We start from the raw sequence: 72,089 nt of genomic DNA, 5'->3' as shown, positions 1-72,089 counted from the left end.
TTTATTTTTCTTTTTTTTTTTATAGGAGGGAAGTGACCCCTTAGGCAAAGGTTGCTTCCCTGGGGACAAATTATTTTTAGGCCATTTCTGCCCCACTTGGGGGCAGATGGGCCTATTTTGATTAGGCCAATCTGTCCCTAAGGGGGCAGAAGCCACTAGACACCAGGGATTTTTTTTTGACAATTTCTCTAAAGAGGAGTGACCCCTTAGACAAGGGTTGCTCTCCTGGGGGGAAAATTTATTTTAGGCCATTTCTACCCCTTTGGGGGCAGATCGGCCTATTTTAATTAGGCTGAAACATCTAGGCACCAGGGATTTTTTTTAAAAGTGTTTCACAGATGGGGCGCGACCCCTTAGGCAAGGGTCGCTCCCCTGTGGGGGGGGGGGTCAATTTGATTTCAGGCTATTTCTGCCCCCCTTTGGGGCAGAAACCACTAAACACTGGGGATTTTTATTGCGCCAGTTTCAAGTGGGTAACAGTCTATCAGCTCTCCCCGCACACTAAAACATCTTATCCCACAGCAAACAAGAGGACTTTTGATTATTTTCTATTTTGGTTTTACATTTGGGCCATAAGAGCTTGTCTAATTCTCAAAATCGTTCCACTTGGAATGGTGAGGGCTACACTTTTTGGACTTTGGGACGCTGACATGTAGAAAAATCTACAAGACCTAGACACATCTGAAAACTAAAGATCTGCGTAACTCCAGGGTGGTGTGCTTCACATGCACCCCACACCATTTTCCTACCACCCAGTATTGTCTCATCTATACCGATAAAAATTCTTCCCCACTTGTCAGCCTAAAACGTTTTTTTCCAAACTGCCCTTTTGTACCCGCTTTGGTTCCCCCTCATTTACGACATATTTTTGGCTCTTCCCTATCACAGGCACTTGGCCTACCTACAATTTTTACCAGGAGACTGAGGGGAACGTTAGGTGGTAGGAAATAAGCACTGGTATGGTAATTCCACACAAAAGTGTGGGAAAAAGGTAATTTTTTAGCTAAATTTGAGGTTACTTGAGGATTCTGAGTAAGAACACAATGGGGAATCCACGCAAGTCACACCTCCCTTGACTCCCTCGGGTGTCTAGTTTTCAGAAATGTTTGGGTTTGTTAGGTTTCCCTATAAGGCTGCTGAGCCCGGGACCAAAAACCCAGGTGCACTCCCTAAAAAACAGGTAGTTTTGTATTTGATCATTTTGATGTGTCCACATAGTGTTTTAGGGCATTTCCTTTTGCGGGTACTAGGCCTACCCACACAAGTGAGGTGCCATTTGTATCGGGAGACTTGGGGGAACACTGGGTGGAAGGAAATTTGTGGCTCCTCTGAGATTCCAGAACGTTCTGTCACTGAAATGTGAGGAAAAAGTGTTTTTTTGCCAAATTTTGAGGTTTGCAAAGGATTCTGGGTAACAGAACCTGGGGAGAGCCCCACAAGTCGCCCCATCTTAGATTCCCATAGGTGTCTAGTTTTAAAAAATGCACTGGTTTGGTAGGTTTCCCTAGGTGCCGGTCGAGCTAGAAATCAAAATCCACAGCTCGGCACTTTCCAAAAAACAAGTCCGTTTTCAATGTAAAAATGTGATGTGTCCATGTTGTGTTACTGTCGCGGACATTAGGTCTACCCATGCAAATGAGGTACCATTTTTATCGGGAGACTTGTGGGAACACAGAATAGTAGAACAAGTGTTATTGCCTCTTGTCTTTCTCTACATTTTTTCCTTCCAAATGTAAGACAGTGTGTAAATAAAACTATTTGAGAAATGCCCTGTAATGCACATGCTAGTATGGGCACCCCGAAATTCAGAGATGTGAAAATAACCACTGCTTCTCAACACCTTATCTTGTGCCCGTTTTGGAACTACAAAGGTTTTCGCAATACCTATTTTTCACTCTTTATATTTCACCAAATGAATTGCTGTATACCAGGTATACAATGAAACCCCATTGCAAGGTGTAGCTCCTTTATTGGCTCTGGGCACCTAGGGTTCTTGATGAACCTACAAGTCCAATAAATCTCTGCAATCAGAAGAGTCCAGCAGACATAACGGTTATTACTTATGAAAATCTGACATGGCAGGAAAAAGTTACAGAGTAAAACGAAGAGAAAAATTGCTTTTTTTTTTTCATCAGTTTCAATATTTTTTCATTTCAGTTGGTTTTTTCTGTAGAAAAACTTTGTAGTATCTACACAAATGACCCCTTGATAATTTTAGAATCTTGTCTACTTTTCAGAAATGTTTAGTTTTCCGGGATTCAGCATTGGTTTCATACCCATTTCTGTCAATCAATCAATCAATCACAAAAAATTGGAGAGCGCGCTACTCACCTGTGAGGGTCTCAAGGCGCTGGGGGGAAACAGGAGGGGCAGGGAGAGTCACTGATCGAACAACCATGTCTTGAGCTGTGGTTTTTGCGGAACCCAGATTGTGAGGGGTCAAGAGTGTTTTTTGCTTCGAGGAAGTAGGATAGGCGGGCGTTGACTAATTTCTCTGCAACCTTGGTGGGGAAAGGGAGGAGGGAGATGGGGCGGTAGTTGGAGAGGATCTCCAGGTCGGCTTGGGTTCTTTTTAGGAGAGCGGTGATTTCCGCGTGCTTCCAGGGTTCTGGGTAGGTGGCGGAGTCGAAAGAGGAGTTGATTATGTTGTAGAGTATGGGTGCGATGGTTGGGCTAGCTTTGTTGTAGATGCGGTGTGGGCAGGGGTCGGAGGGGGAACCGGAGTGGATGGAGTTCATGGTTTTTTCGGTTTCTTCGTGTGTGGTGGGTGTCCAGGTGGAGAGTGTGGTGGGGGGGGTCATGAGTGGGGGTTGGGTTGGGTGAGTGTGGGGTGTGTGTGGTGGGTGTGGGTGTGGGTGTCACTAACTGGAAGGACGCTAAAAGCATAAAATATAGTAAAATGACGGAAGTCCCAGTAAAATGCCATAATTGTGCTAAAAAATTTGGTTTTCAGATTCAAGTCTTCCAGTTCCCGAAATCTGGGAAGATGGTGATTTTAGCACTGCAAACGCTTTGTTGATGCCATTTTTAGAGAAAAAAACACAAGCCTTCTTCTGTAACCCTTTTTCCCATTTGTTTAAAAAAAAAAAAAAAAACACTACATTTTGGCTAATTTCTTGGTCTCCTCCAGGGGAACCCACAAAGTCTTGGTTCCTCTTGAATCCGAGGATGTTGGATTAATAGGGCACAAATTTGGCTTGGGTAGCTTATGTGGACAAAAAGTTAAGGGGTCCTAAGCGCGAAATGCCCCAAATAGCCAATAAAAAGGCCTGGCACGTGGAGGGGAGAAAAGGCCTGGCAGCGAAGGAGTTAATTCTTAAAACGCAAAATTAAAACTGGATAAGTACCAATAAATTGGACAAAAAATAAATATGGATAAATACAGACAGAAATGTTAAAAAAAAAAATGCCATAAAAACGGCAGCCTCAATTATATTTGTCTAAAACTAGTTTTCGATGTGTAGGTAAAGCTATATTGTCCACTGGACAAAAATCTTCAATTCTCATTTCCACCTGGTAAATTGTTGGGTGGATGATTAACAGTAATTTTTCACTATCTTTCAGAAATCCAGTTCAATGGTGAAAATAGAAGTTTGATAACTTTTGTAACAAATTAACTGTAATAAGCTGTTCTTTGTGCTTCTGATAGAAAACTGGCACAGAAGCAATTGGCCCCTCTGCAGTAGTTAGGAGGCTCAGTACACATTGACAGGTGGGATTTAACATGCCTGTTTCAAAAGAGCAATGGATGAGGCTCAGGCCCAGGCAGGCAGTACCAAACAGTCACTTAACAAGGATTACACATCTGGAAGGAAAATAGTAACAGTTGACAGAACAAAAACAGGTATAACACTTCTTTTCATTAATTGATGACGCCAAATGGGACTAGTAGAGACTGCTCCTATTTATTCCCAGGGTGAATATAGTATCTATAGCTCCAACATGAGCAAGACATACAATGATTTTTGTCTTGAAAGACAAGATGATACCTCCGCTGAATTGGGGAGTGGCAAGGTACGGTTCAGGGTCCATCCAATGGAGGAAAAGCATAGCTTTGTAGGATTTAAGGCGTCTAGGAATTTTCTGCAGTAAACCAAAGTAGAGTTGTTTTTAAAAGAGAACTAGCAAAACATAGTTAAGAATGATTGGTGAAAATGATCCAATCCCTGGCTAGTGCACAAGATAAGAATGTATCTCTCCTCACCACCTCTTCAGATCACTCCTGGCAGGGGCGTAGCTTCAGGAGGGGGTGTTTGGAGTGTTACACCTCCCTAACAAAAATGCGTTTTCTGAAGAATAGTTGGGGGCAGTTGCTTTCAGTCAGGTATGGAGAGGTGTCTGTTGGATTTCACCTGGCATTTATGCACACTCATTCTGACAAACACACACACACACACATCTCTGTTTCAAAAGCCCTAAAAGATGTTCATTATTTTACAAAATATTGTGTTTCTCTCACTTAGTCCTTCTACCAATTTGTATATCTCTACCTTTCCACTGCCACTCAAGCCCCTGTCACGTGCCATGCTTGTCATATAATGAATTTAAACATCACATGCCAGCGTGAGTTTCGGGAAATCTGAAGCTTAACCTCCCCTCCCAAATCTTACTGACTAAGCTACATCCCTGACTCCTAGACGTGTGAAGACAACATCATGAAAGAAGACGATTTTGCCTGATTATTGGAAGATGAAAATGCAAGAAATTCTGACACTTGGTGGCACCCTGAAATGAGAACTGCTGTATGGTGCAAATGGTTGATTTAAGAAATTGTGTTTTTGGTTGTTGAGTAAAAGCCCCACTCATAAAACAACCGTAATCCATGTCAGAGTGAACCACAAAAAGTATTAAATAAACCTGTGCTTAACCTTCTGGCAGCTTGGCACAAAGCAGTCATGCCTAACATAGAGGCAATGTGTAAAGTACTTATGCAGCACATAAACAATAATAATGTCAAAACAGAACACAAGAAAAATCCCAAACCTATTTAAAAAAATAGAATTAATTTTAGAAAATAAAATGATACCAGAATGACAAAAATCCAATGAGTAGAACCGGGGATGTTGAATTTGAGTGTTTTTAGTGAAAATAGCACCTAAAAGTTAAAAGCACCCTTGCTTGTGCTAGACCTGGGGACAGTCACAAGTTCTGGTTGACTGCAATGGAGCAGGAGTTAGATAGAGGGATCAGGTTAGTCCAGCTGGAAAGTTATCTTCAGCGTTAGGCACAAAGAGCTCCGTTCATGGTGGAGAAGACCACAAGAAGCAGGCTGAGTTTAGTGGACAGCTGTAGCTGTGGCACGAAGAGTTGGTCAAGCATCATGGATGGTCGTTTCATATTCTCAGTTGTCATGGGCTGTTGTTGCTGTACCGCATAGTGCAGGTCTTGCACTGCCGGTTGATGCTGGTGGTGGCTGTCTATGTAAAGGGAAGGTCTCACCAGAGCTTCGTGTTGGCAGTCGTCATGGATGGCAGAACATTGGTGCAAATGAGACCATTTGCATTTGCGAGGAGTCCAAACTTCAGCATTTTCACCTTTTTACTTTCCACTGATGCCAGCAGAGGGTTCAGGACCCAGGGAGGCACCTCTTGGGGATCAGGAACTCAGAGGCCAGCAGGGCTCAGGCAGGTCAAGTTGCAGGTCAATAAGAGAAACAAAAAGAGAGCCCTTGAACAATGAGTATACCAGGAGGAGGTTCCAAGGGAATCTGAATCAGTAAAGCAAACAATAACTGCCTACCCAATCACTTTACAAATTACATCAGTCAAATCTGCAATGATTATTCATTGCATATATGTAGAGCCCATCATTCAGTGTACATATACATAATCCTTTTGATTGACTTTTTATTATTTTTTCCTTAAGAACGTATTATCTTTTCTTCCAAAATATTTTTTTATTATCTTTAATATATGATCATGATTACACAAAATACTGTTAGGCAATATTATCAATGTTTTATCAACAAAGTTACACATGCTCTTCTCCACATTTAAAAATGTTTTTTTCAGACTTCATTCACTCACCTCAAGCATACCTCACTTGTGAGCCAAATCACACCACATTTAAACCATAGGAGAACTGAATAGATGATTTAAACATCATATATACCAACATATATTTTTCTTGAAAAAATACAAATATATATATATATATATATATATATATATACTGGTTCTGCTTTCATGCACTTTGTTATATGTTGTCTGCTGTAAACATTCAGTACATTAATATTCTAAGTTAGTTACAATTTATAACATACGTCCAGAATTAATTTGATTCAAAGCCTAAATATAGGGGGTAATTCCATCCTATTGTATGTATTAAAATGAATTCACAATCTGCAGGACCCCAAAGTATTGATGTTGACACGCATTTTGGTACTTGAACTAAATTCAGCCATGCACCTTCCTGAGGGTGCTTAAATATATTTCATGGGCTGAGGGAGGAGATAGGGAAGGGTAGCTGTGGAGGACAACCACCTGTAAAATATATATAGAAATACACATATTAAGGCTCATGCAACTTGAAACTTGCAAAGAAATAAACACACCAATTATCTGCTTTAAAAAACTTCATGTGACATAGGCCCTCATTATGATACTGGCTGTAAAAACCGCCTACCGCTGCGGTGATGGCCGCCAAAAGACTGTCGACGCGGCTACCAGCTGTAAGCCGCATTATGACCACAGCCAGATTTCCACCAGAAGGTTGGCAGAAATCTGGCTGTGCCCATGCTGGCGGATGGCAGTAAGGTGGTGCTGCTGCCAGCAGCAGCGCCACGCCAGTAGACCGCCGCAGACCATATCATGATGCATGATACGGCCTGGCAGTGTTCTGCTGGTGGACGCTGCTGCAGGCAGAAGCGCCCTGTCCCATCTCCTGCCGACATCTGGTAAGTCGGGTGCTCCGACAGGGGGGGGTGTTGTGTGGGGCTGTGTGTGTATGTCTATGCGTGGGTGTATGCTGGTGTGTGATGCCTGTTGTATGTGTGTGCATGTATGGATGTGTGAGTGCATGTATATTGTGTTGTGTGAATGCGTGTGTGCTTGTATGTATGTAAGTGTGTGTGGATGTCTGTGTGAATGGATGTATGCATGCATGGATGAATGTGGGTATGAGTGTGTGTATGCATGTGTTTATGTGTGCATGAAGGTGCGTGTAAGTAGTGGGGGGTCTGGGGAGGAGGGGGTGGGGGGAATCTGAGGAGGGGGTGGGGAAGACCTCTTTCAGTGACAGGGAAGGGATTCCTTGTCACTGATTGTGCCTACCGCCATGGTTTTCGTGGCGGTAAGGTTGTCACGAAAACCATGGCGGTAGGCAGGGTCATATTTCCGCAGGCGGGCAAGTGACGGCTGCCGTGGCGGTCGGTGTTGTACAATGGCGGTTTGGCCCTAGCCAAACAACCAATGTCTTAATATGGAGAATAGTACAACCACCTCACCAAAATATAGAAAAAATTGAAATATTATTAACAATAAACAGAAGAAAACTAACATAATGCCCCAAATTCCTGTGGATACCATTGCAAAGCGAGAAAGAGATATTCCTTTATTCAGATCAAAGCCACTGAGGTGAATAAAATCCAAAAAGTGACTACTTGTTGTCTGAGAATGGAGGATAAAAGATGGTATTCCAGTAAAGAGGTGTCATACCTAGTATTCTCTGAATTCCACAAAGTGATCTATAGGATAGCTGGTAGAAAATGGAAATGCTTTGGAAAACACTGTCATCCAATTAATGTTCTTGGGACTGAGCATTTTTGTATTAGAATATAGCAAAAGTGCACACAAAATGCTGTGGAAAAGAATGTAATACACCAAGTGGTTGAAACACACACAGAATGATAAAATAACGTACCAGTCAGGAACAAATCCGGGTGAAGGTATACAGCCCCACAGATTAATAGCATGAAGAAGAGGTCAAGGCACGACCAGTTGCAACAGGACAGCTGGAGAGTTGCAGGGAGGCCTCTGACACTTTTTGAGGCACTTTGATACTTGTTTTGTGGCAAAGTTGCATCATTTTTTTCATGCAAATTATGTGCAAAGCTAACTTCATATTTATACTTTGGCGCTAGATCCGTCTAGCGACGAATTTATGGAGTTAAAGTCATTTTTGGGATGTGGAAACCTACTCTGCATCAATGAGGTGCAAAGTAGGCGTTTCCGTGCGAAAAATGACTCTATGGCCTTAGCGCCATATTTATCCCCCGTGCTAAAATCACGCACGGAGGAAGGAAGGGTAAAATAGGGGTAAAATAATGGTGCAAAGTTTGCTTTGCACCATTATTTTATGCCTGGGTCAGGGCAGTCGTTAGGGGACCTGTCGGCTATTTCCATGGTGGAACACCATGGAATAAGCCCACAGGTGCCCCCCCCTATGGCCCAGGGACACCCCCACCCACACCAGAGGGACAGCAGAGGATGGGGGACTCCATCCCAGGTAAGTATAGGTAGGTACAGGTAAGTATTTTTTATTTTTAAAGTGCCTTTGGGGGCCCTTAAGTGGGCTCCCCTACATGGCACTGAGTGCAATGGCCATGCCCAGGGGACCCTGGTCCCCTGTGCTGGCCATTGGGGTGGTGGGCATGACTCCTGTCTTTTCGAAGACAGGAGTCATGTGGTATGGATGGTTTTGCATCAGAAAATGAAGCTACGCTGGTTATAGTTATTTTTTTTGCTCTAACCTGCCTAGCATCATTTTTTGGTGCAAAACCCCCTTCTTCCATCAGCCAGCCCCACCAGGCTAACAATATATGTTTTAATGCTATCCTACCCTTTGTACCGGCTTGAACCATTACATAAATATGGTGCCTGGCTGGTGCTCAGAAATGATGCAAGCCGGTGCTAAACATTTTGGTGCAAAACTGCGTTGGTGCAGTTTTGCACAAAAAAGTATAAATCAGGGCCTTTGTGTCCCTGTAGCTCACACTGGGGGTCAGTCAACTGACCCTTGGAGTCACACTGATCAGCCTGGGATGAATGCAAGCAGTTCCAGTCTTCCTACTCAGACAGCAAGACAGACCTTCAAGTGGGAAGGCAGTCTTCGGAAGATGGGTAGTCCATCCTCTGTAACCTCTACAGACCCAAGTGTGGTCTTTAAACGTCTCTTTATTAGATATTTAAACAGTGTTAACCCCACTTAACAGCTAGTTAGTGATACCTCCTAGAGTTAACATTGCGCTAGATTTCATGCAATAATAGTAATGAAAACTTACAATGAGTGCATCGCTTGGCATAGCAGTAATCATGTAATTGAAATCAATCAACAATTGTTTCACCGTTGGTCGTGGGTGGAAAAAAATGGTACATACCAGAAAAAGAAAGCAACTATCATCATAAAACTATGAACATGACTCCCACATAAATGAGCGAGGTACAGGTGAGGAAGTAGGGGTTAAAGGGAAACACAGGGACATTAGGGAGCAGGTGTATGGATCCCGCTTGTGAGTGCATATGAAAAGCAAAAAGGGGGGCAGGGGTCTAGTAGTTGGTGCAGGGGCCCTCAGCGAGTAGTTCACTGGTAGGAAGGGAGGGGCCCTGAAAGCAGACACCATATAGTCAGTGACACACTTAAGGCGATGAGCCAAACAGTTGTAAGGCCGCAACCTGTGGGGTTGAAACAGTAATATTCCACTTTAGAGAGGTATTGTATTAGTGGGCACCAGATTTGCTGGAATTTAGTCTCTGTGTGAGATAGTGCGTCTAAAATTTGTTTTGTTGCTAGTATATGCCATAAGAGTACAAACCACTGAGTGATGGCTGGGGGGGGTCGTCTGTTTCCACACTAGGACAATGAGTTGTTCGGCTGCAAGAAGCAGGCAGTTAACGAGTGTCCAGGCCAGGTGTGTTATATCAGTTAACGTAGTCCGGCAAAGGCCCAGTACCGCCATGCTGTATGTAGTTGGGAGGGAATAACCTACCACGCCTTTAAAGTGACTTAGGACTTCTTTCCAAAATATTGCAATCAAGGAGCAAAACCACCAGATATGGCAGAAGTAGCCCCTGGTCAGTTTTGCATCAGCAACATAGTGTGGGGGTCCCCAGTCATATCTGCACCAGCCGGGAGGGGGTGTAATACCATTAGTACATTAGTTTGTATGGAGTTTTCCAGAGAGAAAGGCTGCAAAACAGTCTAGGGATATCCCACTGCTTCGAGGATATCTCCTCGATCATCTCCAAGATCCATGCACACTGATAAGGGAAACAGAGTGTTGGAGCACTCTATAAGTATTGGAAATTGGTCCTTTTGATCCCGTATATGCGTGTACCAGCATTTCAAATATGATGAAAGGACGGATAGCCGTCGGTTATAAAGAGGGAGGAAGTACCCAGTGTCCTAATTGCAGATACTGTAAACAGTGTGAGTCTTGGAGGACATAGGGGGTCATTATGAACATGGCAGTAAACACCGTTCCCCGCCGTGGCGATGATGAACAGAAACCAGCCATTGGTGGTAAACAGAAACCCGCCATATAAAGATGCAAAAATCTGAATCTGCCAAAAATTTCCCAGCCACCAATCACCGCTATGACCTTGTCGGCAAAAATGCAGGATGTCCCACCCCGCCGAGCACACAAACTCCCACCCACCAAATAATGCTGCACAAATCACTGCGGCGGTCAGTGGAAGTCGAACGACCATTGGCGGTACAAACCGCCACGGCCAGCAATGGAACCCAACAGTAAGAATTGCACACATTGGCAAGTTTGAAACCCACACACCTGATACACATCCACAACACTATAAAGCACGCACAGACATACCCCATAATCCTTTGGATCGCCAATAGGACAACTGAGATTGAGAACTCCACAAGCAGACACTGAACGCCACAACGCATGAATCACACACCCAACCACACAACAGCACCTTCACCCAGATCCACACAACACACCACTCACAACACAAACCATGGCACCCCCCAAGCACCCACGCATTACAGAAAGGGAGCTAAGGACTCTGGTGGTCGAGATACTGAAGGTCGAGCCCAATTATGGCATAGGACAGCACACATCCATCACCAGGAAGATGGAGTTATGGCAGACCTTTGTCAACAAGGTCATTGCAGTGGGACATCATCCACGCACGAGGGACGACATCCGCAAGAGGTGGAACGACCTGCGTAGGAAGGTGAGGTCCATGGCATCCCGGCACAACATTGCAGTCCAGAAGACTGGCGGAGGACCTCCACCAACACCACCTGACTACACTGACTGGGAGGAAAAGGTACTGGCCATCATGCACCATGAGGGCCTCACTGGACTCACTGGAGGAATGGACTCGGGTAAGGTGTCTACAATTACCCCATTTCTATCACACCTGTAATGCATGCCCCACTCCACCCCTCCAACATCCACCAGGACTACTACCCCACCCAGGCCACATTCACAACATCCAGTCAGCCTGCATGCCCACAATACCACCAACAGGCTCACATACCTCCTCCTGTGCACAGCCACCTACCCCTACAAGGAATCACAAAGGCACTACACCACCCAAAATGCACCTCCACATCCTAAGCAAAATGTAATGGCAACCTCACAAAGGCACCCTGTATGGCCCAAAGGTGGAAAACCTGCACAAACAGCCCAGCCCTGTGCACCTCATCCGATTATGCAATTGTAACAGACATGTCCATTCCCCCCAACAGGTACCACCACCCATGCCACCCTGAAGGACAGGACAAGGAGTGACAGTGCCCCACATGGAGACAGAAGCACCACCTAGGCACTGGAGAGGGAACCCTGGACAGTGAGGAATATCCTGGCCCCTCACGCAGTCCTGGACTGTCAACATCCAGCAGCCCCACCCAGGACACCACTGACACCCCTACCACACACCCATCAACATCAGGCCAGGGCAACGGACCCACACCTGTGTATCCAGGCCACAGACTGGTGGAACACAAGGACAGAGGCCACAGTCACCATCTACCAACAGGCAGGAAGACGATTGCCCCAGTACAAGTGTTACCACCAGACCTGTGCAGGGGACACAGGCACAGGAGGCTAGGCCCAGTGGGAGGGCATCAGTGGCCCGGGGGGAGGCCACATGATGGATGCTGCATCCCAGGACGTGATCTCTGAGGTCCTGGGAGCATACCACCATACCCAGGACAGATTAGCTCAGATTGTGGCCACCCTGGAGCAGAATCAAAGGCTGCAGAGAGCCCGCCGCGAAGAGACCATGGAGCAGTGGAAACTGCACAATACAACCATGGCCACCATAGCAGGTGTGCTGCTGCACCTTGTCCCAACCCAACCTGAGACCCCCATAGACCAGGAAGCCCCAACTAAAGGCCAAAATACAGCCCAGCCAACAACAGCAGCAGCAGCAACTGTACTTGTGCCACCATCTGAGGGCACACAGAAGATCTGCACCTCAACCCGTACAGGCCACCACCAGGCATCCAAATGGTCCCTCAGGCCCAGATATGGCACTGGAACACCTGCCAAGACCAAGGCCCCCTCTAAGAAGTGACTCTGACAAGAACTGTCCTCCAAGTGTGTCACTGAATCACAGTCCACACCGTGCAATAGCAACCCCAAAAACTGTAAATTACAGATGGACATATTACCACTGCCAACAATCGCTGAGACCATGTAGCCAATATGGACATCCACCAGTAGCCCACTCCCATCACTGTAAAGAGCACCATGGCATCTCTGACACCAAATAAAACACCTGTTCACCAATGTAAATGTCCCCTGTCATTATGTTGAATCAAATGGAAGTGTGCATGCAATTGTCATTGAAATCATTTACTCTTTTCTTAATTGCAGGAATGGCACCCCACGCATGACATGGGGTTGTGCCAACAGAAATGTCAAACAAGTTGTCCATAATGTCATATTTCCTATGCAAACCTGGTCACAGTGGCAATATCTACAGACCCAACACCCCCATTGAGGATAAGGCATACCAACAATATGCTGCACAGAAAGCAACATCATGAAATAGTATCACTTAGGTACTGGAAGTACAGTTGGATCAGTTGGTTCCTGGAGTGTACATCTTCCCCCTCATCATTACCATCACTCTCATCCCCTCTCTGAGGAAGCTGGTCTGGATATACAACCCCCTCCTCCTCCAAGAGATGAATAGATTTCTTCACAGCCACATTGTGCAGCATGCAGCAGGCCACCACTACTCTACACACCTTTTCAGGCTCATATGCCAGGGATCCCCCAGAGATATGGAGGCAACGGAATCTAGCTTTCAGGAGACCTATTGTGCGTTCTATCACCCTCCTAGTACTTCAATAGGCCTCATCATAATTCCTCTCTGTATCTGTCCTAGGATTCCTCACTGGTGTCAGGAGCCAACGCATGTTGGGGTAGCCAGAATCACCTGAAAAAGGGGGCAAAACAGGACTGTCACTGACAACCCTCAGTTGCAGACAGCCTGGCCGTCTGCTATGAGCCAAAAAAGTGTCAGACACACTTACCTATGATCCATCCTCTGTACTCTTGTAGTTGTTCCATCACGTGTGGCACACTGCTGTTCCTCAGCACAAAGGAATCATGCACTGATCCAGGAAACATGACATTCACATGGGAGATGTACTGGTCTGCAGTACGCACCAATTGAATGTTCATAGAGTGAAAGTTCTTCCTGTTTCTGTACACCCGTTCACTTACTCTTGAGGGGATGAGAGCTATGTGGGTTCCATCGATGGCACCTATCACATGGGGAATGTTGGCAAAGGCATAGAAGTCTAACTTGATGGCAGGGAGATCTGCACTTTGGGGAAACCTCACATAGGACTGCAGGTGTCGTACAAATGCATTCAGGAATCTGGAGAGTATAATGCAAAACATTGGCTGTGAAAAGCCCGCACCCATGCCCACTGTCACTTGAAATGAGCCCATGGCCAGGAAATGCTGATTCCGATTAGCCGGTCTCAGTGCTGAATCCAGTAATGCACAAAGTTCATGAATGGTAGCACGGTTAAGTCTGTAATTGACAATGATGTGACGCTCCACCATGGTCCCCAAATCAAAAAGTGGTCTATACACCGATGGGGCTCTCCCTCGCCACATGTGTCTGTACCTAGGAGGAGTTGAGAACACATGTGAGGAACACACATACATCTGCCCAACATGTTAAATATTCAGCACTGCTGGCATACAAGTCGATGACACATATGCATAGTAGGATGTTACACTGGAATGACATCAGGACTGTTGTGGTGAGCAAATGTATATTTGTTCATGCCTATGGAGGTTGGGGACAATAGGGCCTCCATGGGGCTATAGAGAAATTAATAACTGCGTAGTAATGGCCAAAATGTCTGCCCCGTATTCCAGAACTTTTGAAGTGGAAGTGACCTCATACCGCTAGCGGTTGTAGTAATAGCGTAAGGCAGTGTGCGACCATTCATTGGTTAACATGGTTGTCAATGGGGAATATTAGCGTATCGTGATTGGCGGTGATGGTACACACCGCCGTGGAGCGTACGCCATCTCGTCACCCTAACTTCACTTGACTCCTGGATTACGTGCATGCAGGTACTCCACTGAGTGTGCTGCTGTGTCCTGTCTCTGGTCCTGAAAATGGCACGAGTGGCAGGGGAAAGGGTCCCGGCCTTCACCAGCGAGGAACTGGACAAGCTCATGGGCGGGGTCCTACCCCGTATGCCAAACTTTATGGTCGACCAGAGGTACAGGTGAGTAGGTGGATTGTGGGACATGGATGTGTGTAATGGTGGAAGAGGGCTGTAACCATGTGTGCACATTTGACATTGTACAGTTGTGAGATTCATGACATGCTGCGTGTGTGAGGTCCTGTTCTGCTGTTGTGAGTGTCCGTCCCATAGGGGACGTATAGCCAGCTGTATCTAATGGGCATTGTGTGACCTCTGTGTTACTTTTTCTGTGTGTCCCATATAGGTCAGCACCCATCAGAAGAGGGGACTCTGGTATGCCATCGCCAGGGAGGTGCCGACCCTGGAGGTCTACAACCGGCAGAGCACCCACTGCAGGAAGCGGTGGGAGGACCTGCAGCGCTGGGCGAGGAAGACCTGCGAGGCCCAGCTGGGGAAGTCCTCCCAACGAGGAAGGGGTGCCCATCGGCCCCTGACCCCCCTAATGCACCATGGGCACTTGAAGGCTGCACAGCAGACACAAGAGGGTGAGTCAGAAACCATTGTGTGCCTCCTTGATGGATGTGTGAGTGTGCTGTAGTATATATGCTGTCTATTGGCAGGGACTCTGACTGATGTCATTTTACATAATGGCCCATATGGGAAGTAAGGTTGAAAGGGACAGGTCTGCAGTATTTCAGGTCCCTCTGTGCTGTAGGAAATGGCTGTAGAACAGGGTTGTGGCCACTAGTCAGGGGCATAGCCATGTGTATAGCGGTATTTGCAGGGTGGGTGCATGTGTGAACCAGTTATGTACCTACATTCAGATATTTACAAGTGTCTCTCCTGTTTTGTCTCCCCATCCCTGTTCTTTTGTGTTGTCTGTGTACTTCAGCATCATCTGGCAAGGGAGCTGGTGCACCGGTGAGTGGGGATGCAGCAGCCCACGGTTCCATGGAGGCAGAGTCGAGTGACGCCAAGGGGACCAGTGGGTTGGAGGGTGAGGGGAGTACCCCAGGGGAGGCAACTTCCACTGGAGGTAGTGACTCTGATACCTTCTCTGATGGGAGCTACCTGGCGGTGGCAGACCCTGGTGGGCCCACCTATTCTGTGTCATTGACCTTCTGAGGACCATCTCTGTAGGGCAGACAAGCATCGTCAATGCCATCCAGGGGCTAGCATCAGAGGTGCAGCAGACCAATGCCTACCTGGATGGCATTCACGGTGCCGTGTCTGGCCTACAGAGATCTTTTCAGGCTCTGGCCTCCTCTTTGACGGCAGCCAGTGTCCCTGGTCATTCCACTCCCCCTCCAACCACCTCTACCCCTTCCAGCACCCCACTCCCTACACCCGTCCCAAGCACACATTTTGATGGCCATGCACACACCTCAACACACAAGAAGCACACTGAAAAACACAAGCACCACACTTCCCACCACAGGCATACACACAGCAAACATACAAAGGCACACACACACACCAAGATCCACTTCCCTCAGTGTGTCCACCTCTTCCGCCTCCCTGTCTGTCACCTCTACATGCACACTCACAGGCACTGCACCCTCATTCACTGTTGCTGACCCCAGTCTGGCAGTCACCACAAAATCAGACATCCATTCATGCACCCCATACACCACACCTGCACTCACCACAATGACTTTGGTTGACACTTGTAGCACACTCACCAAACTTGCAGACACACAGACAACATACATTTACACTGGCAGCCTGTCTTGTCTCACTGTGTCCACCCCCCCTACTCCCAAGACACTCAAACGTTCCAAGACACCCACCCAACACACATCCACCACACCTCAGCATACTGTACAGTCACCTACACCCACATCACACACACCTACACCTGTCATGACCACTCCCTCTACCTCCTCTCCCACCACTTCCTCCAGGTCTACCCCGATTGCCCCTAAAAACGTTTCCGATCCCGTGTTGACCTATTCGAACCCACTGGCCTGCCCCATCTCGTCCCTAAATGTGCCCACCTGCTTGCCCTCTCCACTCCTCCCACGTCACAGCCCACCCCTGTCCGCCCTTCCCTGTGAGCAAGAGACCCCGTGCTGGCCCAGGTACATCTGCCGCACTCCAGTCTAAGGCTGCTCCACCAGCTTCAAGGACCAGACCCAAGCCCCCTCCACCTCCCAAGCATAAAGCCAAGCCCCCCCTCTCAGTTGTAAGTCCCCACCCCCACCACCCCCTGTTCCCTGAGGTGCCTGAATGCCCCATTTAGGACCATCGGACTTTGAAATATGGACTGGCCATTGGCCTTCTGTTGGACTTATGTTGCTCCTGGAGCTTAATAAAATGTTTGTGTGGCCAGTGTTTGTTTTGGCACACTTTGGATCCGTGGTTCATCGTTTCTTTTTGGGGGGGTGTTGTGCACATGTGTGTATTTTGAGCATGTTGTCTTGGCCTTGTAAGTACCTCTTGCTCTGGGGTGTATGGCTTGTGCTGTTGTGAGGCGTTATGGGTGCTTTGCGGGCTGGGTGGAGTGGGTGGGTATGTAACTGTGCGCTTTCTTCCCTTGTTTAGTAGGTTGCAGTACTTACCATTGTCGTCTTCGTCGGCGGTCGCGGTCGTGGAGTTATATGGCAAGGCGCAGGACTGGCATGATTTGCAACTCTCTCTCCATGTCTGCTTCCTCGTGTTCTGTGAGCCTCCGGTGAGTGTTTCCTTATATTTGGTTTGTTTCCGCCTGGCTTTGTGTGGGGGTGGTTCCCGCCCCGGAAATGGCGGCGGTCTAGTGCTACATTATTTGATGGGCGGGTAGAGTCTTTCAGTCGGCCTGTGGGCGGCCTCTGACGTCATCGTCGGCAATTCTCTGCTGGCAGAGAGTTGTTTTCAGGCTGCCTGTTTTTTAGGTGGTTCTTTATTTGGTGTCCCAGACTGCCTGACTGTTGGCAGTAGTTACCGCCATCGCCGGCGGAGCGTTCTTTCTCGCCTGTTGATAAGTCTTCCTTGCAATGGTTGAAAGTTTTCATTATGGGGCCCATAAAAAGGGCTTGTATTTTCTGGCAGTCCATATCGGTCCAGCCATGAAATGCATGCCTGGTGTGGGCCGGTGGGAAATCCCGGGTTACGGGCAATCGGACTATTTGGAGAAGATAAAGAGGTGAGGCCACATCTCACAGTTATTCTATCCCAGAAATACAGCACAGTTTTCGTGGGCATAGCTAAGTCCCTAAAGTCTCCTGATAAAAATAGTACCTAACTTGGGTGCGTAGGCCTAATGCCGGCAACAGGAAATGCGAAATGGACACATCACATTTTTACATTGAATTCTGACGTGTTTTTTGGAAAGTGCCTAGCTGTGGATTTTGATTTCTAGCTCAGCCGCCACCTAAGGAAACTTACAAAACCTGTGCATTTTTCAAAACTAGATACCTCGGTGAATCCAGGATCAGTGACTTATGGGGCTCTCACAAGGTTCTGTTACCCAGAATCCTTGGCAAACCTCAGAATTTGGCAAAAAAAACCTTTTTCCTCACATTTCGGTGTTGGAAAGTTCTGGAATTTGAGGGGAGACACAAACTTCCTTCTACCCAGCATTCCTCCAAGTCTCCCAATAAAAATAGTACCTCACTTGTGTGGGTAGGCCTAGTGCCCGCAACAGCAAATGCCCCAAAACACGACATGGACACATCACATTTTCCTAATGAAAACTGGGCTGTTTTTTGGAAAGTGCCTACCTGTGGAATTTGGCTTCTAGCTCAGTCGGCACCTAGGGAAACCTAGCAAACCTATACATTTATGGAAAGTAGACACCTAGGGGAATCCAGAATGAGGTGACTTTTGGGGCTCTCACCAGGTTCTATTACCCAGAATCCTTTGCAAACCTCAAAATTTGGCAAAAAAACCCCACTTTTTCCTCATATTTCAGTGATGGAACGTTCTGGAATCTGAGAGGAGCCACAAATTTCCTTCCACCCAGCATTTCCGCAAGTCTCCCGATAAAAGTGGTACCTCACTTGCGTGGGTAGGCCTGGTGCCCGCAACAGGAAATGCCCCAAAACACGACATGGACACATCACATTTTCCTGAATAAAACTGGGCTGTTTTTTGGAAAGTGCCTACATGTGGAATTTGGGTTCTAGCTCAGCTGGCACCTAGGGAAACCTAGCATACTTATACATTTATGGAAAGTAGGCATCTAGGGAAATCCATAATGATGCGACTTTTGGAGCTGTCACCAGGTTCTATTACCCAGAATCCTTTGCAAACGTTCAAATTTGGCAGAAAAACACTTTTTCCTCACATAGAAATGACAGAAAGACAGAAAGATCTGGAATCTGAGAGGAGCCACAAATTTCCTTCCACCCAGCATTCCCCCAAGTCTCCCGATAAAAATGGTACCTCACTTGTATGGTTGGCCCAGGTGCCTGCAACAGGAAAAGCCCAAAAACGTGTAGAGATTGAGGGGATAGCACAGCAAGTTGATAAGCACAATTTTAAAATGTATACGGTTTTAGGCTGACCCTGCTTTGGGGACCCACACAAGTGAGGTATAATTTTACTTGGGAGACTGATGGGAACGCTGGGTGGTAGAACATGTGTGCCGGCGCGGTGATCCTATAAAGAAAAGTGAGGAAAATATGCTTTTTTAAGCAAATTTTGAGTTTTGCAGAGTAAGAAAATGTTGGGGGATCCATGCAAGCCACACCTCTCTGGACTCCTCTGGGTGTCTAGTTTTCACAAATGTCTGGGTTTGGTAGGTTTCCCTGGATGACCGCCGCACCTGGGACCAAAAATGCAGGCGACCCCCTCCAGAAAAACAGGTGGTGTTGTAATAGATCATTTTGATGTGTCTACGTCCTTCAGTGATGTTCCAAACACTAAAATTGTGAATTGTTAAAAGAAACACACTTAGGTTATGTTAAGAAGATGCCCTCACCCACTAACACAGTTGGTGGCATGCTTCTTCATCGAGGTCCCACCCGAGACACATAGCATGTCACGGGTGTGCTCCGACGCCTGATTACAGCAGAGCAGGTTTTGTAATTTCTACCACACAGTCATTTTTACCACACATACTGGTTGGATTTGGCACACGTGTGAGTGGTGGTTCAACAGATCAAATTTTATTAACAAGACATTTCACAAAAATGAAATTCACTGTTAATAACTGAAAGGCCAAAAAACTAAACCAATGACTCACAGCTCGTGAGCTGTGAAGCCGCGTCAAGGCACCAACGGCTTTACAGTCAATTCACACACCTTTCATACATGACATACACAAGACCATTCATGTCGCCAGCCGATCACATTACAACACTCGCATCAGCAAACAGCGCCATTCAAGGGCCCATCACTTTCATACACCCACATTCCTGATACAACAATCATACCAGCTGATGGAAGCGTATGTACTTGCATTTGGCCAGGTGCCACTCCACGCATACCAGCATCACTTTTTTTAAACAAAAAAGAGACCACTAATTACGAATAAGTACAAAACTACACACTCAAAAGTTTTAACTCAATGCATGACAGTAATGCCAACCGTGAAACTGAACAAAAAATATAAAACATTACAGAACAGGCAGTTTTCGCTCATGGTAGTTCCCAATAATTGTTTTGGGTGTGGTAACTTATAAAACAGCCACCACACACAGCCCAGGCTTAGAAGGACAATCAGGGCAGTAGTTCAGAGTCTCCCTCCGGATACCTCTTCGGGGACAGACTCTACATTTCTTAGTGGGAAAGTCTTTTTTCGGAGTGGGAGGAATGAGATCAGGAAAGTGGCAATCTTTCAATCTAGCCACATCCTCCACCGCTGCTACTCTAGGAACTCTTGCCTGTTTCACCACAATAAGGCTCTCTATCACCGACTCCTGAAATGTAACAAATTTCATCCTTGACTCAGGGAAACAATCCTTGAACACAATAAAAGCATTAAAAGTTGCTAAATGAAACAAATGGATCGCCAACTTTTTATACCAAACCGAAGCCTTACGAATAGCAGTGTAAGGTTCCAACCTCTGGTCTACTCTATCAACACCACCCATGTGCTTATTGTAGTCTAAAATGCACACAGGTTTGCACACTTCAGCAACTTGACCATAAACACCCACAGGTGAAGTACTCTCCAGGAATTAACATGTAGACATCCCTTCTGTCTGCAAATTTCAGAGCTAGCAGCTAAACATTCGGCCTGGCACTGCACTGTCCCCTCTTACATTTTTTACAGACAAGCTCCCTCGGATAGCCTTTCCAGTTACAGCAGAATGTGCCACACACAAGAGTGTCCACTCTGAACAATTCCTTGAACAACTGCACTCCAGTGTAGACGTTATCTACATACAAATGGTGACCTTTGTTAAACAGTCGTCTACCAAGTTCCCACACAATGATCTCACTAACTGCAAAAAGTCGGCGAATAACCAGGGGGATCAATGCTGGAATCCCTACCAGTGTCTACCCGGAAATTATACACATATCCTGCACTACTTTCAGATAGCGTATACATCTTAATTCCATACTGTACCCTCTTGCTAGGAATGTACTGCTTAAAAAACAAACGCCCCTTGAACAGGACCAAAGACTCATCTACAGATATTTCTTTCCTTGGAACATAAACCTCTGAAAATCAATCTACAAAATGATCAAGGCCTGCCTAATCTTAGAAAGACGGTCACAATCAAGGTGATCTCGTGGCAAGGCTGAAGCATTGTCAACAAAATGAAGCATCCGAAGAAGAAGCAATTACCGATTACGAGTCATGGTTGCAGGAAATATAGCCGTTGCCATCAAGGGACTAGTAGACCAATAAGAAGCCAGCGACGGCTTCCTTATCAACCCCATCAAAAAAGTAAAACCCAGGAACTTTTTCAACTCTTCCAGATTTGTGTGAATCCACTGGGCAACTCTAAACTGAGGCCTAAGTCTGGCAGCGTTGTCCCTCAAATACTGCTCTGCATACAAATTAGTCTGCTCAACAATCTCTTCCAAAAATACATTGTCTGTAAGCAAGTGAAAGAAATTGACAGTCAAAAAGTTTTCCATATTAACTCTACACCCTGGGAGACCAGTAAATGCAGGCAACTGTGGCTGCTCCATGTTTGGTGCAATCCAGATGTCAAGTCTTCCAGTGGGAAACCTTTCAGCCCCAGGCTGCTGCACTATTGGCACATCAATGTCTTCCTCTAGAACAGGCCCTTCATCTGCACTGAGAGTGGCTTCCTCATCAGAAGATTCCTCTCTGACAGAAAACTCACTGCCAGAATCTCTCACTTCCTCCTCTACCTCAGATGAAGGGTCACTCTCATAATCATGGTCAAAAGACGACTCAAAAAGCATGCCAACAACCTGCTGAGCTGTCACTCTGCCACCGCCCATGATCCTTTCTAACAACAAATGGATTTTAAACAACAACCAGCACTGTCTAAAATAAGTAATAAACAAAGTGTGGCTTTATTATAAAGAGTTATGTACTAAAAAAATATACAAATCATTTGCCTGGAAAGGCTACTCACCAGCAACTACTCTGCACAGACACAGCAATCACCAATGATATCCCACTAAAAAGAAAAAAAAAGAAAAGCACATAAGACAACACAGATAACATTGTGCATAAATCTAGGGACAAATTCACACACAATCCTGCATTTAATCCACCACCTTCAAACATGTCATTCATGTCATTCATGCATGTCAACAATACTCCTTTGGAGTAAATTGCTTTTACTTACCTAAAACATACAACTACGCAAACCGCAGGTCAACTACTGCCAAAACAGCAAAGATCCACAGCAAAGGTAGCAAAAGCTTTGAAGTAGAACAAAAGGGAGGAATAAACTGTCATAATCACATTACAAATACTTTGCCAGTTGACAAACACCCCACCACCAAGCATTTACAAATTTTGCCTGGTGCCTAAGTGGATTCTGTCCCCCTTGTGGGGAAATGGGCATACAATAAATAGGCCGAACTGCCCCCAAGGGGGGCAGAAATGGGCATCAGTAATATGCCCCCTTTTTGGGGGGGACTCTTGCCAAAGGGACCGCCCCCCCATACTAAACACACACATACACACACACAAGATCCCTGGTGCCTAAGTGGATTCTGCCCCCCTTGGGGGCAGATGGGCCTAAAAAAATAGGCTGATCTGCCCCCAAAGGAGGCAGAAATGGCCAACAGTTCTGCGCCCCCGTTGCGGGATTGACCCTTGCCAAAGGGGGCACCCCCAGCACAAAAAAAACAAAGGGGAACAAAAATAAATTCCCTGGAGTCTTGGTTGCTTCTGCCTGCCTTGAGGGCAGTTGGGCCTAAAAAAAATAGGCCGATCTGCTCCCAAAGGGGGCAGAAATAGACATCAGTAATGTGCCCCCTTTGAGGGTTGACCCTTGCCAAAGGGGCCGCCCCCCATACAAAACACACACACACACAAGATCCCTGGTGCCTAAGTGTTTTCTGCCCACCTTGGATAGAATAATACCCCCAGGGGAGCGACCCTTGCCTAAGGGGTCACTCCCCAAAATACACATAAAACACTACCTGGTGTCTAATGGATGGATTCCTGCTCCACGATCGTGGGCCTCGCCCACGATCGTGGAGCAGGAATCCACTCAAAACAGGCACGGGGAAAGGAAAAACTCTTTCATTTCCTTCTGTGTCTGTTTTCCCATCTTCAAAACCCCCAAGGAGGAGGACTCACCTTTAGGACGTCCTCTCTCCAATCGCTCTAGAAGCAATTCAGCACCATTTGATGATGTCAGCAGGCTGTGTGTGCGCTGACATCATCAGATTGCTGGGGGTGGGGGATCAGGGGTGGAAGGGAAGCGATTTCCCTTCCATCCCTGATGGGGGGTTGTCGGTGGGAGGCCCACGGGGGAGCACTAGCACCTGGCAACCGTGGCCGAGGGCGAGTCCAGCTCGTCTAACACACCTAAGGGTTAAGCCCACTTTGTCTTATTGTCTGGAAGTAATACACAAACTCCTATAGCAGATCCATTCACAGTTATGTGACCCAGGACACTGGCAGCTGGCAACAAATGGTTAGTGCAAGAAAATGGCAACTTATTAAAGTGCCATTTTCAGAATTGTGACTTAAACTTAAAATTCAACTTTATCATTAAAGATGATTTTACATTATGATTAATTTGAGTGTAATCTGTAAAAAATGTTTTCTATATGACTAATTGAAATCTTACAAAGAAGAATCTTCAAATGATAGCAGTTTACGATGAAGACAAAATATCAAAAAATTCAAAAAAAAATTACATTACAGTAGAAAGTGCAAGGGGTAACTAAGTCAGAGTCGGATCATATTGTGAGAGCTGGCGCAGGTAAGGCTGTCTGTCCAAAAAATCTTGTACTGCAGCCTATAATGGACACATTCTTAAAAACTCAAATGTTGAAATGACATAAGTGCAACGTAGGCATAATTAAAGCAAAGACTAGCCAAATTTTCTACTTGCATCCAGCACGTTTTGTAGTTGATTAATGAATTTCCCAAATTTTGCTAAATCATGGGTTCTTTCATAGCAAAAACGAATTTCATTGCTTGTGCTCACGTCCTTATGCCTTGACTTAAAAAGAGAGGTTTGAGCAAAGTGTAATGTGCAATCCTCAGAGCCGGGCAACAGCAGCGAAGATGGCTTAACGACTCAAATTCATTCCCACAAAGTCTGCAATTGGTTATAATGGAGAGGGATTGCCATTTTGAGTTCATCTCTTTAATCCTCAGAGCCCTTGTGGTCATGATTTGCAACAAGCAAAGTTTTCCAACCGCACACTTAAGTATGGCTGCGTTGCAAGTATTTGATTTAGCAAGATCTATTGCAATTGAAATGATTCTACACTGCCTCTTCAGAGTCGCTTTGAGGGTGGATTGCGTGAGAAGCAGTGAGTCTAAGGACGACTGGTTAATGTGTTAGGGTTACAATGAGTTGCCTAGAAAGTTCGACCAGGGATTATTATTTAGGGTTCAGATACAGCGAATTGCTGATTTCAATGTATTAAGTGGAGCTGTGGCAACCCTATAATAGTACTTTAGAAAAGCACCCATATAGGCCCACTTCTAGTCCCAGCTCTAATCTTACTAGACAACCTCTTATATACTGTGGGAGCTTAAACACCCTTTTATAGGCTTTAACTTGAAGTTGGCCTGCTAAATTAGTGAACTGCCCTGGAAGTGCTATGTGACCATAATTTAATGCTGACAGAAGAGAAGCTGCAAGCACGTGTTGAATGGGAATTGAAGGGCTCTCGATCAAGTTGTTGACACACTCTTGCAATTATCAGGTCAGCTTTAGTTTTAAGATGGCAGAGGTGAACTTTAGCTCTCCCGTTTGCTGTCAGCCACACCCCTAAGTAATTGTATGACTTTACTCCTGTGATCTTCAAGGGGCCCATAGACCAGGTTTTTAGAGGCTTTCCTGAAGGCAACTACCTTTGTTTTAGAAACATTCACAGTCATCTTATTTCCCTCATTGTAATTATGAAGAGAAGATAGTGCTTTTGAAGTTCTACTCTTGAGTGATCCAGCAAGATAATGTGGTCAGCATACTGTAGAAGTATTATTCTTAATTTCCCAATTCTAGGTGGGATCGAGTTGGCGCTTTTTAGAGCTGACGACATGTCTGAAGTATACAGGTTAAAGAGGAGCGGGGCAAAGACACATCCTTGCTTCAGGCCATTGTCCATAGGGATCTTCCTGATTAAGGCAGTTGTAGACAGCTTTACTCTTACCCAAGTCTTTGTGTAAAGTAGTTCTATCGACCTTAACAGATTACTGGGTAAACCCTGGAGTTTTGCCCATAAATGGTTTCTGTCACCAGAATCAAATGCTGTGGGAATAGTCCACAAAGCAAGCATAGAGTGGTGGGGTATTTTTACTAGAGGCTTGTTGTATTAAATAAGAAAGGGCCACTATATTGTCTGTTGTCTCTGCTTTTGCCCTGAACCCTGTTTGACAAGCAGGAATGATATTATTAGCTTCTGCCCAGCATTCCAGCTCTTTTAACAGCAGAGAGGAAAATAATTTAGCCTCAATATCAAGAAGGGTGATGAGGCAATAGTTTACTGGATCTTGTCTATCCTCTTTCTTATAAATCGGATGTGGGATGGAGTCCCTCAAAACTGTTTGGAATTGATTGGGATAGCAGGCAGGCATTGTACAAAGTCGAAAGAGAAGCTGACCATAAGGTGGTATCATCTTTGAACAAGTAGGCAGGGGTGCCATTGGGCCCAGGCGCACCTGACAGCCTTATTTTTTTAAGACAAGGTGTAACATCTGTTGCCGTAAGAGTAGTTCCAAGGAGTTGTTTCTGCACTTGTTGGCTCCCTTGGTTCCTTGTCCTTGCAGGGGAAAAGGTGTTAGTTACAAATAACTTAGTTACATGGCGGATCTAGTTTTCCTCATTGATCGTATTGGATTGTGGGCCCCCTTGATTCATCCTGTTTTTAATTAACCTCCATAAGTCTGCTTGGTTACCCTTACCCAAAAGAGAGTAACCGTGTAACCACTCTTTTTTCTGCCTGTGTCTGTTTAAAGGACCAGACCAGTTACTTATGTTGTTTCTTTGCAGCTTGAAGTTGTGCCAGGTGTTCAGAATTACACTGCAAATGATTACTTCTGTGGTGTCGGCTTTGTAGATTCTACATGCGCCGCTTGCTGTCCCTTATCAAAGATGACTGAAAGGCATTTAGTTTAGGCCTTTGAAGGGGAGGAGAGGTACTTAAATTATGCAGCAGATCGTTGACTATTTCCGACCAGTTGTTCAGCAGATTTTCACCCGACTGTGTCAAGAGAGTGGGGCCCTTGGCCGATTCCCAAAGAAAGTGGCCCCCATTTTATGCAACGTATGACTTGTACATGCTCATCTCCATTTAAGAGACCAACAGTCAGCAAGGTGTCCATCAAGCTCGGGTACGCACTCAATTCAATAAAGAGAGGTGCGTGGTCACTAGCCTCAATGTTGGGAATTTCAAAGGACTTCAAATACTTGAAGAGATCTGATGAGACGAAGATGTAGTCAAGTGGGCTTTTCCCCAGAAAAATGCTTGGATAATTTACATGTGGGAAGTACTCTCACAGAGTATATTGAATAGAAACCAAAACGTGCCTGGCAAGGAAGCTTTGCAATAGCTTTGTTGTTGGACATACTGGGTGACCGTCAACCAGCGGCCGTTCAAAGGGACTTAAGATAAAAATCCCCACAAGGAATCACACTATTCCCAGGATAATCACACAATACCTCCTCTAGGGCTTCGGTTAAATGACGCATTTTTCCATCCTCCCTCGTCACAAAAATTAAGGAATAGGTTGATTAATAGAATTCTTATTATGTGATCTTTGTTTTTTTTGCCCTCTAATTTGATTGACTGAAACATGTCATTGTCACCTACAAGTGTCGTCTTTAAGTCAAGGCCAATATTAAGGTAGATCGAAAGGCCACCAGGTGGTCTCCCAAATATATTTTTCTTTATCACTGCCTTGTGCATTTCAATAAATCTGGGAATTACCAAAGGGTTCATGAGCCATGTTTCTTGCACACAAAGCATCTCAGTGGCTGTTAGAAGCAGGTTAGCTTAAGTGACCTTAAGTAGTCTAGGTGGGCCAGCTACATTCCATTAGATAATTTGTAGATGGTGCCTTCCTTTTAACACTCGTTTGGAAGTACTAGGAGCAGTGAGGGGAGCCACTGGTTAAGACAGATGTCAGCCATTTCCAATCTGGCGTACTGGATTCCTTAAAGGAATTGAAGGAACTTTGTCTAGAGGTGCCTCAAGATGTTTTACAGGATCGAGTTGTACCAGTTTTGAGGCTAGGCAAAGTAGATTGAAAATTCTCCACACCTTTCAAAAGACTGTATGTTTGAGTTTGTGAAGCTAAAGGGGCCTGTTGTTTCTTAAGTTAAAATGAGTTCATTTGCTCAGGCAATTGGGGCGTTTGAATTAACAAGACTGTAGCTTCTCTTCCCCTTCTATCCTCTGGCAGAGTTCTTAATGCGATTTTCAAGATATCCTCCGAGCTGACTTCTGGAGTGCTGAGAAGAGTCACAATAAATTAGAACGGTTCAAGATATTGTGGCTGCCTTCAGTTTCATATTGTGGCATTAGTACAAGTTTGACAAGCGTTGAGTGATCAACAATTTCGCTGGAATGATCAGCCTTTGGTTGCACGTCACTGAATTGCCTAATGCTCGGGCGCCGTAGGCCACTATTAGTGGCAGTCATGAGTAGTGGAGCCTGTGTGGTAGGAGGATCTGGCCTATAGGAAATTGCCTGATGGCTTGCGGACTGTAGGATTTGAGATCGCAGGCTCTTCGGCAATCATGTTAGGTGTGGACGGATTACAGTGATTTTGTTGTGTCCAGTCCTGAGCTATGGCAGAATATACACCAAGCGAGTAGCAGGTTGCTTGCTTTTGCAAGATTGATTGCATCTGGTCCTGGAGTGGAATAGACTTTGAAGGAACAATGGCCAAATTGTGGACCCTGATCAGAGCTGGTTCTGTGTCATTGAGCGTTAATGGAGGTTGAAAGATAGGAAGAACGAACAAATTTGCATGGCCCAGGACCTTTTTTGTCACTCTTCCTTCCCTTAAAGATGAAAGGCACGTTTGTCGTGTTGACAGGGACCATATGTTTCACCTTCAAGGTCTGGGCTTGCAACTGTTGCTTTTCGGCTTTGCTTTTTCCCTTTTTTTAACCTTTTTTTAGCTTTCCTTGAAGTGGCATGCGACCATACCGAGCACTGAACAAGGTCTAAATGATCATCTGGTGACTGTTTATGCTCAGTCGATGCTTGATGGATAATGACAGCAGCTTCAATGGGAGGTCTGGCCCCAAAAGAGTTAGAAAAGCTTAGAGTAGCTTGCTGGGAATGGAGATCTGCAGATGTAACATGCTTTGCTGGGGCCTGACACTCCGCAGAAATATTGTGTACAGATTCAGTATGCATTTTTGACCAAGCAGTAGATACAATTTTAGAAGAGTGATCCTTTGCCATGGAGACTTCGGAGAAGGCTAACTTCCAGTCTGATATCAAGGAGGTTAGGATCTCCGGCAAAGTAGAAAGTTTGTCTACTATCGGAAAACAAACGCTTGTTGTAGTGCCCGGACTAGCTATGTTGGTCCTGAGTGAGAGGCCGCTTTGTTCCAAGGTGGATAATGTGACCTCTATTCGGGTGATGGAGTTAGCTACAGCTTGAATCGGGTCCGACTGTACCTCCAACTTATCAGATTGCCAAGTAAGAGTGTTCGTTGTAGCAATCAAAGTCATATTTATCTATAGCAATAAGTCACTCTGGGCAGAGTTTGATGGGCATATTAGTGTCTCAATCCCCGACTGAGCAGCTGGAAGAGCTGCTAAAAGAGCCGTATGACTAGGATCTTGAGCAAAGGATTGTTCCTCACTATAGTCTTTGCCGTTGAGGCCTTTTGTGCTCAGCAGTCCAAGATTGGCACAATTAGTTCTAATAGATGGAGCTTGTATGGGGACTTTTGATCCTAAGCCTCCTCCTATGTGGTCTGATAAGTCTATTTGCCCATCCCGTGCTGAATAGCCAGTGGTTACAAACTGCCGGAAAGAGACACCCCTTTGTTTTGTGGGCTCCTTGGGGCATGCCCACAGGTCTAGTGAGTTGTCTACTGATGGAAAGGAAGGCCATTTTCACTGTGAGTGTAGGTTCATATTCGGAAAGTGGATGGTGGAGATTTTGTCCTTGATATCCCAGGTCATAAGTGGCAATTCTTCAGAATCTGCTACAACTTCAGGCAAAAAGTCAGTTTCTAGCTGTAGATGATATCGCTATATTAGTAGTGTCCGACTGCTGTATTGCGCCATTTTTTAACTGGCCCCGAGGCCTCAAAGGGTTAGTGGTCCTCACAGTAGCAGGGTTACCTGAAAAGCTAATCAATTGAGACTGACTTGCCTGAGATGATGGTGAAACTGGCTTTTTTTTTTAAAAAGTCCAATATTGTTACTGGGGCTTGAACTTTAAATTGGAGTTTAAGTTGGCCAGCTGTTTTCTGCGGGTTGATGTCAGACATTCCTGAAGCTTGCTATGCTTTTTCCCGTATGCCATTTCATGAGCTGTTGCTGGCTTTTGCAGAGAAGATAGTCCGAAAGTTTAATTTGATGATACCAGTCCCCCTGGAAACCCTTTGGATCTGGGTTTACATTTGCTACCACCAGGCATCCTTGGCCTAGTAACAGGCAGAATGGAGTTGGTCCGTGCGCCGCTTTGTGCAGTCCATGACTTAATGTTTTTGACCTTAGAGTGCTGCTTATCAGAGCCCCTGCTTCTCCTCCTCCTTGACTTTCTTATCCTAAACATGAGTCGTCGGTGAAGAGACCATAGCTGGAATTTTCTCCAATCCAGTTGTTGGTGATACAAGGCATTCACAACAGTTGGAGTCCTGTAAAAACTCCGTAGTCGTTGACTAAAAGTCACTGGGCACCGACTGGTTCCAACAGGACTGGGCCTTGAGTAGGCCAAAGTAGTGCCCTAGAAGATTGCTGAGTGGATGTAGTCTGCAATGCAGATTGGCAAATTGGCATTGGGCTTGAGTAAGCTTGATTGGATTGTGCTTTGGATTATGTTGAATTGTGTTGGCAAGTAGGAAGTATTTCAAAGGCAGCCTGGTCGTCAGCTGGGAAAGCGAGTTACACCAGCTTCTGCAAGCCGCACCCAGCACTAGCCAGGCCGCTTCCGCTTGAGTACTGTGGCACACACTTAGCAGTGGCTGACTACAGCCACTGCACTCCACCCAAAAGAAGGCATTTTGACACTTTGACGCACTTGGCTAGGATTGGCAGAGCTAGGGAACAATTGCAGGGCTTCCAGATTGCTTGCAATATCGATGTGCTGATTATCATGCTGGTTGCCGTGCTGATTGTCTAGCTGGTTGCCAGAACAGATATTAAAACCTGACGCTTGATAACTCTTAATAACAGATTTCAGGGGTTCAGGAGTTCAGTTAGATCCAGATTGAACTCAATCAATCAATCAATCAATCAATCAGGAATTTGTAAAGCGTACTGCTCACCTGTGAGGGTCCCAGGTGCGCAGGAGGGGAGGGGGGTGCTCAAACAGCTAGGTCTTGAGAAGTTTCCTGAAGGTAAGGAGGTCTTTGGTCTGGCGCAGGTGGGTGGGAAGAGTGTTGCACGTTTTGGCGGCGAGGTGCAGGAATGATCTACCGCCAGTTGAAGGTTTGCGGACGCGTCGGACGGTCTTGAGGGCGAGGTCGGTGGAGCAGAGATACCGGGTTGGGGTGTAGAAGGAGAGTCGTCTGTTGAGGTATTCTGGTCTGGTGTTGTGCAGTGCTTTTTGAGCGTGGGTGAGGAGTTTGAAGGTGATTCTCTTGTTGACTGGGAGCCAGTGCAGGTTTTTCAGGTCATCGGTGATGTGGCAGTGGTGGGGGATGTCCAGGATGAGGCGTGCAGAGGCGTCCTGGATGCGTTGCAGCCTCTGCTGGAGTTTGGCCGTGGTTCCTGCATAGAGGACATTGCCGTAGTCCAGCTTGCTGCTTGCGAGGGTTTGGGTGGCCGTTCTTCTGGTTTCAGTGGGTATCCATTTGTAGATCTTTCGGAGCATGCGGAGGCTGTTGAAGCAGGAGTAGAAGAGGGCGTTGACTTGCTGGGTCATGGATAGTGAGGGGTCCAAGATGAATCCTAGGTTGCGTGCGTGATTGGTGGGAGTCGAAGTGGTTCCGAGAGTGGCAGGGCAACAGGAGTCATCCCATACAGAGGAGGTGGAGCCAAAGACGAGGACTTCCGTCTTGTCAGAGTTGGGTTTGAGACAGCTGCTCTTCATCCATTCGGCAATGGCCTTCATTCCTTCATGGAGGTAGGTCTTGGCAGAGTCCTTGGTGAGGGAGAGGATCAGCTGGGTGTCCTCGGCGTATGAGGTGATGGTGAGGTTGTGGGATCTGGCGATGTTAGCGATCGGGCCATGTAGTAGTTGAAGAAGGTCAGGCTGAGGGACGCACCCTGGGGTACGCCGCAGATGATTTTGGTGGCCTCCGAGCGGAATGGGGGAGGCGGACTCTCTGGGTTCTGCCGGTGAGAAAGGAAGTGACCCAGTCCAGGGCTCTGTCGCAGATTCCAGCATTGCTGAGGCATGATTGTAGGGTGTGGTGGCAGACGGTGTCGAACGTGGCCGAGAGGTCCAGGAGGATGTAGTCAGTGGCGGCAACAAGGGCAGTTTCGGTGCTGTGGTTGTTGTGGAATTCCGGATTGGGAAGGGTCCAAGGTGCGGTTCTCCTCAAGGAAGCGGATTAGTTGTCTGTTGACAGCCTTCTTGATGACTTTTGCCGGGAAGGGGAGCAGGGAGATAGGCTGGAGGTTCTTGAGGTCCTTTGGGTCCCCCTTGGGTTTTTTGAGGAGGGCATTGATCTCGGTGTGTTTCCAGCTCTCCCGGAAGGTGGCAGACTCGAAGTAGCTGTTGATGATCTTCCGTAGTTGGGGTGCGATGACGGAGCTTGATTTGTTGAGGATGTGGTGAGGGCAGGAGTCAGATGGAGAGCAGGAGTGGATGGTGTTCATGATTTCGATGGTGTCATTGTCGTTGACGGGGGTCCAGGAGAGCAGGAGGTTGGTCGTAGGTGATTCTGTGGTGTTGGTGGTTGATGGTGGGGTCTGGGTGCTGAAGCTGTCGTAGATGTCTGCAATCTTGTGGCGGAAGTAGGAGGCTAGGGAGTCGCAGAGGTTTTAGGATGGCAGGATGTCATTGGCGTTTGAGCTGGGGTTGAAGAGTTCCTTCACGACGTTGAAGAGCTCCTTGTGGCTGTGTGCGTTGTTGTTGATTCGGTCTTTGAAGGCGGTTCTCTTGGCGGCTCGGATGAGTTTGTGGTGTCTGCGGATGTCAGAAAGATCTCACTATCGTAGGATGCATAGGGGCATAGAGAAGGCGTAAAGCAAGGTCAGGCAGGATCAAACAGAAGCAATGCTTCATCCAATGCCTCAAGGTGCTTCAGGACGTTTCAGTGTGCTGAGGACTATGGTGCTGAAGGTGGAATGGGAAGGAGGGGCAAGAGCCAGAACCACAGGTTAGAGAAAGCAAGGGGCTAAGAAAGAGGGCCGCGTAATTGCCCCACGTAAATCCCCAGACGTCCTCCCCTGTCCTCCCCTATCCTCCCCTGATGGCGCCTCAGCTGGTGATACCTCAGCACGCTTTCCACAATGCACTGCTACCATTGCAGCAGGCAGCTACCGGCAGCTACTGGTAACTACCGGCCCCTCCACCTGAGCCACTGCCCCCTCTGCCGCTTGTTGAAAAAGGCCCGGGCTGGGCTACCCGAGCTATCAGCTATCAGGGCTGCCCAGGCTCTCCAGGCAGGGATAGCCTGCTGCACAGTGTGGGACCAACGCAGATGCCACAAATTGCCATGCTGCTCCTCTGCACTCCTCTGCACCACACCTGTTCTAGCTTCTCTGTAAAGCCTGCAGACTGGTTGCGGTGTTCCACTCCGAGACCCAGCACCTGGTTCTTGAGTGTACACACCACTTCCCTATCTGCCCCCAATCAAACATTATAACTTATTACGTGTAATAAGGTAACCCACTGATAGTCAGTGGGGAACGAAGGCCTTACAACTGTAAAAAATGACTTTATGTATTTTTCACGGACAGGACATGTAAAACTTAAGCACACATGGCTTACTTTTTAATTACAATGCATCTTGCCTTCTGGGACATTAGGGCCTACCTTAGGGGTGACTTGTAAGTATTAAAAAGGAAGATTTAGGCCTGGCATGAGGTTTATTTGGCTAGGTTGAAATGGGAGTTTAAAACTGCACTGCAGGCTGAAGTGGTATGCCTGAGACAGGTTTTAGAGTGCTACTTTAGTATGTGGCACAAAGAGTGCTGTGGGCCTAGTAGCAGCATTTATTTTACAGGCCTTTGGTACATTTTAGTACCATTTACTAGAGACTTACATGTAAAGTAAAGGTACCAATCACAGATAGGCCAATTGTACCATGTTTTAGGGAGAGAGCACAAGCACTTTACCACTGATTAGCAAGGAAAAGTACACAGAATCCTAATACCAACAAATTTGGGTTCCGCTACAGAAGGCAAACAGCTTAGGGAAAACTACAAAAAGGGCCACGTCTAACAGTTGACCTACTATTTGCCTTCTACAGCGACACGAAAAGCAGACATACTGCTGACTCAAGAGGGACCGCTGACTTATATGGACCAGAACTTGCAGAGACCCTGGCTGGAGAAAGGTGTTACCAGGAGGAACCTTCCCAGTAGTTGAATAAAACTGGGACTTAATCATTATGTCCACCACTAGAGTAATGGGATATGCACAGCTTACATAATTATGCAAAAATGTCAAAAAAAGTATGAGAAATTACACATAATTCAGTAAACTCTCTCATTTGTGCTATATTTGTACTCACAATGCATCCTCACATCAATTGTTTATGCAAGGACACAATTAGCTTTAAAAAAGTGTTAAAACAAGCACAGCAAATAACAGCAACTTGCATATGTTGTCACTGTGCATTTGCTGTAGCATTTTACAGTGAATAGAGTTGAGGGTGGAGAGTTTTCTATACCTTGAACTTCAGGTTTAATCACTAAAGGGTATAAGGGTTTTATTTTCAATTCTTTTAGTATTTTATCATTTATTCAGTGATCTTTAATCTCTTAAGCATCATCATTAATGATGAATATAATCCAATAATTGAAATTTCAATATAAGCTGAAATAAAATGTTAGTCAATATGACAGTAAATAGTACACTATTGCAGCAAACGTGTTCCATAAAGGCAGTTCCTTATCTATTTAAATTGAAATAATAAGGAGTAAGTTCTTAGCTGAGATACTCAGAAAGAGAACTAATAAGAGAGACCAATGCATAAGCATGTCTTCATGTCAAGCTGGTAAGCATCCTCACCCCTGAAATCAGAACACAATAAATGAAAATAGGTAACACAACCTCTCATGTAGAGAAGTATCAGAAACTCAAAGATGAGTCTCCTATCAGAGAGTCGGGCAAGGAATTCAGCTGCTACTCTAGGAACAAGTACTAATATAACACACAATATTCTAAGTTGCAACATTACTTTCTTTTGTCTCCTGTCTTGTGTCTAGACAAAGTATCAATTTTCTCACACATTGAAAAGTTGCACTGTTGGTATTCTGTGGTCCAGGCTGATCTTCTCATGACTCATTCTTCCTGTTGCCTCCTCTTACCAGTGAGAATCTGACTATCAGTTGTCTAATACAACGCAAATGTGCATTCACTAGCTAACTGAAGGCTTATGGAAAGTTAGAACATCTGCAGTAAAGAGAAGAAAAACATCTTGTGCAAACAACAATCAATCAATCAATCAGCCATTTGCCGTATGCTACTCACCCATAGAGTTTCAAGGCACTGTACGGTGTCCTCAGGGTTCAGTCAAGGAGCCAGGTCTTGAGGTCCTTCCTGAATTGAGATAGCAATGGTGACTGTCTGTGGTGGAGAGGTACGGTGTTCCAACCTTTTGCCGCCAGGTAGTTGAACGATCTTCCTCCAGCCAAGGACTTCTTGAAGGGGAGTACCAGGTGATGCGGTGGTGGAGGTAACTGGGTCTCAAGTTGTGGAGTGCTCTGTAGGCATGTAGTAGGAGTTTGAAGTTGTTCCTCTTCTCGACGGGGAGCCAGTGGAGATCTCACAGGTGTCCTGTGATGTGGTCTCGGTGGGGGATATTCAGGACAAGTCTAGCTTCAGCATTCTGGTTTTGTTGAAGCTTGTTCAGGTTTTCTTGGTGGTTCCGGCACATAAGGCATTGCTGTAGTCAAGTCTGCTTGTGATCAAGGTGTGTGTCACACAATTCAACATGAAAACAGTCTTTTCAATGTTAATGCATTATTTTCAGTTAAAATAGCATTGCGTTTAGGCCAACTTAAATCAACACTTATTTACTTCACTTTTAGGCCTATAATGTTTAAGTATAATTATCTACTACAAATTTTCATTTTTAGTACATGTACTATTCAAACATAGGCTTTTGCACATTCTAATAAAACCACTTTTTGTTCACAAGTACAATTCCCTTTTGCAGCATACGTATAACTATGTATAGTATTGAAAAAGCTTAATGAATAATTCCTGAAATTATGGAAATTACGCTGACTTAATTTCATCCAGGCTGTTAGAAATTGGGTTTCTGGTTGGCAGAGGTATGCACCATGTTCAAGCAGCAACCACATTCCTAATCAGGTCAAGTTACAAACCCACTATAAGTTAGTGTGTGCACACCTTCTGGTAGCTTTGCACAGAGCATTCAGGCTTCACTTAAGAGGCAATGTGTAAAGTATTTGTGCAACACTTCAAATAGTACAACAGCGAAAACACCACACAAAAATAATTCACACCAGATTTGATAAATAGAGCTTAATTTAATGAAGGAAACAAAACCAAAACAACAAAAATCCAATAAGTTGAACCAGAATTATGATTTTTAAAGATTAAAATGAAAAATAGTGCTTAAGAGCATAAAGCGCCAACCAAGGATATCAGGGTGTGCAAAACTGGGTTAAATCGCAATGTTCAGGCCCACCGGGATTTATTGCTGGTCTGATACAGACCCAGATAAGTCCAGCTGAAGTTTTACCTTCTCAAGAATTGGGCCAAGAGTTGCATTCATGCAAATGAAGCTCACCGGGAACAAGGAGAGCACTGCTGGTCCGCAGAGAGTCAGTCAGGTGTTGCAGATGGGTGGGCTGGAGCTTCGAGGTCATGAGCAGCTATATTTGCTGTGTGAAGAGATGAAGTTGCAGGAGCTCGTGCTGATTCGAGCAGGGCAGTTTGGGTGTGAACGAGTACGCTTGCAGTTGTGAAGAGGACAAAAGCTTGATTTCAGGAGCCAAAAAATACTTCCAACAGCTCAGGGCCTGAAAAGCGGCTCTTGTGGGTCAAAACCATGTTGAAGACAGGTTCAAGAGCTGTGGGGAGCCTGGTTATGTCCCTGAGGCTCAGATCAGGAGGCCAGCAGACTAGCCCTTGGAGTCACTCTGGGGTCCTGAGTTCAAGCTGGATGTTATTGATTCAGTTCTTCCCCAGTCAGGAGGGCAGCAGGCAGCAGGTCAGCACAGCAAGCCAGGGGTTCCCTGTAGAGCAGCTGTCCAGCAGAGCAGCACTAATTGTAGCAGCACAGCAGCCCTTTTTCCTGGCAGACTCAATGGTCCAGAAGTGTACTAAGTTGGTTGTGTCAGAGGTCCAGAACGTATACCCAGTTGTGCCTTTGAATTGGGGGAGACAATAAAGAAAGGTCTTTGAGGTGCACAGGGGTCCTCCCTTCCTACCCTGGCTCCAGTATCACTACAGGGGATGTGAGGCCCTTTGTGTGGGGATATGACACTGCCACTTCAGGTGTGTCAGTCCCTCCCTCCCATCCTGTACAGGATGGCCCTTCAGTTACATCCAAGCTCCCTTTGTGTGTGGCTATCTAGAGGGAATATACATGCCCAGATGTCACGCCACCCCAGACAAGTATTGGAGAGAGGTAGTAGACACCAAGGGCCAGATGTAGAAAGATATGATTTTGCGACTCGGAAATTGCGAGTCAGTGCGACTCGCAATTTCCGAGTCGCAAAATCATTGGCAGAATGGTGTCTCAGACACCTTCTGAGAATGGCAAGGGGGTCGCAAAGACCCACCTCATTAATATTATTGAGGTGGGTCACAATTTGCGACCCCCTTGCGATTCCCTGCACTCACAGGGATGGTGGCCTGCTGGAGACAGCAGACCTCCATGTCTGTGACTGCTTTTTCAATAAAGCAGTTTTTTTGTATTGCAGCCCGTTTTCCTTAAAGGAAAACGAGTTGCAATACAAAATAAAAAATGAAACCATTTGGTTTCGTTTTTTCAGAGTAGGCAGTGGTCCATTGGACCACTGCCTGCTCTGAAAAAATATTTTTGGCGACATTCACAAAGGGGAAGGGGTCCCATGGGGACCCCTTCCCTTTTGCGAATGAGTTAGCACCCACTTGACATGGGTGCTAACTGCGAATTGCTTTGCGACCGCGTTTGTGGTCACAAAGCAATTCTGCATCGCGGTGCGAATCGCAAATAGGAAAGGAACACCCCTTCCTATTTGCGAGTCGCATTACCATTTTGCGAGTCGGTACCGACTCGCAAAATGGGAATTTGCATCGCGATGCGCGTTTTGCATGGCGCAAACTGCGAATTTCGCAGTTTGCGCCATGCAAAACACTTTCTACATCTGGCCCCAAATGGCTAAAGTAAGAAAATGTCAACTTTCTAAATGTGGCATTTTAAGAATTGCAATTTAAAATCCAAGTTCACCCTAAGTTGTTGTGCTTTAAAATTGTGAGTCCAGAAACACCAAACTTGACAAACGTTTCTGTTAGAAATTGGGTTTGTAGTTGGCAGAAGTATGCACCCTATCCAAGTGGGGACTACAATCTTAGTCAGGGTAAGCCAGATACACACTCTGACCTGTGCTCAGCCTCTGGTAGCTTGGGGCAGAGAAGTCAGTCTTACATTATAAGGCAATGTGTAAAGTACTTTGCAACACTTCATTGAAAAAGAAACCACAAAAAGACTCCTTACAAGGTCATTACAAGCTTGGCGGTCCCCATTACAACATCCCCGCTGGGCCGGCGGGCGCAAACCTAGTTTACGCCCGCCGGCCCAGCGGGGATGCGGCCGCAACATAGGAGCCGGCTCCTAATGGAGCCGGCGGTGTTGCGGCCGTGCGACGGGTGCAGTAGCACCCGTCGCGCTTTTCACTGTCTGCTATGCAGACAGTGAAAAGCTGCACGGGCCCCTGTTAGGGGGCCCCTGCACTACCCATGCCAGCGGCATGGGCAGTGCAGGGGCACCCAGGGGCCCCAGGACTCCCCTTACCGCCATCCTCTTCCTGGCGGTGCAAACCGCCAGGAACAGGCTGGCGGTAGGGGAGTCATAATCCCCAGCGGATTATCACTGCCGGGGCTAAAATGGCGGGAAACCGCCGGCCCCGGCGGTGCGACCACGGCACTACCGCCGCGGTCGTAATATGGGTCTCCATACCGCCAGCCTGTTGGTGGTACGGACGCCACTTTAGCCCTGGCGGTCTCTGACCGCCAGGATTAAAATGACCCCCTAAGTGTGAAAACAGTGCTTTAGAAGTTACTACCTTCAAAAGGCTACTTGAGGAAGAAAGAGACCTGCGCAACTCCAACATTCAGGCTGACCACAATTAGATCAGCTATAGAACCCACATAGAATCTGCTGAAATAGTACCTTTGATGGAGCAAAGCATCGATGTGGAGGGCTCAATGCATCAGTTTTTTCAGAAATGAGCTGCAGAACCCATGTCCGAGGCTCAGGACTGGAGGGAGCACCTCTGGCAAGGATAGGACTCACTGGCAGCAGAGTTCAGCAGCATCTGGAGAGTTGCAGCAGTCTTTGATATTCCTGAGGCTGTGGAGAACAGGTGGCAAGCCAACAAGCCTTTGGAGAATCTTGGGTTCAAGGATGTAGAGAACAGGTCCAGTCCTTCTCACTGCAGGCAGGAAGCAGCAGACAACAGGCCAACACAGCAAAGCAAAAAGCAAAGTGGCAGTCCTTCCTACAGCACAGCACACAGCGAGCAGTAGGCAAACACAGCAATGCAGTTGCAGATTGGCAGTCACTCCGGCAGCACAGTAGTCCTTCTTCCTGGTAGAGTGCCCTTTATTCCAGTAAAGTTCTGATTTGGTGGGGGTTGGGGTCCAGTACTTATACCCAAATATGGCTTTGGAGTGGGAGAGACTTTAAAGAGGCGTTTGGAGATCACAAGGACCCTGCCCTTCCTCCTTCATTGGCTCTAGACACTCTACAGGAGATTATGCAGCCCTTTGTGTGGGGAGTGGCACAGCCCTATTCAATTATAAGGGAGGCAGTGCTAAGCTCGGCCGCTCCTTAAAGCCATTTAATGGCCCATCAGCCTGGTGGTGGGCAATCATGATGCAAATGTCCCACCCAACTCTCTTTGTGAGTGACTGTCTTGAGGGAATGCACAAAGCCTAGTTGTCATCCACCACAGATGTCTACTCAGAGACAGGCAGAAGCACAGAATGGTTAAAGAAAATGCCAACTTTCTAAAAGTGACATCTTCAGACTTACAATTTTAAATCCATTTCACCATAAGTTATGATTTTAAATTGTTCGTCCAGAGATACCAAACTCCGAATTTCTATCTTTTCTCAATTGGAATTTATACCTAAAGAACGCTTCAAGTTAACCCCAATGTTAACCTATGGGAGAGATAGCCTTGCATTCATGAAAAACAAATTTAATAGTTCTTTACTACCTGAACATGTTAAACGTAAAGTACATTCCCCACATTTTAAAGACACTGCAACCTGCTCTAAGGACAAACCAGGACCCACCTTAGAGGTGACATATGTTATAAAAAGGAAGGTTTGGGCCTGGCAAGTAGGTGCACTGCCAGGTCAAAATGACAGTTTAAAGCTGCACACAAAGGACATGTTTACAGGGCTACAGTAGTGGGTGGCACAATCAAGGCTGCATGCCCACTAGTAGCATTTAATTTACAGGCTCTGGGCACATATAGTGCACTTTACTAAAAATATGCCAATTGTGGATAAGCCACAATTACCACATTTTATGGAGAGAGCACAAGCACTTTAGAACTGGTTAGCAGTGGTAAAGTGTACAGAGTCCTCAAGCGAACTCAAACAAGGTCGGAAAATGAGGAGGAGGAAGGCAGAAAGTGTGGGGATGACCCTGCAGATAGGGCCATTTCCATAATTATCTCTTCCAGATTGTTAATTACACTTATAAAATGTAATAAGGTAATCCCAATGTTATTCTATTGGAGAGCTATGCCTTGCCTTGCTGAAAAAGCTTTGGGGAGTTTTTCACTATCAGGACATGTAAAACTTAAAAGTAAATGCTGTGCAGGTATAACACATTGCCACCCTGCCCTCTGGGTTGTCCACAGCCTACATTAGGGGTTACATATGTGTAAAAAGGGAAGGTTTGGGCCTGGCAAAAGGATTATTTTGCCTGGCCGACATGGCAGTGTAAAACTGCACACACAGGCTCTTCAATGGCAGGCCTAAGACATGATTAGAGAGCTACTTATATGGGTGGCACAATCAGTGCAGCGGGCCCACTTGTAGCATTTACTCTACATGCCCTGGGCACAAGTAGTGCACTTTACTTAGGACTTATAAGTAAATTGAGGGTATACCAATGTTACCATGATTTAGGTGAGAGAGCACAAGTACTTTAGCTCTGGTTACCAGAGGTAAAGTGCACAGAGTCTTAAAGCCAGCACAAATAAGATGAGAAACGTGGGGAAGGTAGGCAAAAGGTTGGGGGAAAGACCACCCTAAGCCTGTCAGGTCTAACACAGGCCTAAACGAAACCAGATTCATTCAGCTCAGTGTTTTTTGCTATGCTGAAAACTGGTTCAGCATGACCTTGCTGTAAAGGTATCCAACCTCGTGGAGGCCTACCCATCTTCCAGCCTTCCTCCTGTCATGTGTTTTTGCACACAAAAAGTGATTAAGTCCAATTGTAAAACATTCAATTGGCTTGAAGCTGCAAATTCATCCCCGTAGTGATGCAAATTCTTTGGCTATGAACATCAGTTTTATCCCTGCTGGTATTTTGGTGCCAAACCTAACAGCTTTTTTAGGTGCTCAACAGAGCCGTATTTGACTTTAGGTGACTCTGGCTAGTTTCAGCCTTGGACCTTGTCCAACTGGAAGAATGTGAAATCGCAAAAGTAGACTAAATTCAAGGCTGCAAACTTTGACAAGGGTGTCCCACTTGGTGCATTTGACCTCTTCTCCTTCGTTGTCTGACTGAAATTGTGCCTAGGTTCTGGTCAACCAAGAACTAATATTTTACATTTTCCTGTACCTTTTTGGTACTTCTGGGTTAAAAATTTAAAGATTCATATCTGTAGACATCCTCATCATTTAGGTGTATTTTTGTTCAATATATTCTATCTATTTTTCTAACTTTGCTGGGAATTTCTTTGTTTTATTTTTCATTAATTTACTATTGGTGGTAATGCCTGCACTTAACATGCATTCCTCTGAAGAATGTGCCATTGCTTGTGTCACAAGTACCAGAGGTTGAGCAGAGATTCACTAAAATAATTGTTGAGCCCTAATCTGTGTGGTTATTAAGTTGGTAAAGGTCCCTGCTTCCCAAATTAATAATCCACCTTTAGACACACTAGTTCAGATGATAAGGCCTAGGAATTGCTGTCCCCAGGTGATATCAAAGTTTTTGAGGCCCTGAACAGATTTGTAATGTGTTGTTACCAGTACATTTTGGTAGGATTGTACGGTTGAAGTTAGAGATCCATTTTCATAGTTCCATAGATAAAACCTATTAGGCCTCATCCGCTGATGAAGGTGCTTTTTGGGGCACTTTAGTGAGTTACCCTAGTTAGTATGTGTCCTATTTTTATAGCACTCCCTTCCTAAACTGCACCAATTTCTAAGTTGTCCCAGTATTTGCAGGTACGAGAATAAAGGTAGAAGTAGAATGCATATCTTCTTCTCTGGGTCACGGGATAGTAGATACTTACTGACTTGTAGATTTAGTGGGTACTGTTGCTTACAATTCGTGATTCAGGCACCAATTTAATAACAAGGCGCCTTCTTTGTACACTGGAATTGTGAAGGGTTGGAATACCAAGCAATCAAGGCTTACTCCAGGAGGTGGTGAATTAATTGCAACTCAAATACAGTACGACAGTGTAATCATTCTCAATCAACTCAGTGTCCAGCCACAGCAATATATATTTTAAAGAGAATATGAGCCTGATTTAGAGGACTAAAATACAAAATGTGCTGAGAAACATAACCACCCCTCTCAATTAAACATCTTTTGAATGCAGCATGAGCACAATGTGTATCTCCTTGGACAGAGAGTGTCTGCACACCCAAGGAGTCTGTGCACGTGCAAAGTCCTGAGAACTGTTAATGGAAAGCTGACCGGCCTAGGTCAAAGTGAGAGAGAGAGAGAGAGAGAGAGCGTGAGAGAGTGTGAGAAGAAAAGAAAATGAGAGAGCTTGAAGTGTATGTGAGAAATAAACAGAGCAAGAGAAAGACCAACAGTGAGAGAAACATTGAAAATTGAATTAAAAGAATGTTACACCAATGGCGTGGAACAAAGTCAGGGCGAACTGCAGGGGGTGTAGGAAATCCGTTTAATGAAAGAAACTGAAAAGGCAGCGCTGATGACCACGATTAGTCAGATGACAAAGCATAAGCCAAGATAGGACTGTCCTATTTGTTATGTGCAGAGACTCCAGTAAAGATACTACTAGTAAAATACCTTTTGGGGATAGCAATCCTAAACTTACAAAAAGTATGAGTTTACCTCTGTGAGTCAGGCCTGCTATTCAAGAAATTTACAATGCTGTGTTTCATAAGATGTTTTTTTTCAGTGAACTTGAAAGTTGAAAAAAGTAAACAAAGCAATAAACGTCATTCTTTCATTGTATGCGTCTCAGTTAAAATAACAAAAAACACCAATGCGTTATTTTGTTATTTAGTATTTATTATTATTATTATTATTATTATTATTATTATTACTATCATTAGTTGTTTCATCGTTGGTATGAATACTAATTTATTATGAATTAATTCGGATGAGTAAGAGAGACTTAACGTGGCAGACGTTTGAGCTTGTTCTTGCATTAATAAAGTTCTCACGACAGAGCAGCTTAACTGGCACAGATATTGCAGTTCTTTTGTTGTTATGTTGTGACTTCTCGTACTAAACATTTGCCACAGGCCGAACAACTTCCGACCAGTGCTCTGCAAATATCGATTGCTTTGTTATGAAGAATGGAGCAATGCTCTCACATGCCATCCTATTTCTCTAAACCCTCAATTCTGAAGCAATTTTCATCAACAAATGTCCAGCTCGGAATACTTTTTCTTTCGGTTCCTACCCTCTGGCAGGGTACCATCCAGCGAGGGATTTCTAGAGGTCCGTGTGCTTTTTGCACTTTCGCTCGATTGAATTCCTTTTGGATTAAACCTGCCACTTAATGCATTAACGCCATCACTGGGTAATAATGCCCATCTCTGCCTGAGGGCTGGGTTAAGCAGCAAGGGCCTAGGTGATGTTGCTGTTATTAAAGCAATGGATGATTTCATATACTTGAAGCCTGCAGGGTAATCTCCCAAATAGAATAAGAAAGACAAATATTAATAACGTCTAGAAATGTATTTTATTTTTATATTTTCCAAATTTTACACTGTTAGCTGTATGAGCTGCTATGCACACACGTTAGCTAAGACCTTCTGATTTTTGTTAAATTATAGGCATGCTAAGAGGCTTACAACCAGCTCTCTTCATCCGTTGGTCTGTTGTTGTGCCATTCACCTTTTGCTACCGCCCACTACAGCATAGGGCAATGGGTCGCCCTATTTAAGCTACTGGTTAACTTCAGCCTGTGTGACTGCATTTTGCTTTCACACAATGTGCACCTCTGCACACATGGTAGTTACCCACAATGCCAGTGTTTTTGTTTTTAATTTTAATGCTACAGTGTTGCCTTTGTTTAGAGCCTCATGAGATAGCAAGATTCTTCCTACCAGATCTTCATGCTCACATTTCAGCTTTATCTGTTCCTGCCTCCCGCAAATGCTGTTGTAAATTCATTTTGAAGTGTCCTTTGTTTATCAGGCTCCTGCTTTTTCATTTAATATCAGAATGTATCCTTTTGAAACTGTTCTGTAATACATTATTCTCTTTTTACTATGCACACAGAAAGTAAAACAGAACAAGTTTCTTCTGGACTCACGTTAAGAAATTGTTCTTTAATAAATGTTGCCCACAAAGAAAACCAGCCTTTATTGTGCTTTGCAGCACTTTTTCATTTCCATTCTTGCCTCTTTGTTTGTTTCCTCCTTTCCAGCTTTTATTCTCTTGCCTTATTTCCTCTTTCTTTCTTTCTTTCTTTCTTTCTTTCTTTCTTTCTTTCTTTCTTTCTTTCTTTCTTTCTTTCTTTCTTTCTTTCTTTCTTTCTCTCTTTCTTTCTTTCTTTCTTTCCTTCTTTCCTTTTTTAACTTATTTTCAGCTTTGGCTGGCAGCCAATGGCATAACAATTGGTCTTTTTAGGTCTGTGTTAGCCAAAAACGTTTGATTTATTTTCTTTCTTTCTTTCTCTCTTTCTTCATATCTTTCTTTCTCAAAAGTAAGAGGATGGCAGCCAAAGGCATAACAATTGGCTTTTTAGGTATGTAGTAGCCAAAACCTTTTGATTTAAAAAATATGTGTGTGTATGAGCAATTTATTTAAAGGGTCATTCAACCACACTTCATCCAGTTGTCTCTGGTTGCGTCATTCACATTTTTCTTCCATCCATCCCAGCATCCACACACAAACCAGTTCCCTTCCGTGCCAGGAAATACAATGGCAATGTGTACTTTTTAAGGCCAAAAATATATTTTGACTTTCGCCAAAGCTTTTCTTTAACTTGATGAAGCCACAGCAGCTTCCAAAACAATAAAGTTTTGCCAAAACCATGACAAAACTAAACAAGAATTGCTAAAAAGATGATGGCCAATGCCAGTCCTATTGGCTTTGGCAATGCTTGTACACATAATCAAAACAGACCAGCAATCAGCTCATAATTTAACACCTCTACTGAAGCCCATGTGTATGTCCTTGTCGCTTTTATGGCAGCACTTAATTCTAAATACTACAGAACACTGGTCTGCTTGTTTTCTTGCTCATAGAGTAGTCAATTCAAAGTAAGTACACCTGGCTGGCTTAGATTGGTATAGGCGGTACAGCTGCAACTGGTATTAACCTTGGCGTGCTATGTTTTGAAATAATATGTTTAAAAGCACTTGATGCAGAGTTCTTTTTATGTCTAGCAGTTTTCAGGTAGCACTAAAAATGTCAATATCACACTGGTGATTAATGTTCCTGTTGGAGAGAGATTGGGGTTTTGTCTAGTAGGAGTTCTGACTCATCATAAAGTAGCGCAGAGGGTTAATATGCTTGCTGCAGAAAACGATTACTATGCAGATCATAGAACTGTATTTTATGAGGATAGGTTAGTGAGTTACTGCTTATGTAACACAACTACTTTTGTTACTTATAGATCATAAGTTACAATCCTAATATAACACAGTGACCTATGAACCATCATGAAAGAGCTGCATGCAAATTACATGCTATATGTTACAACGTTATGTTTTTTCCCCAGTCCTTCATAATTCTAATGTTGCTGAAAAGGGTTTGTTTAGGTAAAAATACATTCATATTGGGAAAGTCAACCACATCCATTGAGGTACTTTTTAAATCCTGCGTTTCTGCTTCTCCAGACCATTCACTCTTGAAATGTTCTTACCAGTATGGGTGGCATGTGAATCCTACACCTTGTAACCCTCATTGTTTTATGTAACATTTCCTATAGACTATGTACAAATGTATGAATCATTGTCTCTGTGTAATATGTGTGTGATATAAAGTGCTCTAAAACCCTACATTGATATAAGAAATGCCATAAAACAAATTAAATGTGTGTGAGAGAGGGACTATGGGAAGATGAGGGGCTCTGTTGGAGATTGGTAATGAGCGAATCAGTGGAGGAGGAGATGGGAGGACAAAAAAGATTGGCACACCAGGCATCAACGCCACTAAATCCAGCCCTGTAAGTGCATGCAAGCATATTGCATAGACATAAGCCTTCTGGAGAGGTCTAATCTCATTATTGGACATTTTCTTGTCTCAGTTCACACACAAGAACCTCGAGCCCTGCCTTCAAAAATGATAATTTTGCTTTCACTCAAAGGCAGAATCTTCTGTGGCATTCCACTGCTGAGACGGTGATGAGTGGCAATGTCCCTGTGCCGTTTGAACTCACTCAATTGCATGCACGTTTTAGCGATTCTTATTGTTCAAAATGTTTCATGCCACCAGGTTGGCATCTGCACACATAAAAGCATCCAGCACGGATGCTGTGCCTAGTAGGCCCAGCTGTAAAATTGTAATATCGCTATTGAAATGCCTCACAGTTACCTAAATTCAGCAACAATTTACTTGGGCCTACATCTTCACCCAACCCCATGTCAAGCTGTCAGGCCCCTGGAGACAGGCCAAGAGTCACCAAGAACAGGCAGCAGGAGGTGTACTGGTTCCAATGTCTCTGGGGATCAGCCAAACAGATTTGTGCAGCATGAAGCCAACAGACCTATGGGATACTATCATTAAGACAGTAGAAAATCACCACGTTAATGACAAAAACCTGAGGAGGGCGAGTCAGTCAAGGACAAACTAGACAGTGATATTCATTATGTGAATTTAAAAAAAACATTTTTCCTGGCACAAATGGCACAAATTTGTTAATCAGGCCGTTAGCGACCAGAAAAATGCATTGTACATCTGGCCCAAAATGCCCGATTTATTATTTGAGGGGACGACTGTGCCCCTTAGGCTGAGGCATGGGCTGTAGCTGAACATCGCTACCTGTAACGGCCGAAGGAAAAAACATACTGGGGTTCAAATCAAACATTAACAGAACATTGTTTTACAAAGAACACATGAAGCAAACTATAGAAACCACCCCAAACTGGAAATGTATGTAATGTACTATTACTATGATCATCATTAGTATTATTATTATTATTCGTATTATTATTTTGTTATTATTATTATTAATGATAATACTCATCATCATCATAATAATGCACTAAAACTATAATACCAACAATCTTTAAACTTGTAAAACAGCAACGGCAATAATAATAATAATAATAATAATAATAACAATAATAATTATTATAAGTATAATAATAATATGATGTTAAACCCCTAATAGCACAGAATTCCCTTGATAGGCAGCCGTTTGGAAATGACAACCTGAGCCATCTTGCCCTCTTATTTCCAAAAAGAATGGCTTCATTTTTCGGAACTCATGTGACATCTTTGTTCAGTTAAAGCAGGATTCTTGCACTCCTTGCATTGCAGCCACTTTGCAGATGCCGCCCATTATCAAGAGTGCAGATAAAGACAAATCGCTCTTTGTGACTGCTCTCTGCATGCAGGAACTTCAATTTCACTGAAACAGCAAACAGTGTACTCCAGTATTATTTTTCCACAATAAAACATCCGATTGGCAAAAGCGGGTTGTCAAATCAATGTACCCTTCTGTCAAGATAAAGCATGTTTCTTGGAAACTCCGAAGCAATACACAGAGGAAATGCCAGCAAAGATATCATGCGCAGGACTATCTTTGCTAGACTCAATGCCATAAAAATGTATCCGATGAGTTGTAATGGAGAAATCGATAGAAACGTCATCCAACAAGCTCACAAATATTTATGAAGAGCAGTTAAAGAGCGCTGATGTGATAATGGTGTATACTTGTCTTTTTATTAATAGCTCTACGGCTGGGCTCGCGCGAGGCGCGCGCGCGCCCCGGCAGCCGCCATTTATGTGCTGTCCTTGCAGCTGGAGCTATCCCTCACTCTAAAGGTATTTCCAAAAAGAATTTCTGTCTGCCATGTTTAAATTCAACCTTATATGCCTTGGATTTGGTGATCTTTTGGAAGACCCTTGCACAGAAATGGATGAAAGCCTTTTTAAAGCCTATTGTTTGAGGTTTGCCTCTCAAATATCCAGGGAGAGAAACGGTTAATCATGAACGTCAGTTCACCAAAATGCCAGGGGTAGCGGAAGTGACATCACACGTTAACCTTTCCTTCTACTCACATACAAATGTTTACACATGCACCCACATTCCCACATACACACACACGCTGTCAAATAAACACAATCTCACCACAAGCACACACACACAGAATACCTTTTAAAACACTGTTCACTTACCTCAGCTGCCTGGCATGGTCATATTCCAGCTGACTGCAATGCATTATTTATCACAGTAATAGTGAATAATAAAATATGATTCACTACTACTGTACAAAAAATCACAGAAAACAAGGAAAGTGGAGCCCGAACCGATGCGCATGAGGACGAGCTGCCCTTGTGTTCCTGGCACTGATTTTGCCACCTGAGGCCAGGAGTCACAAAGACAGTGCCAGGGGTCGCAAAGGGCAAGCCAGGGGTCGCAGCTGAGACCCCTGGCAACCCATAAACCACGTCCATGCGATTAATATAAGGAGCTCTCTTTTTTTTATTTGCTTTCCACCCTATTCTTTGTTTTCCATGTCCTGGAGGATAGCTTGTTTGCCTTTTCTTTTGACTAAGTTGAGTCCTTTCACCCCTCTTTTCATTGCTCTCCTCGCTGACTTTTCAAATCTTTGTCATCCACACCTCCCTCCAAATGCTCCTCAGTGGAGTGCAAGAGCCGAGATGTCGGCATTCGTGATGCCATGGAGTTTCGCCTTGAAAGCATGCCTCTGTTGATGCTCTTCTGGATGGTGACATTGGTGATGCCTTGAATGTTGGTTCATCGCACTATCCTGTGCCACCTCTTCCAGGTAGATAGCAGCAATAGGCTTTGTCTGTGCTGCAGACTTGTAAAAACATTTATTGGCATTGGCAAAGCCAAAAGAGGTGACCAGCCATAATTAATGTGTTGAAAACAATGACAATTTTACTTTCTATACTTCCAAGATAGCCATTGTGTTGGGTACCTTGAAGTGACGATGCAACACATCCCTTCAGGTCTGGCTTTAGCACTGGTGGTGCCCTGTGTGACAGTCTATTTTGGTACCCCCATCCTGTGACCACCTTCTGGATTCCCTCACTACCACCTTGTAAATGTGACCCACATCTCTCCATAGCCCCCCTTCAACATACATTGATTTGTTTTACAGGCTGGTTTTACTAATCCACTCAGCCATCCACATAAAACATAGTTCTGTTCTTTGCAGCAGGCACATTAACCCTCTCTGCTACTTTATGGCGAGTCAAAGCTGCCGCGAGACAACTCCAATCTCTGTCCCTAGCAAGAACATTAATCACAAGAGGTATCTTGACATTTTAATTGCGTCCTGAAGGCTGGACGCACAAGGAACTTTTCAGCAGGTTCTAAGTTATTGCTAAACACAGCGCCCCCCCAATCCAGGTCAGCACCTGGTGCGGCCACACCACTCGCATCGCCCTGAAGCTGGCCCTGAATCCCGTTACACTCTCAACATTAGCAAAGTGAGACTTATTGGCTCTGCCGCCACTTTTTTGTGATACCTTTGAATCCCTATGTGTCCCTGTTAAAATAATCTGAAACACTTGATTTACTATAGTGATTGTGTTACCAGTTTCTTTCAGAGTAGAAGTTGAATATGGTTGCAAAAGGACATTGGGCCAGATGTGAAAACATTAGGAATAACGATTTCCTAATTACGATTATCCCCAAATCGCATTAGGAAGCTGGTATTCCTAATGTATGAATTTTTGTATTCCAAATTAGCGATTCGTAGCAGTTCTCTAACCAGCCTACCTCATGAATATTAATGAGGTAGGTCACAATTTGAATCCCATTTGGATTCTCAGCCATCACAGGGATGGTGACCTGCTGAGGTCATCAGACCACCATGTTTGTGATTGATTTTTATTAAAGCAATCAGTTTTTTTATTTGCAGCCCGTCTTCCCTAAAGGAAAGCAGGATGCATTTAAAAAGAAAAAAATGAAACTGAAGTTACAATCTCTAAGAGTAGGCAGTGGCCTATAACACAACTACCTGCTTTTAAAAACCAACATTTTCAACATTCTGAAAGGGGAAGGGGGCCCAACGGAACCCCTGCCTATTTGCGAATGGATTACCACCACTTTTAAAAATGGTGGAAAAGTATTACTGTTCGGTGACCGGAATTCGGTCACAAAACATCAATACATGCCATATGGGTTCAGTATTTGGTATTTGGAAGGGACACCCAAAACACTCCCCTTCCAAATACTGAATCGCAAATGCAAATTGTGATTATGTAAGAAGTTACCAAATCGCATTTGGCAGTTTGTAAATTTGAAAAAGCATTTTTCCTGGCTCAAATGGCCCAAATTTGCTAATCAGGTCATTAGCGACCATAAAAATGCATTGTACATCTGGCCCAAAGTGCCCAATTTATTTTTTGAAGGGATGACTGTGTCCCTTAGGCTGAGGGAGGATGGAGGTGACTCCTTCTTTGTAACCTCACCCTGGTAGAACTTTGTCATCTACACTCAATGCTTTTGGCAATGGCAAAGATGGTTCTGTCCCGTATATTTATAATGCAGCCTTACTATATGTTATCACCACACAGCATCCTCTTTGTCTATCGGAATTAACAATTTTATTTATTTTATTTTTTCTTTCCTAGATTTCAACTTCAGAGAAACTGCCCACATTTTGTCTGTTCATGTTATGAGGACATATGAATGTCTCCAATGAGTTGAGAAAGCCACTTGTGTTCTTTCATTCTAGTTACAAATCATGAGTGAAGAAGCAAGTTAATACTATCGGGGAACAGAAAATAAAATTGTAAATGAGGCCCACAGTGTTAAAATTAGGAGTGAATGAGTACAATAGACGTACACCCTCAGACTTGGATGTCATTCAGCACAAGGTCACTTGTGAAAATCCTTTGAAGGTTTTGAGTAGGGGTTTGGCCTGATATTAGAAGGAAGAAGATTCCATACTTTGGGATCAATCCCTGAGATAGCCTGCCTCAGAGTTCTTAGCCTCTAAAGTTTGGGTTTCTAAGAGAAAGGTAACAGAAGGTGCCAGAACTCTGAGGCACTCTAAATAGTGTGAACCACCTGAGACACACAATGTACACATTTCCAAGTTGTTTGGAGTCACAAATGAAACATTTGATGGACATGGCTGCTTAACTGAATGTATGTCTTCAATATGGGGGCACTGATTGTCCAAAATATATACATGATTTATAAAACAAATAAAAAAAACAAGTTAGATTGTTTACTGATAATGCATAAAATTGAGAAGCCTCTTCCGGTGAAAAAAGAAAATTGAAAATGTAGCTTTTTAATCAATAGAACATAGAATTTTATTTTGTTGCTCTGTGTCTGTTTCCATCTTATTTTGTGTTTGATCCTACTTAGCAAAACATTATGCACTGTCACCTTTCTAATGTGTCAGGATAATTGCATTTGACTTCATTCGCATATCTACGGGATGAGTTTGAAGCTTTCACGCTCCCGACATTGTCTTCCTAACCGAGACCTGTCTCACTCTGCCTCAGCCCCCGACATCGCCACCGCCATAAAACAGGATACAGAATCACCCACCATGACCCTATCAACAAGCCACATGAGGGAATTGCCATCCTCCACAGATACTTCATCAAAGGCACCCCTGCCCTGGATAACACCATCTCAGCAATGGAACATTTGACTATTTAAAAATGCGAGGACCCTAGGGGAACCCTTGCATACCATCCACAGAGACCATGAACAACCTTCTGCAACTTCATCACCAATTTCATCGCCCCATAACATTGTCTCGAAGTTGGGTGACCTCAACTTCCACCTCTATGACAAAAACAACCCTAACTCTGCCAACCTCCTCAAAAGCCTGAACAACATTGGCCTCACCCAAATCACACACGACCCCCATGCACATCCTAGGATACACACTTGACCCATATTCACCTCTATCAACCAAACCAAATGCAGCCACACAACTGAACTCACATGGGCAACCACTCGATTGTCCACTTCACCATCACAACCCCCATGCCGTCACACCCAACGTAACCCAGCACCACCTGTTGCACCTGGAACAAGGCCTCAGAGACCCAATGGACCAACATCCTCACCCTCAACCCACCCAAAACCACAACTACATGAACCAGGATGTCAAAAACTTCAACACCTGGATCATTTACTGCGCTCAAATTGTCGCCCCCCATCTAGAACAAGAAACACAGAAGATCCACCAAGCAAGTCAGGAGAGTCGAGCACCATTGCAAGTATCTTGAGAAAAGGTAGTGCACCAACAAATCTGCCTAAAAATCAGCACTCAACCTATACCACTGCCAACTATGTGAGATGAAAAAAAATCCCTGGCATCGCACATCAGCGCTAACCCCAACAATAGTAAGGAGCTCTTCTGTATGGTCAAGGAATTCACCAATCCCGCAATGGCAACATGCAACATCTCTCCCTCTCAGGACCAATGTGACAGTCTTGCAGAGTTCTTCCATGATAAAATCGCAAAAATCCACACAAACATCAACCCACACCCCAAGCCTAAAGATTTTTCAAATGTCCATACCTCCACACACATGATCATCCCAATTCTAACCACCTGGAACCACCTCAGCACTCATAAAATCCATAAATTCAGGAGCCCCATCTGACCCATAACCCCACCACAACTTCAAACTACTCAACACCTTACTGGATTCTGCCATCTTCCCAGAAGACTGAAAGCCTGCAGAAATCAAATCCCTGCTGAAGAAACCTTCAGTGTACCCCAACAAACACAACAATTACAGACCCATCTCCCTGCTCCCTTTCCTAGCCAAATTAATTGAAAAATCCATCCACCAACAGCTAACCATCTACCTGGAACACAATCATCTCTTGGACGACTCCAAATCTGGATTCCACAGCAACCACAAAATGGAGACTGCCCTGACCATGGCCACCGACGACATCTGGGCCCGCTTCAAGAAGGGAGAGGTGGCTGCCCTTATCCTCCTAGATCTCTCAGCAGCCTTCAACACCGTCTCCCACCACACGCTCATCCCCAGACTTCACAACATAGGCATCCAAGAAGCTGCCGTCAGATGGATCACCTCATTCCTCACTGACAGAACATAGTGAGTCCATCTTCCATCCTTAACCTCCATACCCCAACCAATCATCTGCAGAGTTCCTCATGGCTCATCACTGAGCCCACCCCTCTTCATCATCTACATGCCTCCATTGCCAACATGGTCAGATCCCACATTCTTAACATTATATCCTACGCTGATGACACACAGCTCATCCTCTTCCTCTCAAACTCCACCAGTGCCAGAACCAACTTCCACCAATACACGACCAGCATCATCATTTGGATGAGGAATAACTGCCTCAAGTTCAACACAGACATAAATGAAGTGCTGATGTCAGACAGGGACAACTCCCCCGGGACACCTGGTGGCCCATAGAACTGGGGCCCACTCCAACCGCAGCTGAGCACCCCAGGAGTCTCATATCATCCTGGACAACAAACTCACCATGAAGTCCCAAGTCAAAACAGTGTCATCCTCTTGCTTCTTTACCCTGTGCACCTCTGCTCCATCTCCTTGCGCTGGCCCATACCCCCTCCTACAACGCAGCAGAGAAAGAGGACGCTCCTACCTCACAGCCAAAGCCTGGTATGGCCTGCCCCTGCACCTCAGGACCTTCCTAACTCTACAGGAGTTCTGTAGGATGGTGACAACCTGGCTCTTAGACTGAGACCCTGGACACTCCCAGCACCTGGATACTCTCCTGGGTGACAACTCTCTACAAGTTGACTGAATGACTGATTGAATGATTGATAGAAGCATAAAAGAGTGAATGGCTTCTTAAATATTTATTGGATCGATTGACTGACTGATAGAATCATAAAAGAGTGAACGGCTTCTTAAGTAATAGTGAATTCCTTAATTACCTATTTATCTGTACTTTTTATTCTTTCACAATTCGTAAATAACTAAATATTTAAAAATACATGCATTATGCGCAAAATGCACTTTTGTGTACTGCCTAACACATTCACGAGCAGATGGGAATGGATGGCGGGTCTACATAAAGATGCATCCCAATATACAATACAAATATTTCAATTAATATTTTATATACACTAAACATTGTATTTCTGTTTTGACTGTAAAATAGCAAACTCCCTTTAAATTCGGAGATGTGGAAGAGTTATAAGATTATTTCCTGTTATATCACGCCTGACGACGTCCTTGTGCATCGCCTATTCTAGGTAACACCTTACTGTACATGTATGACACGTGCTTTGTTTATATAAATGTTGTAACTATTAATTAATGTCCATAACCTCTAGACAATCATCAGATTCTCTTACACATTCAGACGTACAGATTTTAGATATTATTTTCAATAAGGGCACATTCATGGGAGAGATGCTGATGGAGGCAAACTGAATAGCTCACTAAAACACATTTTTTTTTTCCTTCCCAAGCAGCATCAGTTAGTTACTGGCTCACTTTAAGCAACAACTCTCACTCTGAAGGGGGGTCTCTGAGGATTAGCAAGATGAATATGTGGTCTGCTTTTCTGCGTTTCTTCAGCACGTCCCATTAACTTCAGCTCCTGTGTGGGAACATTTTCACTACAAACGAGGAGGCTCTGGATGGAACGCATGCTCTATTAGTTACCATTCCAAGGAGCTCCTTTAAACGTACAGTCTCATCATGTACCACAGATGGAGAGTGTATTATGCCAAGCTGTATCTTGGGCAAAGGACCAGCTGGCAAGCACAAGCCCGGTGAAGTTGGAACTAATAACAAGGAGCCGCACAAGAGAATGTGCAGAGATATTTATTTCCACTCCGCTATAAGTAGATAGGGTGCTGTTATATATGTTTATTATCGTGTATGTGATAGATGTAAACTTCATGCCTATGTATTGCTGCAGAAAATATATGTTGCTCAATAATGTGTGGAATTGTAGAGCCAAGTGAAATTTTCAGTGGTGGATTGTTGCGTAACTTATGGCATTTCACACAACTCTTGTGTTATGTTGGTGGCAAAGAAGACAAATGCACAGAGAAGTTAAGTCCTGAATATTTATTTTGAAGGTCAAACACAAGAAGTAATCCACTAAACTCCTACCAGAGCAACTGAGATTCCAGCTGACAGCCTTGGAACCACAAGAAGTCTAGCTGTAGTATGACATCCCTTCAAGGGTGCTGTGATTTCAGCATCAAGCCAATTTCCAGCACAACTACAACACATCTCCCTCCAAAACAATCAATCAAATGGGTGCCCAACCACGTGACAGCCAGGGCCTAGAAATGTAGTAGCATTTTTCGGGGTTTATATTTTCATGGAAATTAATTATGGTGAATAATTATTTTTATGTGAGATCCAATATGCAAACGCTGAATTAACTTGATTGCAGTTGAAATGAGTTTAATATGATATGTGTGTTTATTAACATGATTTAGTTATGTCATATTTTTACATGAAACCCGAACTTGAATTAAAAGGATACTGTTCGGAAGCTGTCTTCACTCCTGTATTCACCCCCTTCCATCTGCCCCCCCTGTACACCTTCTCTCCCCACAGCTCTGCAGAATGAATGCAAGTAGATGTAATTTTCCTGTTGTGCTCTGAAGTAACTTTACAGTGCCCCTAACTGCAACATTTTCCAAGGGCCTTCCACTGTAGCTCAGTTGCTGAACCTAGTCTTATTCATTGGAGTAAAGGTTCATTGTCTGAATGTTTCATATTATTATGGACATCTCCAGATAGCAATGACATAGGAGATGCCGTATGCTTTAGTAAAAGTGGGATCATGCTTATGACCTTGGGTAGTGATGTAGACTATTCTGATTTGCAGACCGAGTTGTTACTTTCAATCATGCCACCATGGGTCTGCTAATTTACTAATTTGATATGTAAGAATTGTAGATAAACCCCCTTGATTGTAGGAATTTACCAGATTATTTGGGGCCTTCCTTTGCTACTAGAGCTGCTATAAGATTTCATTGTAAATCTGACAAAGGGATTTGACATAACTTTCCTTTTCTAATAGGACTGCTGCCCAATTATTTTCTGATTTTTGAGGTTCACTTGGAACTTAGAATTATTTCTGATTTTGACTACTTGTAATAAACCCTTTAACTTTTCTCTGATCTAGAACTCAGTTTTTGAGTGGCCTCACTTATTTATTTTCATACTTAGCTAAACGGATGTTGGGGATGGTGCCTTTTTATGCAAGATCAACATGGAGCAGAACTACCTAGGTAAATTGTGTGGTGATCCTAATTTTGGGGTGTTCTTAGTTTTGGGGTACAGTGTTCTGCTTCCACAGAACCCACTGGCTTCCTTCAAGAAAATAAATTCTCTGTCATTCTTAAATCTACACGTTCAAGGAAAAAAACAAAATATGAACAAAATGTTTGACTATACACCACCTGAACAAGATGGTTAACTGTTTTATAAAAGGATGATGTCATGGTCCTATTCAAGGATGTGTTGCCGTTAAACTTGTTGGGCTCACCACAGTGCTCTCAACTTTGTAACTTTGAAGTCTCCTTTCCTTTCCTTGAAAGATACATTACCTAATTCCAAATCCAGCATTGCTTAGTTAAGTGTTGGAAGGAGGAAGAGTGAAAGTGAGGTTAAGGATGAGCATGCTACTCTGCCAGGAGGAGAAAGAGAAGATACAAGACCAGGATTGGCGATAAAAAATCTGTGAAACAAATTATACCTTTAAACGCAGCCAGCAGACCAGCATTATCGATTACTTTTTATTTGATGTTAGATTGTGGCCCAAGTTGTAGGACATGTGGGTTGACTTTCGCCATGATAGCGATCATAATTGCTTCTTGTTTTGTTGCTTTGATCGTTTAATGACTGAATAAAGCTTTGTATGATGATGATGGACATATGAAAATTATATTATGTCCTAACAAAGGACCTAGGGTTGATTAAGAAAGGTGTGTCTACATTTATGGGGCCATTCATTATAAGTGAATTAAAGAACATAATTTTTGTCCAAAACTTTGGTGCTGTTTTGAGTATGTCCCGATTGGTGAACTCCGGTACTGTTTTTAGTTAAGTCAAGAGTCTTGATGCTCCTACCACTGATTGTCCTTACGCATCTCTCAACCACAGGAGGCCCACTTCTGGTTCTGTTCCTCAGATGAGGAGTGATCCATGCCGGAGGCAGAAGTGAGTGGAGACATGAGTACCAGAACAACTTTGTCTTCAAATAGTTCTTCCAAGACAACTTAGCCATAGAACAGTATTCTGGATGATGTTTTGGTCATTAATATTTTATGAAAAATATGAAATCTGTCTAGCAGTTTGGTGGTCTTTGATTTGACATTCCAATCTTTGATTCTGTTTCCATATTTTCCATGTTCATCTTCCGTTGTATCTCTCTTACCTGCTCTGCACTTGCATTCTTTCAATGACGGTGATCACTCCAGTGATCGTGTCTACAATAAGTGCATTAAGGCTATTATTTGTTGGATTGTTTAAGAGGGAGATATGTTGTGCCTGGAAACTGGCTTTAGGCTCACATCTCAGTAATCTGCAACTGTAGGAATGTCATAATACAAATAGACTTGTTGATATTCCAAGGTTGGAAGTTGGAATCTGAGCTGCACTGCTGGGAGTTCAATATTTATGTTGCTTATTAGGCCTGTCAGCCTTAGGGTGGTCTCTCCCTAGACATTTTACCTCTCCTCCTCCATTTTTGCTAGACTTATTTGTGTTGGGCTGATGACTCTGAGCACTTCACCACTGCTAATCAGTGCTAATGTGCTTGTGGTCCCTCCAAAAAACATGGACATTTTGGCCTATTGCCAGATTGGCATAATTAAGTTATCCATAGGTCCCTAGTAAAGTATAACATGTGTGGCCAAGGCCTGTAAATGAAATGTTACAAGTGTGCATACAGCATTGATTAATTGTAAGACATGCCATAGGCCTGTCACTACAGAGCCTGTGTGTGCAGTTTACACTGCCATGTTGACCTAACAACATAAACCTTTTGCCAGGCCCAAGCTTTCCTCTTTAATACATATGTCACCCCTAGGGTAGGCCTTGGACAGTCCAGAGGGCAGGTTGCAATGTATTCAAAGAATAGAACATGTACTTTTAAGTTTCACATGTCCTGGTAATGATAAACTCTTAAATTAATTTTTCACTACTACAAGTCTATCTCTCCCATAGGATAACACTGGAGTTGCCTTGTTACATCTTATAAGTGTGCCTTCCAAATAGAAAGAGATGACCCCTTTGAGTTTGGTGTCTCTGAAGTCACAATTTAAAATCCTAACTTATGGTGAAGTTGAAATTCAAATTGTAATTCTGAAAATGTACTTTTCAGAAAGTTGGCATTTTCTTGCCTCAGCCATTTGGTGCCTGCAACCAGTCTCTGGACACATGGCTGGGTGTTGTTGACAGTTGGGATTTATGTATTCCTCCTAGACAGCCACACACAATGGGAGCTTAGGTGTGGCTTCTTGGGTCATGTCATTCAGGGCAGGATGGGAAGGAGGGGTTGGACATCGCCTCACTAACACCTTAATATGCTGTGCCCTGTACACACACAGTAAGTTTATTGACACGGTTAATTAAAACCATCACAATTCCAAAATACATAATAATATAAATACTTTGCCTATTCAATATGTTGGTGGAGAGCCATAATAAAAAACATGAAAGCTTATTAAAACTAAAACAGATCATGATTAAATAATTGTGCAATCTAAAATGTTCTCCCCTACTTCCAACCTTGATCTTGAACTTAATTTTAGGACTTTCTTGCTCCCTTGCGAACACGATGATAGTAAATGAGTGAAGCCGAGTGAGAATCCTAAGTAGTGGCCCTTACACACTCGGCTTCGACTTTGTTCACTAATTCTTTCTGGGCCTGTACCATGAATTTAGTCCCTCGACATGAAAACAGGACCGAAAGTCCGCTAAGCCAGCTAATGATGGCCGGTCTGCATGAGCGTAAGTTCAGTGTCTTAAAAATGTTTTTCAAATATAATGTCCTGTGGCTTAGCGAAGCCGGGCATACACAAAAAATGTGTTCTAATGACTCTTTTCTCTATCCACACAGTAAACAGGAAAGTGTTGGGTCCTGCTGTTTCCATGAAGGGATCATATCCTTTGTTTCCATCGACCCAAAGCGTAAGAGCATGAACTGATGTTTCAGGGACTGGTTGAAAGTTGCTGCTAGATATTCCTGTGCCCGTAAAGTTTTGTATGATGTTATTATTATGTCCAGGCATGCTTTCTGCTTGTCAATTTCTGTTTGTCAGAATTTAAAAATGTCTTCTTGGTGACAGCATTTGCCTTCCGAAGAAACTTTTTGTCCGGGTTCCGGTCCCAGGCTTCTAGCAGACCTAGTTCATTAATGCAGTTGTTTAAGTGATGACCCCAGGTGCTTTTGTCATTGTGACGCTGTACGTATCCAACACAGGTTGTTTAGAGTACCAGTCTCAGCTGCACGCATCCTCCAGCATAGTTTAATGAAGGCACATCTACTCCGATATTCATAGTTTTTCAGACCCAATTCAGAACGGACCTGAGCTGGAGATGCTGATCGTGGTATTTGAAAAACTGTTTTGTACACAACCAAAAGGCTTAACGACCCTGCATTGTCACTCCAACCAGCTTGGAGCAAGGGCAGGGGAGGAAGGGAATTTCTTGCACTTCAAAGCTTCTCCCACCTTCCAGAACCATGGCACTAAAGTATAAATGCTGGATCTCAGACACCAACTCTTCAGTACACTTTTGGGCCTGTGGATATTCTTCCAGGAAAAATGACTGCTGTGCTGCTCTGCTTAAGGCATGCCACTCTGCTGGAATCCTTCTTTGCTGGGCTGACCTGTGCCTGCCACCCTCTTGCCTATTAGCGAGAAGGACTGGACCTTCATCTCCTCAATCCAGAACCTAGAGTGACTCCAAGGGCCAGCCAACTGGTCTTCGGATCTGAAGTCTCAGGGACATAAAAGACTTCCACCCAACTATCTCTACATGATGAGACTGCGAGTCTCATCTGCCAAGTGGTTCCACCCCAGTTCTGGACAATTGGAAGTGGGCCTAAGGTGCTTGCTGCAGCAGATCTGACAAAGCCTCTGTTGACTTGAAACATCCCGATGCTGTGTGGATCAGAATCTCTGCATCAGCACTGTTGCATCAATCAGAATTGGTGCATTGCCTCTGCTGCGAGGATAAACTCCGAATCATCCCCACTTTCACAGGAATGGAACCAGTGCATTGACTTTGGACCCACTGCATCTCCGAACTGACGGATCGCCTTTGCTGTGTGAAGAAAATCAATGCATCTCCTCTGCTGCAAGGGAAAAATCGATGCATCTGATCTGCTACAGTGATCGACACCTGTGCATCAATTCTGCTACTCCTTGCATCTTCATCGCAACCAGGATTAAGGTACTTTTGTTCAGTGGACTTCACTGGGTCCCTGTAGCTAGCCAAGGCGCCATTGCAGTCAGCCTGAACTCTTGACTTTTTCCCGGTCTGGCATAACCAGATATACCCAGTTGGTGCTTCTTGCTTTTAAGAGCTATTTTTCAGTTTAGTCTTTAAAAATTCATAATTCAAGTTCTGTTTATTGGAATTTGCCATTTTGATCTTGTTTTATTTATTAAAACAAGTTCTGTTTTTCTATCTTGATGTGTGTTAGACCTAGCATCTTTTTGTGTGTTTCCCCCATCTTTTTGCCTTCTGAACTCCTGTTTTTTATGTTATGCTTGACTTTGTTTTTGCTGATTTATTGTCACTATGCACTTTACCACTGCAGATCAGTGCTAAAGTGCAAGTGCTCCCTTTGTAAATTGTATTGGTGATTGGTTTCACCCTGACTGGTATATTTGATTTACTAGTAAGTCCCCAGTAAAGTACAGCAGAGGTGCAGAGGACCTGTAAATCAAATGCTACTAGTGGGCCTGTAGCACTGATTGTGCCACCCACATGAGTAGCCCTGTAAACATGTCTCGGTCTTGCCACTGCAGTGTCTGTGTGTACAGTCTTGCACTGCCAATTCGACCTGGCAAGTGTACCTTCTTGCCAGGCCCAAACCTTCCCTTTTACTACATTTAAGTCACCCCTAAGGTAGGCCCTAGGAAGCCCCATTGGCAGGGTGCAGTGTATTTAAAAGGTAGGACATGTACTGGTGTGTTTTACATGTCTTGATAGTGAAATACTGCTAAATTCAGTTTTCACTATTGCAAGGCCTATCTCTCCCGTAGGTTAACACAGGGACTGCCTTTAAATATCTTTTAAGTATAGTTTCCCATTGGGAGCAGATAGATATTGGGAGTTTGGGGTCTCTGAACTCAAAATTTAAAAATACATCTTGACTTTGCTGTGTATCATGCTTGTGAAGTTTCTCCAAGGGCTCGCAGTAGAGCTTGCCTCCTGTTGAAAGACTCAGGGATATCAAAGATTTCAGCTTCACCTGCTGATAGCACTGGGAACTGTGAGTTTTGTGCTGCAACAGAAGAAGAATTACTGCAACGTTGTCAATGATGCCGCTGACTGCATCGTGACCTCACAACGAGGCACATAGCTGTACCCCGCTTCACACCACAACCCTGGTCCTACTGACGCTGCCTCCCGAGACCGCCATGAGCCACTGCTTGCACCGTGACCTGGGGGACCCGCACTCTGCATCGTCTTGGTCACACCATGGCCTCGGCATCCCCAACGATGACGCTTCACGCTGAAACCGACCCCGCTCCCTGCACCGTGGCCTGAGGACATCGCTCGTGAGGTACCCAAATCACTGACCTGTCCCACACTGCAGCCCTGGTCCACCGATGCCAGCGCCATGACTCCAGCATCGCCAACAGCCTCCCCTGTCTGCAACGCAACCTGTGGGCACTGCACGGAGCCCACCCCGTGCCGTACCGCCACCTTGGGCCAACTGATGACAGTGCTTCTGCAACAACAATGATTCTGCATGCTCCATGACCTGGAGACACCGCATGTTGCTCTGCCTCACTTCACACCACAGACCCAATGTCATCAACACAAGCGCTCCTGACTTTGTCATCAGCTTGGAGTTCGATCTGCAACACGTGTGACTTCAAGGGCCCGACTTCCCCCGCACCGACCTCCAGAACCAACGCTGCCAGCGATGCCTCACTCCGGATCTCATTACGAGGACCACAACGCCCTACATTTCAAAGGTACTGTTTGTGGGTCTTCCCTGCACCGTAGCTGGCCCGCAATGTCACGGTCGACCTGAACTGTAGGGTTTGTTCTTCACGGCTAAGTGGTAGCCCCAGACAGCGCTATTGACTTCAAAGAACTGTTTTTTTCAGTTAATTCTTGCAAAATTCATAACTTTATTATTGTAATTGAACTTTTCTCATTTTAGTATTGTTCTACACAGATAAATATTGCCTTTTGTTCTAAAACAGGTGTGGCGTCCCTTTGTAGTGTTTTCTCTGTATTACTGTGTATTGTGTGCAAATGCTTTACACATTGCTTCTGAGATAAGCCTGACTGCTCTTGCCCAGCTACCAAGGGGGTGAGCAGGGTTTATCTGTGCTGCGTATCTCCCTTACCCTGACCAGAGTGAGGGTTGATGACGCAGAAAAAGAAGGACTAACGTATATTCGTATCTCATGTAACCAAAATCGTATAATGAAGTGTGATTTTAGTAAAGAAAATAATGAACGAGGGAAATTGTGCCCTCGGAGTAGTTCGCCATTATTATAAACAAGCTTAATTAATCATGAAGAATTGAAAATTGTAGTAATCCGTCATAATTGCAAATGTGTTTTATGATTTTCTTGTTGAGACTGTTTATGCTTAGCTTAAATTTAGTAGAGGCTTTGGCCTAGTCGCCTAGTCTCAACTTCAACTGCGTGGTTTTCACTTGCACTAACCAAAACATATTATTTCATTTAAAGGTTGTATTTTTCCAGTAGAAATGACTAATACACTTATCTCAAGGTTTCGTGCTAGGCTGGCTGCATCCCTTTTGATGCAAGGTCAGTTTCTGCAGGTGCGGACAATAAAAGTACTGATACCGAAATAAGTGGCAAACTTTGTTGCAACTTGTGTTCCAAGGCTCCAAGGACAATGTAAGCATAAATGAGTACTAGGAGAAAGACACTATTCATTGGTCAAATTGAAGCCTCCCTATGAACCCTCCAATGGAAGACCCTGAAGGATTTGGAATGTTTCTTACTTAAACCCACCGGACAAAGAGAAGTCAGCCATTTTCTACGATGCCATTCTGAAGCAAGATTCAAGAAGCCATTTTAGAGCTACCTCTTGATGCCTTTTCTCTGTCGCAGAGAAAGAGACTTTAAAGAATTCTCACCCTAGAGACTTTAACTTTAACTTTGCCCCGTATTGCCCATGCAGTAACTCTTGCCCCATTCTCCTTGCTGCTGCAAGGAAACTTGCCCTTTGAAACCTGCCCCTTTGAAACCTGCCCCTTTGAAACCTGCCCCATGCTGATCGAACTGGTACCTGAAGGACGAAGACTTTCTTGTATGCTGATTGTGTTTGGTAATTATGAAAGGATAATTGTATTATGCATTGTGTTTTCCTTCCTAGGTGCCAACTGCTATTTTGATAGGGCCCAAGCTAGAAGTTTTCTAAATTTGTGTTGACTAAATTAGTTTTGCATGAAGCCCCACATGCCAATGCTAATTAGAGGCTAGTCGAGGTATTCATCTGATGCACCATGCTAAATTGAAATCTTGTTATGCTGACCGATGTATGAAATTAGTCAAACTCAATTACTCATATTAGTGATTTGCATTGCTATAACCGAGTGTATTATAATTCAGATTTTGCGTAGATTGCGTTTCTTCCGCCGCTATGGACAGCTAGTAATGTTCGTATACATATATCATTTGATTTTGAGACTCATATATATCGTTTTAGCTTTGTTAATATAGGGAAATAAACTCATTAACTTTTAATAAACTGGTCATGTCGCGTCAAATTACCGACTGTTATTGATTCCTAATGTGTTATTTTGATCTAGTAATAGAGTATAGGGTATCGGTTACAATAATTATTGATTATTGGTTTAAGCAATCTGACTATTCTAGGATGAAGAGAGCCCAACTCGGCTAAAAGGTTCACCGACCTCCAACGTGTCCAGGTACTGGTAATTTATAAGGGCTGGACGCGTTATCAGTAGATGGTAGCAGAGATTGATGGTTACGCCCTTTGGGACCCCATCCGAACAATAGACGGAGTCAAGTTAGAATTTTCTTTGATGAAACAAGTTGGAGAGATGATGATGCCCTAAATCCCCAATGACTTTCCCGGAATCTCGGAGCTTGCGAATGGAGGAAATGGAGGTGTGAGAATGTTTTAGGCGTTTCTAGTGACGGTATGAGAGAAGTTAGGGTTTTGCGCTTGCACAGCTTATTGCCGCAGAATAATTGAGAAGTTTGTGAGGATTTTAGGGGGTTACGAACTCCAATTCAAAGATTTTAGAGGAGTGTTACTCCAAAGTGTGAGAGTAGGGAAGTCGTCGAACTTCACATGTGTGTAGCGCTTTGTGCAGGAAAATTGTCCACGTGGTTGTTGATGTTGAGACGGGCCCTGCGAGGTCAAGAGACTCCGGAGTATGTTGAAAAGTGTATGAGACACTTGATTGATGTTGTAATCTTTTCGGTTTAATAGGTTGATCGGGCGTGGTCAACGAGTCAGTATGAATATTGAGGAATGAAAGAACATTTTTGACTTTGAGATCTGACGAATTCTAAGGTGCACTAGAATAGTTCATTGATCAGTTGAGAGTAAAGTTTGCGGGTCAAATTTTGCTTGCGAGAGCGGGAAACCGAGAAAGATGGAATAACTGCTGAGGCTAGTGAAAAATCCCTAAGGTTTCTGAAGCGATTGTATTACCCTTCCTGTAGTAAACCAACAGATTTGTTTTCTTCTTTTTGGTTAGTGCTCGCGATATATTGCGGAAATTAGTTTTGAGTGAAGCTGAATGAAGGAAGACAAGCCGCAGGACTTTGTCAGCCGCAGTGTGTGAGTGTGACGTCACTAGGAGCCGCGCTGGGATAGGTTGGTTGGTGAGAAGGGTCGCGCACGGATTGGACGCAGTCCGTGAAGCGCAATTGGTGGGGAAAGGCAAGCGAAGAGTATTCCGGGAATTAAAGTCACTTATTGATTACATATCTTAGAAAAATAAAAGACGGAAAGATGACATTTTTCAAAGCATTCAAGAGTGCCTTGAGGGGAGATGTATATATTAAAGCAAATGTGGGAGAAGAAACACCGCCTGAGGGTACACCAGCTTACATCGTGATTGAAGAAAAGGGTGTCACACCATGTCTTTGGCTAAAGCAATGGTGCAAATTAACAGAAAAGCATGGAAGTGTAGCGTTCCCTATCCATGGGTCGTTTAATCTAAGAGTTTTGGAGAATCTAAGATTTGCGCTATACGACATGAAAGTACCTCCAAGACCAGCACAGTTTGAGGCATTGGCAATTTGGGAGCTAATAGCTAGAAACCAACAACAAAAGAAATTCAAGACAAGAATAAGAAAAGTAGAAAAGACACTAGCGGATGCTAGATGGGATACTACTCAAAAGGTTTGGAGATCAGACGTATTGCAGGGAATTAAATTGTTTCCAGCAATTACTGACGAAGCATAGACGGAAGGAAGGAAAGCTACCTATAAAACAAACAGGAGTCAGTCCAGAGATAGAGAAAACAACAGAAATTCGAAAAGGTCAGACGAGTCAGACGATGAGGAGTTCATTATACAATTGCTAAATGATCGCCCGCCACCATATGTGGAAAGCGAAAATGGCTCAAGCACTCGTACTGCCCCTCCAGAACCAATACAAGGTAATGTGACACCGAATTTGAGAATATCACTGAGGCAGAGCAGTTCCGATATGCCCTTTGCACCACAAATACCACAAATTCAGAGAATATATCCTAACGTGCCTAAATTGAAACCTGTCGATAATTATCAGCCACAGGTTCAAAGGCGCTGCTGTAATGAGCATAATCTGGGAATGACTTCTGATTTAATGGCGCAGGGAGGACAGAATTACCAAAGACCGACATTGATTCAAGCCGAATCAATATAAATTTTGATGCCTCAAAAGCAGATGCAAGAAGTGCCGAGGTATACTCAAATAGCAGAGAACCAGTTAGACATGCCAACAATGATGAACCATAATGTGGGAATTAACATGCCACAGAATTCGGGGAACGGACAGAATCCAGACGCAATATCTCTGCCTATCACTGTAGGTCCGCCAGTACCATTGTATATACAGGCAAAGCCGAATGCATGCGACCAAGGGGTAATGACACAAAATGAGACAGGGAGGAGATGCATAGAAAATACTCCAGAAACAACCCCAGTAGGAACACTGCCAAATAGATCTGGGTCTTTGTTGGAATTTAGTCCAATTCCAGCTTGTGTTCCGTCAACTGTGGTAAGGTCAGGTCTACCACTAGTAGTACCACTAACCTCAAAAACAGAAACGTTACAGAAACCATCAGTAGCAGTCGATGTAAGTGCTACATTTATGGGACTGAACGCGGAACAGTTAACACAATGGTTGAACAGCCTGAACTCCCAACAGAGTACACCCAGCGGAAAGGGAGAAGAATATTTGTATAAAATAAGATTGGGCATGGAAGCAGACGAACTAGTAGAGGGAACAATGGGTCTGAATAGGTTAGAATCATACACAGAAGAAGAGCTGAGATACATATGCCCTAGGGTTACAAGAGAAATAAGCAGCATACATAAAAAGTTACAAGAAATTGCAGACAGAAACGAGATCGATATAGGTAAGACTAAGCACTTGAGCAGAAGTTACAGGCTAGACTTTGAGACAAAAGATTTTGAACAAATGAGATCTGCAGGGATGAAAACACACCTTAAGGAGATACTGCAGAGCGCGCAGGTCTGGAGATGTTTAGACAAGTGGGAAAGTAGATGGGTTAAGAAAAAGGACAAAAAGAAAGAAAGTACCCCAGATCGGAATGAAAAAGCACAACAGAATGACGACCTGATAATCATGTTGCCCATGAGAGAAACGGCAGGGGGAAAACTTGTACATGTACCATGGCACAGGTGCGATATTCAGTCCTTTACGGATGATTTTCCAAAATTAAGAGAGAAACCGATCGAATGGTATCAACAAACAGATAGATTTGTGAAACTCGCAAAATGTCTTTGGGAAGACCTAAATACATTGTTCGAAATTGTGGTTTCGGCAGACTTGTGGGAAGATTGTAAGAGGGCTGTAGGTTGGCCGACAAGTGAACCAGAAAGGGATAGGGACACAGGTGCACCATCACCTACGGTAATGAGTTTATACCATAAGGTGATTGAGCACTTGAAAACAAAGGTTGCGTCGAAAAATGTGGATTGGCAGAGAATTGACAGAACAGCACAAGAAGTTCAAGAGTCGATACATGCATACTATGAGAGATTGTTGAAAGCATTTAAAAATTACAGTAGCACTGAAATGATTGAGCCAAAGGACATGCTCCATTTTGTGTTCAGATTTGTGGAAGGATTGAGATCCGAAATCAGCCAGATGATTAAAATGCATCTGATTTGTTGGCAGTCAAAATCGATCGATGAGGTGTTGAATTATGCAAAATACTGTAGTGATGAGATTGAGACAAAGCAGAAAAGGTTGAAAGAAAAGGTGATGGTGATGCAGCTTAGACCAGCTCAGACAGGTTTGCAAGGTTTTCAACAGCAGTTGCCGCAGCAGCAACAGCAGGGAAATGCTATGTTTCAGCCACAAATGAGAGGCAGAGGCCGAGGAGGTTTTGTGAATAATGGTCCTGATATAAATACTGTTATGATTCCGGATGGTATACAGGCAATGAAGAAGGTGATGCCATGTCACACGTGCGGAATCTTCGGGCATTGGAAACGGGAGTGCCCATTGATGGTGCAGGAAGGTGTAGGTCAGCAAAACAATGATGTCAATGCATTTCAGAATATGAGAGGACCGAAATTGAGAGGTACAAATCCAAATTTTCAAAATAATGTAAATCAAATGCAGGGTTTACAACCCATACAACCGCAGCAGGTGCAAATGCCCTGTGTACAAATGGCCCAGTTGCAGCCTATGCAACAGCAGTTTCCCATGGTACCTAATCAGCAAATGCAAATACCCCTAGCACCAATGAATCAGCAACAAGTAATGCTTCCTCAACAGGTCATGGGTCAAGGAGTGAATCAAAATGACACAGTACACCAATTCCCGTTACACAGTGAGCATGGAATAAACGATGTGTGGGAGAGTGAAAGTTCAGATGAGGAGGGAAATTGTATGCTTGCAGCATCCTTGGAAGTTGATCAAAAGGGTCCGTATATGGAAGGAAGAGTTATGGGTCACCGTGTTTCGTTCTTGGTTGATACCGGAGCTACCCACTCTACAGTTAGAAGCATCGAAGTACCAAATTTGCCACTTTCAGGGAGAACAGTTCAAGTAGTGGGAGTAGCAAATAGGTTCCTGACAAACCCAATCACAAATCCAGTGCAAGTCAGAATTGGTAACTATCAAGGGTCACATAAATTTGTGGTGTGTAACTCAAGCCCAATATCACTATTAGAGAGAGATTTATTGTGTAAATTGGGATGCTCGATTATGTGTTCAAATGATGGAATTAAAATTCAGACAAACAGTGATGAGGAAGAAGAGGACAGTTTAGGAGGAGACGAAGTGGAAACTGTCGACGAAGAGTATCCCCTGATTACTCTTTATCCAATGCTCACTGAAGCAGATATTCCTGCTGAGTTACAGGAAACAGTTGGGAAGGAAGTGTGGGATATGAAAGGAAAAGAAGTAGGATAAGTCAAAGGAGTAGAGCCAGTGAAAGTGACATTAAAACCCAGTGTAAATTTTCCCCAGACCCCACAATACCATATGGCACAAGACACCCTCATGAAAGTCGCCCAACTCATTGACGAGTTTGTGAAACAGGGAGTACTGAAAGAAGTGCTAAGTAGTCCATGTAATTCACCAATCCTGGGACTAATAAAACCGAGTGGAAAGGTCCGGATTGTTCAGGATTTGAGGAAAATAAATGACATAATAGTCAAATGTTGTCCCGTAGTACCAAATCCAGCCATGATAATGTTTCAAATTCCCTGTGATGCAGAGTTGTTTTCAGTCATCGACTTGTCGCAAGCATTCTTTTCTGTGCCTCTTCATGAGGACAGCCAATTTCTCTTTTGCTTCAAATTCCTAGACAGAGTCTACAGTTGGTGTCGAATTCCTCAAGGGTTTTCGGAGTCACCATCAATTTTCAATCAGATCCTAAAGAAAGATTTGGAATCATTGGAATTACCATTTGAGTCAACCTTGGTACAGTATCTTGACAATTTACTAATCGCATCCAAGACAGAGAATGACTGTACGGTTGATACTATTGCCCTATTGAACCACTTGGGAAGGAATGGACACAAAGGGGGTCATTCTGACCTCAGCGGTAAAAGGCGCTTACCGCCGGTCAGAAGACCGCCATAACACCGCCACGGTAAACCGCCACGGTCATTCTGACCCGCAACTGGCAAACCGCCAAAAACCCGACATCCACAAAAGTCTGCCACACCAACAGCCAGCGAAAAACTGGCGATGACCAAACCTCCACCGTCACGCCAACAGAAATACGCCCATGCCATTCCGACCCACGAATCCACGCAGCGGTCTTTCAACCGCGGTATTCCATTGGCGGTACACACCGCCGCGGTCAAAATACACACACCTTTACAAAACACAACCACATTGGACAATTCAAAATACACACACCTGAGACACATACACACAACACTCCCACACACCCAATACAATATAAAACACACACCCACATCACCCACAAACCCCTACGACCAAAAAATCCGACAGAAGGCCAGAGAGAGACAGCACAGAATAGAGAACACCATCACACAGAGGCACACTACACCATCACCCACACAATATCCACGCACAAAACACCACACACCACCACACTCACCACACTCATCAACACATACACCGCCCCACACCTCATTCACACCACTCCATGGCACCCCAAAGACACCCCAGGTTTTTAGACGCTGAACTCAGGGTCATGGTGGAGGAAATAGTTCGGGTAGAGCCCCAGCTCTTCGGGACACAGATGCAGCACACCACCATTGCCAGGAAGATGGAGCTATGGCAAAGAATAGTGGACAGGGTCAACGCTGTGGGACAGCATCCACGAAATCGGGATGACATCAAGAAGCGGTGGAACGACCTACGGGGGAAGGTGCGTTCCATGGTATCAAGGCACAACATCGCGGTGCAGAAGACTGGCGGCGGACCCCCACCTACTCCCCCAGAATTTACAGCATGGTAGGAGCAAGTCTTGAACATCCTGCATCCTGAGGGCCTCGCAGGAGTAGCTGGAGGAATGGACTCTGGTAAGTCTCATCTTCACTACTTCATCCCCCCTACCCCACCTGCATGCCAAATCATACCCCCACCCTCACCCCCACCCCATCACACCAACTCCTTGCAAATGGCTCACCATCACAACCCACCCATCCCAACACCTAGCCCTGCATGCATCCACAAAGCATGGACACCCATCACCAAAGCATGCCCACTGCACATACCCATCTCCCCCACAAGCCACCGTCACAACAGTCCCCACAAGGGAATGCCAGCACTGGGGTACACGGGCACCCACCCATTGCACGATATGGCACACACAGAAGCACTAACCATACTCTTATACCCCTGCAGGACCCGAACGCCACCACACCGCCCAGGAGGGTCCAGAAATGTCCATCCCACCCCCAGAAGAGGCCCCAGTGATGACAGCAGCTCTGTCTCCCTGGACCCAGATGACCAGCCCGGCCCATCGGGGACCTCGGGACAGTCGGTTCCCCTCACACAGCCACAGGCCACAGCAGACCTAACCCCCTCTGGGGACCCCAGCACAGCTCCCACCCAGCGGGCCCGTGCCTCTGTCTCCAGGACACGTCAATCAGCGGTGTGCCCACCACTACAGGGCACCCAGGTTCAACCACCACACGAACAACAACAGGGACCTATGGGCAGTGGTAGTGGGCACACAGTCCAGGGGACGGATGCACAGGAACACAGGGGAACTGGGAGGGCTGCAGAGCGACAGGGGGGGGACAGGCCTAGGGAACCCACTCTCCACGAGGCCCTCTCCTCCATCATGGGAGCATACCACCACTCCCAGGAGACGATGGCTACGGTACTGGCCAGGTTCCAGGAGATCCAGGTACTGCAGGAGGAACAGTTTATGGGGTTCAGGGAAGAACTCCGAAGCATTAGTTCCGCAATGGGGACCATCGTCGTGGCTCTCAACCAGATTGTCACCACATTGCGGGACCATGTGGCACCACAAAGGGCCCCTGTCACTAGCATGGAGCAAGAACAGGCTACCACCTCTGCCGGCGCTAGTGGACAGGAGGCCCTGACACAACAACAGGCCACCAGAACCCCACCCCCTCTAGGAAGAAGACAGAGTAGGATGCCAAGACCCCCGCCAGCAAAGGATACCCCCTGATGTCATCCCACTGTCCCACATTGTCACCCTGTCCAACCTTAAACTGCCCCGGCTCCATCCTTCCACAGGCATATGGACAATGCACCTGTGAGACTGAAAATCTGGACTCTGCCATGGACATTCCTCCACCATCACCCATCACCGATTTTCAACCATGTCCCTAAATTGAGCACTTTAATAAAATCACTTATTGCACAAAAATAATCTGGAGTCTGCCTGTATTTTGAACAAATGTATTAGACATAACCATGCCAAAATGTCCAGTTACATTGTGATGACAACATACCACTGTCACACAGCTGTAGTCCATGGGGAAACAAAGCAGAGGTCACGCAGTGGGGCCCACATCTCTGAAATTGGAAGGGAAAGTCACA

Source organism: Pleurodeles waltl, chromosome 2_2, assembly GCF_031143425.1.
Source record: "Pleurodeles waltl isolate 20211129_DDA chromosome 2_2, aPleWal1.hap1.20221129, whole genome shotgun sequence".
NCBI classification, from domain to species: domain Eukaryota; kingdom Metazoa; phylum Chordata; class Amphibia; order Caudata; family Salamandridae; genus Pleurodeles; species Pleurodeles waltl.
Note: the sequence above shows the minus strand (reverse complement) of the source record.